At 45.3% G+C, this 72,089-nt stretch overlaps 1 protein-coding gene across 1 annotated transcript; it reads right to left on the reverse strand.

Moving 5' to 3' along the window:
• Positions 1–9,460: 9,460 nt before the first annotated feature.
• RPS13 (ribosomal protein S13) lies at positions 9,461–39,583 on the reverse strand. Its single transcript, XM_030199508.1, has 6 exons — positions 39,520–39,583; positions 35,261–35,309; positions 35,046–35,124; positions 15,015–15,184; positions 10,260–10,360; positions 9,461–9,540 (listed from the first exon to the last, which is right to left on the reverse strand). Exons 1-6 carry the CDS (start codon positions 39,540–39,542, stop codon positions 9,507–9,509), a joined length of 456 nt encoding a protein of 151 aa, XP_030055368.1. The 5' UTR covers positions 39,543–39,583; the 3' UTR covers positions 9,461–9,506.
• Positions 39,584–72,089: the final 32,506 nt, after the last annotated feature.

The following is a 72,089-nucleotide window of genomic DNA, read 5'->3' on the forward strand; positions in this document are numbered from 1 at the left end:
AGAATAGCTTGGAGGCGCTCATCAAGAGTGTCCGTCGAGAAAGGCTGTGATATCGGTACAGAAGTCGAAGTCAGAATCTGTCTAGGGCGAGGAGGTTGTACTGGGCTGTCCGGGGACCGGCGCATTGACACCTCTTGGATGGAGGGTGAGCGGTCCTCCCGGCGTCGACGCTTCACGGGTGCCGAATCCTTCGATGCCTCAGAGCTCTCGGTACCGTGACGAGACCGATGATGGTGCTTCTTAGAATTTGCTCGAGGCACGTCATCGGCACCCCTCGGTACGTGGAATCCACACGCCTCCTTGGGGTCGGGTCCGAAACAGGTTGGTCCCGATGGGCCTGCACCGCAGGGGTCCTTGAGGCAGGTGGAGACCCACTCGATGGCTCACTGCTGCCAGCGTGAGATGGCCCCAGGACAGCCATTACCTGCGCTCCTGACTTCAATGCTTTCTCCGGTGCTGACATCAACACCGCAGACCTCGGCACCACTGTCAACGTCGAAGTACCGGGAAAAGCTCCAAACAGACATTCCCGCTGAGCTTGTCTCGACGCCTGTGTCCGCTTTTTAAGGCTAAGACATAACTTACATGCTTCTGGGCGATGGTCGGGCCCAAGGCACTGGATACACCATGTGGGGATCGGTACCTGGGATTGCCCGGTTGCATCAAGTGCACTTCTTGAAGCCGCTGGCGATCCTCAATGTCATGGATGGAAAAATAGCGACGGCGAAATCAAAATTCTCGATTGTGCCTAATTATAAGCAGAAAACGGGAGAAAAACCGCATGGGCGGCCAAAAAGGCCATGTTCGGCCACAAAATCATACTTAGACGGGGAAAAGGGTAAGAAATAAGGGAACTTTTAAAAAAAAAACAAAAAAGAAAAACAGCTGAAAGCCGCTCAAAAACACTCGCGAAAAGACACGAAGACTCTCTCCTGAGGCAGCAGAGCGACCGAAAAACAGCCGCCCTTAACCGCAGGAAAAAAAAGAGACTAAAGTGGGGTTCTCACGCACTGGGCGGGAAGATGGCCGTGGTCGCGTGCTCGAAGACTCTAGCAAACTTTGCAAACGTCACCCATCAGTGTGAACAAGCAGCCTGCTTGTCCTCGGAGAAACAGTGCTATCCCTCCTCAAATCCTATCTACCCTATCACTACAATATAATTTGTAGCCCAGTATGACTGTATCCCACTGGTGATCTTCTTTCCACCAGGTCTCAGAGATGCCTATAATATCCAATTTTTCATTGTGTGCAATGTATTCCAGCTCTCCCATCATATGTCTCTGGCTCCTTGCATTTGCGTATAGACATTTCAATGCTTGTTGCTCAGTTTTATATCACGTTTAATACATGGCACTGTTAATGTTATCTTCTGTCTGGTTGTTATTAATTTTACTTAAGGCCATCTGATCTACTATGGTCTCTGACATCCTTATTTACAAGGAACTTTTTCTTCCCTGTTTGGGTGATATCCTCAAAAGATACCTTATGCTGAACCATGCGCTTTTGAGCGACTGTCAGCTTTCCCCCCATTTCTAGTTTAAAAGCTGCTCTATCTCCTTTTTAAATGCCGATGCCAGCAGCCTGGTTCCACCCTGGTTAAGGTGGAGCCCATCCTTTCGGAATAGGCTCCCCCTTCCCCAGAATGTTGCCCAGCTCCTAACATACCCCATTTCCCCGAAAATAAGACATCCCCTGAAAATAAGACCTAGTAGAGGTTTTGCTGAATTGCTAAATATAAGGCCTCCCTTGAAAGTAAGACCTAGCAAAGTTTTTGTTTGGCCCCGATGGGACATGGACACAGAAACCTTAATTTTTTTGCTGCAACCCAAAAACGAAATAACATAAAAGAAATGCAAGAAACAAGACTGAAGTGAAAAATCTATCGTCCAGCGGACTCCTACCATCCTCCTTCACGCTTTTGTGAAGATCAACTACCGGTAAGTGAGCCCAGAAAGAAAAGAAACATCCCCCTTGCAGAAAAAAGAAAAGAAAATGAGTAACCGAGCCCTTTTGGTGCTGCTCTATCGCCCAAGGGCTAAGTCAGACTAGAAGGATGGAAAGTGTAGCAAATGTACAGGAGCGCATAAAGCGCCACCAACGGGGAACGGAGCTACCGTAGAATTTGTTTTAACGTTTGTAATACGGTAGGGATGATCCTGCGCCCAAAGCCCTCTCACAACCTCCCGAGACCCCCAGCCAGAGCAGCCCGGCCCCACATTCCATTACCTTCCCTAGTTCATACCCCTCCTCCATTCCCAGCCTGGCCAGGGCGGCTCTGCTCCGCTCGAGTCCTGCCGTCACTGTAAGCCACGGCCTACTCCTGCAGGATATCGCCCCCCCCCCCCCCACTTCAATACTGTTCCCGACCGCCACAGTCCCCCTACTACTCCCGAATAAGACATCCCCTGAAAATAAGACCTAGCACATCTTTGGGAGCAAAAATTAATATGACACTGTCTTATTTTCGGGGAAACACGGTAGTAACATAATAGATGACGGCAGAAAAAGACCTGCACGGTCCATCCAGTCTGCCCAACAAGATAAACTCATATGTGCTACTTTTTGTGTATACCCTACCTTGATTTGTACCTGTCCTCTTCAGGGCACAGACCGTACAAAAGGTGTGGATCAAGGACTCAGGGAGCAGCTTGTGGGACAGACAGAGGAATACAAGGACCAGGACTGAAAGCCTCAGCAAGTAAAGCAAATGAGGAAAAACCTCTAAAAGACCAACCAGTCCTGGCTTATATTTCAGCACCTATTAATTTGTGAAAATATGGTAGCTAAATTTGAATACCATGTTTGTTCAAAGAACTTTTATCACTGGACTATACACTTTCCATACTCTAGGACCATTTGAATTTGGACTTAGACCACCACTACAACTACTCTGATTGTAAAACCAATTAAATGTACTGTGCTAGTTTCACTGGGAAGGTACACTGGTTCTGGGAGATCTAGTAGAGAAAAATATTCACCAATTAAATGCCATAACATCCTAAGCATGTTTACATACAGGTTAAACCACATTCCTTAAAATTAAAGCTCAAAGCTACTTAGGAGTTTCTAGCCTTCTGTGTTACAGTTCAGCTCATCAGTGGGCATTATGACCTGAGGGGTCCTAAGGCAGAGAGGAGGAAAGAGTAAGGTTTTAAGCACAAATCCTTAAGCAAAAGATATCTTTAGATTTTATATACAATGCTGCAAAATGTAGGGGATTTTCAGAAAAGTGGTTTAATTTTACAAAAAAACAAAAACAAAACCCCTCCAGAAGATGGAGCCACAAACTATGCATGCATGAATGAATGAATGTGCAAAAGTTAACACACAGAGGACACTATGTGAAAAATTTATTCTTTTTATACCCAAATGATGAATCTTATGCAACCAGAGAAGATGCTGTGGAGGATTCGTATTTCTAACAAATCTAAAACCCTTCTCCCTGCATCGTCTCATCCACGCATTGAGACTCCGGAGCTCTGCCTGTCTCTTGGGCCCTGCACATGGTACAGGCAGCATTTCAGAAAATGCTAGAGGATCTGGATTTGAGTTTTCTACCTAAGAGGCTAAATTTGGCTTCCAGAACCTCTCTCCCACATTTTCCTATATCATTGGTACCCACATGTACCAAGACAGCCGACACCTTCCCAGCACTATCTAAAATCCTATCCAGGTGACGCGTGAGGTCCGCCACCTTCGCACCAGGCAGGCAAGTCACCAGGTGATCCTCACTTCCACCAGCTACCCAGCTATCTATATGCCTAATGATCGAATCACCAACTACAACAGCTGTCCTAAACTTTCCCTCCCGGGCAGCACTTGGAGACATATCCTCGGTGCAAGAGGATAGTACATCCCCTTTTGGGCAGGTCCTGGCTACAGGCGTACTTCCTACTTCACCAGGGTGATGCTCTCCTTCTAGGAGACCTCCCTCCTCCAAGGTAGCACAAGGGCTACCAGACTGGAGGTGGGACTTCTCTACATCCCTGTCGGTCTCCTCTATGTACCTCTCTGTCTCCCTCAGCTCCACCAAGTCTGCTACTCTAGCCTAAAGAGAATGGACACGGTCTCTGAGAGCTAGGAGCTCTTTGCATCGGGCACACACATACATCTCCCCAACTGGGAGATAATCATACATGTGACACTCAATGCAAGACTGAATAGCACCCCTCTCGCTGCTGGACTGCTGACTCCATCTTAGTGTTTTTGAGTTTTTCAATAATTTAAAAATTGCTACAGTATTAAGGATATTTGCCTAATATAAAAGTGCCTTTTAGTTTATATAGTATATTGTATGATTTATTTAGCGTTTCCTTCTTAGATGGTAATGAAATGTATTTAAAACTCTGTAAGAGCACTCCTTGCTTGTTACCCTAATTACAATAACTGACTATAAATGAAGACTTGTCCTAGGGGTGGGCAGACTAAACTAGATCCTGCAGTGCCTGTTAGATTCTGTTAATGCTGTAGTACGTTTTTAAAACTAAGTGGTAAAGACTATGGAGATTAGTTGATAAAATTTGCTTTTTATATTTTTATTTTGCCTTACACTAACCTACAATTCCTCCTTTAAACCCCAATCTTTAAGTTCCCAAGGCACAAAGCAAAATAGCGTTCACTTACCAGAGAAATGTCCTCTTCTCTCGGAACTTCTCAGAAATATCTTCTCCAATATCTTTGCATGGACATCAGCAAAGCCAGGAAGAACCGACACTAGTGGAGTTTATTCAGATTAGAGAGAGGCAAGGGAATGGGGATCACAGGAATCCCGTAGGGATTGAAGAAGTTGCCATGGGATTCTTGCGGGGATGGAAGACATTAGAGCAGCATTCCCATGGGAGTGCAGTCAAAAATTTTTGGCAAATGCCAGAAGAGACTTGGAAGGCACTGAGTGACTCAATTGGTGCACCAGAATGAGGCTTGGACTGCCCAAAGAGGCAGCCAGAACACCAGACTGAGGCTTGGAATACTCATTGGTTGAACAGTTAGTACTGCCTAAAAAACCACAGGAGGCTGTTAGGTCAGGCAAAAACATAGTAGATAACAGCAGATAAACACCTGTAAGGTCCATCCAATCTGTCCAACAAGATAAACTAATAGCATGCGGTATACGATATGTAATACTTGATTTGTCCTTGCCCAGCCCTGGTCTTGTTCTCTAGATACTGAAGTTGAATCTGTCCAGCCATGATCAGGGCACAGACTGCAGAAGTCTGCCCAGCACTGGCTTTGCTTCCCAATTACTGGTGTTGCTGTCTAATCACCACTAAGCTTGTTTGGTTCCATACCTTCTATACAGGATTCCTTTGTGTTGACCCTACACAGAAGGCTGCGAGTTAAGTATAGCGTTGACTCCTGTGGGTATGGAATGAATGTTAGTGGCTACATGTGGGTATGGGTCAGATTTGAGTGGGGATGGATAGGGATTCCCATGCAGCTAATTCAGATCCATGTAAACGCATCCCCCAAAGTAGATTGCTTTAGTGACAGGTAAAACCTCACATTTTAGCTACAAATGGAATACCAATGAAAAATAAATAAAATATCTTCATTGGACTGGTACTAATTAGGAGTAAGCATTCATCATATGCAGTTTCTTGAGTAACTGAAGCTACTTTTGCTTTCACGGAAACAATATAGCAACATGATAAATGTGCAAGATAAAGACCAGCTGGCAGATGTGGCCTATTCGTTTGTCTTCGTTGCTGGTTCTCTATCACTTCTGCATAATCTGATAACTTGAAAGTGAATAGCTAGGAGCTGTCTGCAACCTAGCATAGGACAGCAAATATAAATAATGTTAATTTAGCTCATGCCTTTTTCAGCATTAGCTGAAGGCCAGTTACACACACACAGGTACAGTAGGTATTTTCCTATCCCTGGGAGGGCTTACAATCTAATTGGCCAGTACACAAAGCAATTTAAGTAGGCTGGAGAAGCTTCTGCCTGGTTAAATCACTTGTGTCAGTGTGATGGACTTAACTGGACAGTGGCACTGAATATCACCACTATCTGGGATAGTGCTGGTGCAGTTCATGGGCAGAGCATGCGAGATGGTACTTAAAAGGTTAGCAAGAATATTCATATTGCAAACTGGTTAAGTGAGCGGCTTAGCTTTAGCCATGGAGGTAAAACGGCACTGGTCTGAATATTAGCGAGTTCACATTGTCAACTGGTTAAGTGAGCAGCTAAAGTTAGGACACTAAAAAGGCAGTCCTTGCTTTAGCCATGGAAGTAACATGGCACTGGTCTGAATATTGGCAAGTGCCCAGTTAGCTAGCCTCCAAGTAGTACCATAGGGGTCCTGACTGTCCCTGATCCACGCCCCTCAAAAAAAAAAAAAAAATTCAAGGTAGGCCTAAGCTCCCCCCTCATCACCTCTGTAGGCCCCTCCCCCAGGCCTACCTGACAGCTCTCTGATGGTCGGGGGGAATGCCCATTTGCTCCTACCCAGAGCTGCTGCCTCAACCTCTTGGCACTTCAGCAGTATGATGAGGCTACCACTAGATACTGAAGCAGCCATTTTGAACAAGCGGCTGGGCAGGAGCAAGTAGGCATTACTGGTGCCCATTCCCCCAGGGAGCTACCAAGTAGGTCGGGGGAGGGGCTTCATGGAAAGGAATGAGGAAGGGGGAAATTCTGTTCCAGGAGTGGGGAGGATCAGGATGAGGACCAGGGCAGGGAGGTTCACCTGGGATCCACCTAAGCACTGGGGGCCTGCTCTGTAGGAATTAGCCTCAGATATTCAGTGCCAGGGTCTAGCCTTGAATATACAGGACTATTTCTGTCCACAGCAGTCAGCATTAAAAAACTCCCCAAAAACTCTTGACCACCATGGGCTGAAGCAAAGGAAGGATAAATGACTTGCCCAGGATCATAAGGAGCACCAGTGGGATTTGAACCCTGGCTTCCCTACCGCTTTAAACACTAGGCTACTTCACTGTAGCAGAGGAACAGTTCATCAACCCTGTCCATTCTGCTAAGGACATATCTAGCTACTAACCAGTGGGGCTACCTGCAAAATCTTTTTCCATATCCACTACAAGATCCAAGTTCCCTCCAGGACACACTTTTCCCTTTGCCTAATCACAAAGCTGTATAATAATATAAATAGCTGGCAATACTAGTATGGCCAATACTTAGATCAGGCCTCTGAGATCTCCTGCACAGCCTTCCAGAGTCCTAGTTAGTTTCCATTAAAAAAAACCAAACTGAACTGCTTTCAATTATTACAAATCTTGCAGCCTCCTAGACTGACCCATTTAGTGGTCAATTTTACCAAGACAAATACCAAGCAAACCCCAATACCCAGATGCCTATTTCCACTCAGACTTCTACCATTTCACATTTTCTGCTCACTCCTGCAGCTCCAGTACTCACTGCTGAATTAGGTGAACAGAGTATCATAAACAGGCCACTAGGCTACACCTTCTGCTCTCTTGCTTCACTTCTAAAACCTGTACTTCTTCACAAACTCTCTTAATCTCCGTTCCTGTTTTAGCCTCCATCACCCAGCCTAGAAAGAGCATTCCATGCATTTATCAGTGTTTCAGTGAAAACTAGTTAATTCATTTTTCCTCATATCACGAGCCTTTGTTCTATGATTTTTTTTTCCTTTTTGAAGAAGTTGACTATAGTTGATCAGGGCTTGCAGGAGTGGAGGAGTGCCTAGTGGTTAGGGTGGTGGACTTTGGTCCTGAGGAACTGAGTTCTATTCCCGGCACATGCAGCTCCTTGTGACCCTGGGCAAGTCACTTAACCCTCCATTGCCTGCCGCATTTAGCCTGCCATGAGTGGGAAAGGGCGGGGTACAAATGTAACAAAAAATATATATATGTCTTGCCTCTCCCTCCAGAGCAGTAGTCTCAAACCACTCCTAGAGGCATGTCTATCACAATAAAATTTTCATAAGCGAGATTCATGGAGCACTTCTACTGCATACAAATTTCTCATCTATATTCATTGGAGATAACCTGAAAACCCAACTCACTGAAGGTATGCCCAGTACACGTTTGCTAACCGCTACTCGTAAGGGGCTCTTTTACTAAGCTGCAGTAAACAGTACCACAAGCTTACAGCATCTTAATAGCATACCATGGAACACACTCATGCATCCTGCAGTAAGTGCAAAATTAGTACATGCTAATTCAGGTATTAATATATGTTTTGGTTTTTTTTGGGTGGAGGGGGGGGGGGCATGTTGGGGGCACAGAATGGGCCATCCCTGCATTAACCAGCATTTCTACATTACCCCGTGAGCCATTATAGACACCTACTTTGTAAGTGGTAAGTGCTCACGTAGTAATTTTTTTTTTTATTGGCAACAACAAAAGCATCTCAACAGTTGGCACATCTTACATAGAGGCCCTGCTTGCATTAAGCATATCTCCTCCTTCTCACCCTTAAATCCAGCATCTCTCCCCCAGACCCTCTCCCCTGTATCTTTAGCTTGATTGCTAGGATTAGCCCTGAGCAGTCATATTGGTTATGGTAAATTTCTTAGTATCAGCATTGTTGTTCTCTCTGAAATCTCACCTACCTGCCTCCCTCTTAAAAGTCCACCATCCTCCCACCTCACAACTGTGTACTATTTCCTTAACATAGTAACATAGTAGATGACGGCAGAAAAAGACCTGCACGGTCCATCCAGTCTGCCCAACAAGATAAACTCGTATGTGCTACTTTTTGTGTATACCCTACCTTGATTTGTACTTGTCCTCTTCAGGGCACACACCGTACAAAAGGTGTGGATCAAGGACTCAGGAAGCAGCTTGTGGGACAGAGAGGAATACAAGGACCAGGACTGAAAGCCTCAGCAAGTAAAGCAAATGAGGAAAAACCCCTAAAAGACCAACCAGTCCTGGCTTATATTTCAGCACCTATTAATCTGTGAAAATATGGTAGCTAAATTTGAATACCATGTTTGTTCAAAGAACTTTTATCACTAGACTATACACTTTCCATACTCTAGGACCATTTGAATTTGGACTTAGACCACCACTACAACTACTCTGATTGTAAAACCAATTAAATGTACTGTGCTAGTTTCACTGGGAAGATACACTGGTTCTGGGAGATCTAGTAGAGAAAAATATTCACCAATTAAATGCCATAACATCCTAAGCATGTTTACATACACGTTAAACCACATTCCTTAAAATTAAAGCTCAAAGCTACATAGGAATTTCTAGCCTTCTGTGTTATAGTTCAGCTCATCAGTGGGCATTATGACCTGAGGGGTCCTAAGGCAGAGAAGGGGGAAAGAGTAAGGTTTTAAGCACAAATCCTTAAGCAAAAGATATCTTTAGATTTTATATACAATGCTGCAAAATGTAGGGGATTTTCAGAAAAGTGGTTTAATTAAAAAAAAAAACAAAAAAAAACCCTCCAGAAGAAGATGGAGCCATAGACAAACTATGCATTCATGAATGAATGTGCAAAAGTTAACACACACACAGAGGACACTATGTGAAAAATTTATTCTTTTTATACCCAAATGATGAATCTTATGCAACCAGAGCAGATGCTGTGGAGGATTCGCTGAAATAGAAAAACAGAAAATATTAGTTTAATTTTGTTCTCTTGTAGTAAAAAGACAGCTTCCGTTACTCAAGAACAGAGTCCTGGGTAAAAAAGGCAAGTTTAATTTAAATCTTCTGTATCTCTGTACCCCTCAGAGGGAAGAAATATACCATGAACAGCCACATTGACCAGACTGCTATAGCTCAATATCCTCTCTTCTCCTTCACCCTTACCAGAAAGTATCAAGGAGAGCGGAGACAAAAGCCCATGAGGTAAATCTTCAGAGCCATTCAGCAAGAAAGTTAACTAGACAATGCTGGTTATCCACAGGATAGCTGGTGAAAGCTTGGCTCTTCTCCCAAGCCTTTAATGGAAGAAGCAACCAAATTGCTAGTCTCACAAATAAGGACCATCAGCTGCAAATACAGTACTAAACTTGGACAAGCCTGGTCTATAGGCTCCAACTTCGTTTACACCCTATGCTGTCTATTAAAATGTTTTACTGTGTATTGTGTCAACATGGTAAGTAGGCATACAATGCCATAATATGTATGGTTATTTGAATATTTTTTCTGTTGATATTGTCTATTGCCTGTGTCCAGATTGATCTGTTATACATCATCTTTGGGCAGGTGTTCTCAACCCAGTCGTCTGGACACACCTAGCCAGTCAGGTTTTCAGGAAACCCACAATGAATATGCATAAGCTAAATCTGTATAGAATGCAGGAAAACTCACTATTTCCAGTTGGGAGGAAGTACTCTCTTAGTCTTGTAGTAACGAGCCAGCCTGTGAATTCTGCTTTCAATCAAAATCAGGCGAAATTTAGCATCTTTATCCTTAAGGAAGAAGAGCACTGATTTAGTTTCATCTTAAAGGGGAAATTACTGAATTCAGACATAAAGCAAACAGCCCAATCTCTCTGACATTACATCCTTCAGCACTGCTTGAAATGAATCATGACATACACTGGTTTTACACATCATGCTACAAATATAAATCTAAAAATCCAAGATTAACAAAGTATGCCTTCCATCAAGAACCAGTTGTACTAAGGGAAAATTAGGTTCTTACCTTGATAATTTTCTTTCCTTTAGTCACAGCAGATGAATCCATTAACTAATGGGTTGTATCCGCTTACCAGCAGATGGAGACAGAGAACACTGAAAGCACATGGTGTTCCTGGACGCCCAGCCCCCTCTGTCTTCAGTATATGAAATTTCCAAAGCAGAGTGAAGAAAAGCAAAACAACAAACTTTCCTCACAGAGAACAAACGCCCCTGAACCGGAGCAATAACCAAACCAAGGAGGGATGTTATCAACCTCCTGCAATAAAAACAGCATGTAGTAACTCTGATAGCTTGTCTTCAAGAACTCCTGAGACACAGTGTCTGTATGCAACATCTGTACAAAAACTAAAGTCAGACAGGGAGGGATCATGGATTCATCTGCTGTGACTAAAGGAAAGAAAATTATCAAGGTAAGAACCTAATTTTCCCTTCCTTGTCATCAACAGCAGATGAATCCATTAACTGATGGGATGTACCAAAGCACTCCATAAGTAGGGTGGGAACAGGCAACTCCGCGAGCAAGCATTTGCGCTCCAAAATGCGCATCCTTCTGCACTGCCACATCCAGCCTGTAATGCCGCACAAAAGAGAGCTGAGAAGCCCAGGCAGCCCCATGACAGATCTCTTGAAGAGAAAAGACACTCGTTTCAGCCCACGAAGAGGACACTGCCCTCGTAGAGTGCGCTTTAAACGCTTGAGGCGGCGACCACCCTGAAAGCAGATAAGCAGAAAAAATGAGTTCCTTAAGCCAGCGGGCCTTAGACGCTGGAAACCCCCGTCGGGGACCTGCCAACAGAACAAATAAAATGATCAGAATTCCTAAACTCATTTGACATCTACAGATACTGCCACAGAGCCCTGCGGACATCCAAAAGGCGCAATTGCCCAAAGGAGTCCAGAAACTCTTCCTTACAAAAGGAAGGAAGAAAAATGGGCTGGTTCAGGAGAAAAGCTGAAACCACCTTATGCAGAAAGGAAGGCAACGGATTCCGAGAACTGTAGAAAAGGATCCTGACAGGAAAGAGCCTGAAGCTCAGACACTCTTTTTGACGACGTCATTGCCACTAAAAAAACTGTCTTGAGATACACATCCTTCTCAGAAGCCCGTTTAAGAGGCTCAAACAGAGATCGCTGGAGCGCCTTCAACACGAACCCCAGGTTCCAAGCCGAACAGGGCAAAAGTAAAGGAGGACGGAGACGAAGCGCCTCTCTGAGAAATTGAACAATATCCAGATGAACAGCAAGGGACAAGCCGGAGACTTTCCCCCGGGAAAAGGCCAACGCTGCCACTTGACCTCGAAGGGAATTGTAGGCCAGGCCCTTTTGTAGTCCGTCCTGCAAAAAGTCCAACAAAAGCGAGACTGTCGCCAGAGTCGGCGAGATAGCCTTTGGAGTACACCACGCCTCAAAAGTGTGCCAGATCCAAGCATAAGTCGCAGAGGTAGACTGCATGCGAGCCTGCAAGAGCATGGCAATAACCTTACTAGAATAGCCCTTGTCTCTCAATTGCACCCTCTCAAGAGCCAGGCCGTAAGACCAAAGCGGCAAGGATCTTCCATAGTCACCGGACCCTGAACTAACAAGTTTGGAACCTGAGGCAAAGGAAGATGCGCGTCCACCAGCATCCGCTGGAGATCTGCGTACCACGGACGCCTTGGCCAATCCGGGGCGATGAGAATCACAAATCCTCGGTGCAGGCGAATCCGAAGTAGTACTCGCTCTATCAAGGGCCAAGGAGGGAACACATACAGGAGGCCCGAGGGCCAAGGTTGAGCCAGGGCATCCAACCCCGCCGAGCGAGGATCTCTCCTTCTACTGAAAAAGTGAGGCACTTTGGCGTTTATGCTTGACGCCATGAGGTCCAAGCCTGAAGTCCCCCATTTTCGAGGGACCACAAAATAGATGGCGTAGCAACCGCAGCCACGTTCGGCGGGAGGAACCGGAACCACCACTCTGAGCTTCAGCAACACCTGCATGGTCTTGTTTCCCGCCGCCCGCTTGACGACAGTGCCGCATCAGGACTCCAAAAAACGCGTCTCCCACCAGGGCAGCGAATTCTAGTCGGTAACCTTCTCTGATCAGGTCCAGAACCCACTGATCCGAAGTAATCTTGGTCCACTCCTCGAGAAAGAGGGAGAGACGACCCCCTACTGCGGGAACTGACAAGTGGACCAGCCCCCCATCATAGTGGAGGATGCCCCTGAACTCCTGGATGTTGCAGCGCGTTTGTCCGAATGAAAGGAGTTCCTCTGCTGGAAACTGGTATCTCGACCAAACCTCGTAGAGCGCCCCGGACGATACCTGCGAGCTTTGCAAAAACGTGGCCTGGAAGAGGAGAGAAAAGGACTTTTGGAAGAAGGCCTCGGCTTATCCTCAGGCAACAGTCCTCTAGGTCCTTAACAATCTTCTCTAAATCCTCCCCAAATAAAAGAAGGCCCCGAAAGGGTAAATTCACCAGCCTTTGTTTAGAGGCCATGTCAGCCGCCCAATACCGGAGCCAAAGAAGGCAGCGGGCAGCAACCTCCACAGACTTCTGCTGAGCCAAAGCTCTGACCAGATCATAAAGGGCATCAGCCAAAAAAGACAGGGCAGACTCCATATGCGGGCCGACCTCAGCGAGGGAACCCGATCCATCGGTGGGCTGCTCAACCACCTGCTGCAACCAGGAAAGGCAGGCCCAGGCTGCATAGGAACTGCAAATAGCCACCCGTAAGGACAGGCCTTAGATTTCAAAGGACCGCTTCAGCACAAATTCCAGCCGCTGGTCCTGCATATCTTTCAAAGTGACCCCTCCCTCCACCGGGAGAGCAGTCTTTTAGTCACAGCCGTGACTAACGCATCCACTTTAGGCATCCCAAAGAGGGCCAACTGACTTTCACTCAGAGGATAAAGGTGACACATAGCCCTGGCCACCTTCAAGGGACCATCAGGGCAGACCATTGAGCTGAAATAAGCTCTTGGATGGAGGCATGCACGGGAAAAGCCCAAGAAGGTTTCTCAGCATTAGCCATCCGAGAATTAATAGAAGAGGCAGCGCCCTCGTCAGGATCGTCAATACAAACGGCCTGTAAGGCATCAGAAATGAGAGCTGGCAGCTCGTCGCGGTGGAAAATCCGAACCGCTTTAGGGTCACCCAACTCCTGTGTCCAGCAGCTAACCTCATCTGGATCATCAGTCCGTGAGGGCCTGCCAGACCCCTAAGACTCCCCGAAACTAGACCACGGGGGAGAACAGGGTGAAGAGTCCCCCTCAGACGGGGTATTCACTCATCTACGCTTAGCGTCAGCCAAAAGCTCGGGGGAAGAAATAAATTCTCCAGCAGATGCTGGGCTATCAAGAACTGGAGGCAACCCAGTCCGAAAGGAATTGTCAGGAGCCTCAGGCAGTGCTCTTTTTAACATAAAAGCCTTATGCATCAGCAGCACAAATTCAGGGGAGAAAAACTCACCCTGCGCATCCGCCCCCACATTGGGGGAAGCGGGGGCAATAGCTCCTCTAGAAACCTCGAAACGAGGCGTCCCCCTGCATGGGCGGGAAGAATCACCACCCATCATGCTTGTGCTAGCATTAGCATCAAGGCAGCAAGTGCTGCAAAGCCCCGCTGCTGATCTGAGTTTCCCACAGTGGGCACAGCGTTTAACCCCTTCAGCAGCCATCAAATATAGAAAACAAAATGGCGCCTTTGCACCAAAACTTACCCCGCACAGAGTGCTGTCAGCGGGAACCTCCCTGGAGGAGCAGGGCACCACTCTCACCTCAGGAACCTGAGTCAAACGAGCTTTGGTCAAGCTACACCGAACCAGGAGCTCTGGAGAATGCCTCTCTTTTTTTTTTTTTTTTTTACTGTGAGGAAAGTTAGAGGCAGGCAGCCATAGAGGAACTCTGGGAGGAGGGGGAATGTGGTAAGACAGGGACAGGGAAACCAAGTATGCCTTTAAAGTGGGCACCACCAGCCACAACACCCCCCGCTCTACTGGCAAAGGAGCCACCCCAGGCAGAAATCCAGGAGCTGAGAAAGCGATGTCCACACCTGCTGGGAGATAAAGATATACTGAAGGCAGAGGGGGCTGGGCGTCCAGGAACACCATGTGCTTTCAGTGTTCTCTATCTCCATCTACTGGTAGGCAGATACAACCCATCAGTTAATGGATTCATCTGCTGTTGATGACAAGGAACTAAATTATCCCAGTGGCAAGTCCTGTGTGTTACCATGTGGAAAAACCTGGGTTTTAGTAACAGGTCAACCAGGGCTGGAGCATCACCCATTGTTCAGTGGTGACACCTAGTGATCAAAGTTCAAGAAATTTTGGCTTGTGGCTACCAGCCAAAGACAGTCACTATGACAGCTGAGCTCAGTTTAGATAGATAAAGGCAATAAAACAATTATAAACCAAATATGAAAAGACATTCTCTCAAAGTTTACCTTACGGTTTCTCTCAAGATGTTTGCGAACTGCTACAGCCTTCTTGATGAGATGGTACAGATCCTCAGGAAGGTCTGGTGCAAGTCCTTTGGACTTCAGGATTCTCAGGATCTTGTTGCCAGTAACAAAGCGAACTTGGGCAACACCATGAGAATCCCTAAGAATTACACCTACAGGTAAAACAAACACTTTGCAATAAACAGCTAATACAGCGCGTAAATCCTACTAATTTCCTTGCACAAACTTATAAGGATAAGGAAGGTAAACATGATACCAACTTTCTATTTACCAAAACATGTTAAGACGGCATATACCCTATACCAGTGTTTCCCAACCTATTTTTTAAGCAGTGGACTCCAATGGCATATTGAGGGGGCGGGGGCAGTGCACCCCCAAAACAACTTGCATGGCGGTATCTCTCTCTCTCCTTCCAACTTGCTCCAGTGTCACTCCTTCTCTCCGTTCCCGCTACAGCCTTTCCATCGTCTGGGCAGCGTTAGCAATGTAAACTCGCTGCCTTTGTGTGGCCCGGAAGTCTTCTCTCTATTACGACTTCCTGTTTCCATGTAGGCAGGTCGCTCGCTGCAGAGAGAAGGCTTTTGGGCTGCGCAAAGTCAGTGTGCTTACATTGCTAACGCTGCTGGCAGCCCAGAAGATGAAAAGGCTGCAGCGGGAGCAGAGAGGTGGACTGACACCGGAGCTTGCAGGGAGGAGGGTGAGCTACACCAGACTTTGGGGGGGGGGGGGGGGGAAGAGTGAGGGAAAGCGACACTGGAGCTTGGAGGGTGGGGGAGGCCATACCTTGGAGGGGGGAAAGGGAGCAACACTGGACCTTGCAGGGGGGGGGGGGGAGGAAGGAAGAGCATGGGGTATAGGGTAAGAGATAAGAATGGCCTTGGAAGCAAGGGAATGAAAGAGAGACAGGGAAGGAGCTGGGGACTGATAGGGTGATGAAATCCAGTGGAGGGCAGATGAGGGCTAACAGGACGGGAATGGGAAAGATAGCGGTTTACGAGCCTGGATAAGTGAGAGAGAGGGAGCAATGGTAAAAGCTAGTAGGTAGATGAGAAGTGAAACAGAGACTAAGGTGAGAAAGGGGGATAAACACAAATAAGGAGAGGGGGGACATGAAATAAGAGGTCACTGCCAGACAGAGGAGAGAGAAGAAATGGAAACGCCAATCTGGAAAAGAATTTAGAGAAGACTGACACGTGGAAAGTGGAAAAAGAGACGGACCAGCCCAATTAGAAAAATAAAGTGCTCATACAACAAAGGTAGAAAATAAATATTTTTATTTAATACTTTTTAAGGACCGAGATGGGAAAATTAGGTTCTTATCTTGGTAATTTTCTTTCCTTTAGTCACAGCAGATGAATCCATTAACTGATGGGTTGTATCCGCATACCAGCAGGTGGAGATAGAGAACACTTAAAAACCACAGTGACCCTTGGACGGCTAGCCCCAACTGCCTTCAGTATCTGAGATTTCCAAAGCAGAGTAAATCATAAAGGTAGAATAACAAACTTTCCTCACAGCGAACAAACACCCCAGAACAGAAGCAATAACCATACAAAGGAGGGACGATCTCAACCTCCTGTAGTAGAACAGCATGTAGAAATTCTGAGAACTGGTTTCCAACTTCTCCCAATGAGATATATATATCTGCATGAAAGATCTGAACAAAAAACGTCAGACAGGGAGGGAGAGAGTGCACCCGTTTCAGCCCACGAGGAGGAAATCGCTCTCGTGGAATGCGCCTTAAACGCTTCAGGCGGAGACCGGCCTGAAAGCAGATACGCAGAAAAAATGACTTCCTTGAGCCAACGAGCTATAGTGGCCTTAGACACCAGACACCCGCGTCGAGGACCTGTCAACAATACAAAAAGGTGATCAGAAGTCCTGAAGTCATTTGACATCTGTAGATACTACAACAGTGCCCTGCGGACATCCAAAAGATGTAACTGCCCAAAGGAGTCCGGGAAAACCTTCCCTAGAAAAGGAAGGGAGAAAAATGGGCTGGTTCAGGTGAAACGCTGAAACTACTTTAGGCAGGAAGGAAGGCACTGTATGTACTGTTACTCCGGACTCTGAGAATTGTAGAAAAGGGTCCTGACAGGACAGCGCCTGAAGCTCAGACACGCGTCTAGCCGATGTCATGGCCACCAAAAAGACTGTCTTGAGAGTCACATCCTTCTCCGAAGCTCGCTTAAGCGGCTCGAAAGGCAAACACTGGAGAACCTTCAACACCAGCCCCAGGGTCCAGGCCGGACAAGGCGACCAAACGGGAAGACGGAGCCTAAGCACCCCTCTAAGAAATTGGGCAATGTCCGGATGAGAGGCAAAGGGACAAGCCAGAGACTTTCCCTCGATAGCATGCCAAAGCTAAGCTGCCACTTGAACCCGCAGGGAATTGTAAGCCAGGCCTTTTTGTAAGCAATCCTGCAAAAAGTCCAGCACCGGCGAGACAGAAGCCCGCGTGGGAGAGATCGCCTTTGAAACACACCACACCTCAAACTTGCGCCAGATCCGATCATAAGCTGCGGAGGTGGACCGCTTGCGGGCCTGCAAGAGAGTGGAAATAACCTTGTTAGAATAGCCCTTGTCTCTCAATTGCACCCTCTCAAGAGCCAGGCCGTAAGACCAAATCGGCAGGGATCCTCCATAGACACCGGACCCTGAATCAACAGGTTCGGCACCAGGAGCAAATGAAATGGAGCCTCCACCATCATCCGACGGAGATTCGCATACCACGGACGCCTTCGCCAGTTCGGGATTTACCCGTCTATGTTTAGTGTGTTTCCAACGCTCAGGGGACGAAATAACCTCTGAAGCCACCCCTGGGGCATCAACACCCGGAGGGAAGCCAGGAGGCAACGCATTGTCAGACACCTGCGGCAGAGCTCTTTTCAGCATGAAAGCCTTATGCATTAAAAGCACAAACTCAGGAAAGAAAAACTCACCCTGACCCTCCGCCTCCGAATTAGGAGAAACGGATGTAGGATTCCTCTGGCAGCCTCTAAACAAGGAGTCCCCCTGCACTCAGACTCCTCCGCAACCGTGAGGGTTGAGGCATGCAGCGCTTCCAAAATGGCGCCCGCTGCCAGCTCCATCAAGCGGGAAGAAACATCGCTCTCCATGCTCATACTAGCTTGAGCGTCTAAGGAGCACATTTTACACAGCCCCGCTACTGATCTGTGTTTACCACAACGGGAGCAGCGCTTAACTCCTTCAGCAGCCATCATCTGACAGGATGGGAATATAGCCATTGACAGGACGGGAATATAGCAATAAAATGGCGGCTTCATGCCAAAACTTACCCCGATCGGAACGGCGTCCGCGGGACCTCCCCGTAGGAGCTGGGTATCACTCTCACCTCAGAGAACCGAGTCAACGAGCTCCGGTCAAGCTGCACAGAACCAGAATCTCTGGAAAAAGCCTCAGAACAGCCACGCAGTAAATGCACGTCTTTTTTTTTTTTTTTTTTTTTTTTAACGCTGTGAGGAAAGTTGTAGGCAGGCAGCAACAGCGGGACTCAGGGGGAATGGGTAAGGCAGGGAACGGGTAAACCTATGCCTTTAAAGTGGGCACCACCAGCCACAAAACCCCTGCTCAACTTGCAAAGCACAGGAGCCACCCCAGGCAGTCTGAAATCCAGGAGCTGGGAGATAGGGAAATACTGAAGGCAGTTGGGGCTAGCCGTCCAAGAGGCACTATTGTTTTTCAGTGTTCTCTAGCTCAACCTGCTGGTAGGCGGATACAACCGATCAGTTAATGGATTCATCTGCTGCTGACAAGGAATATGCTAATATGCCCCCCCCCCCCCCTAAATGAAATGACCAAACTACGCCCATGGTGGACTCCTTGGCCAATTTTTTTCCCATATATAAGGGCTCTTTTACTAAGGTACGGTAGGCCTACCACACACTAAAGGAGCACTACAGCAAAACACGCTGAGGCAACGTGTGGCAGTTTTCCGCTTGGCACTGAATTTTTTTTTTTTTTTTCATTTTTCAGTGCGGGAGCCATGCTCATGGGTGGAGAGGTGTGCCTGCGCTATAGAAATGATTTGTAGTAGTAGTAGTAAAAAAGCGTGGGCACATTACTGCACACTGCCCGATTAACACAGGAGCCTTTACCACCTCTAAAGTAGATGGCAGTAAGGGCTCCCGAGGTAATGGACACACACCAATGGGAAAATTATCACGAGGCCATTAAAAAGGAAAATGGCAAGGCAGCCACTTTACTGCCATGCTAAAAGTGGCTGCAGAGCGCAGAAAACCTACATGCTGACAACAGCACCAGTCACTATTTAGCTCGGTTTGGTATAAGGATCCCTAAATGAGGCCAGCTCAGCAGCACTGGAGAGGAAGGGTGAAAATCTTTTAATTTCTAGTCATTATACAAAAATACCTTTTTTTAGTTAATTTGTTTGAAAACGAGCACAGTGTTTAATATTCTGCTAGGAAATTTACGTTTGAAGAGAGGGGTTAGCCAATGGACCCCAGGGTTAATTATGTATTTTTTTTGGCAAATGTCTTCTCTTTTCTTACCCATGTTCTATATTGCTGACTATTTAAATAAAAATTATAGTTACAAAAAAAAGTAATAACTATAACAAAATTATTTTGACAAGGAGTGGCCTGAAGTACAATAAAACAACATAGAAACACAGAAAAATGTAGGCAGGTAAAGACCGTTATGGCCCATCCATGCCATCTACTCTCCCTATTGCTCCCTTAGAGATCTTAGGTACTTTGTCCCAAGCTCTCTTGAATTCAGATACTTTCATCTCCACAACTTTTACCAGGAGGCCGTTTCATAAATTCACCACCCTTTCTGTGAAGGATTTCTTCAGGTTACTTCCAAGTCTATTCCTTTTCATCTTCATCCTATGCCTCCTCATTCCAGAACTTCCTTTCAATTGAAAGACTCACCTCCGTGTACTTATGCCACATAGATATTTAAATGTCTATTATATCCAAAGTATACATACTGAGATCTTAAGTCTGTCCCCATTTGCTTTATGACGAAGACCACTGACCAATTTAATAGCTACCCTCTAGGCCAATTCCACCCAGTTTATATCTTTTTGAAAGTGCAGTCTCCAGAACTGTATACAGTATTTAAATGAGATCTCATCAGAGTCTTATGCAAAGGCATCATGACCTTTTCTCCTATTGGTCATTCCTCTCCCTAAAGGCATACAGGCAAGCGGTCTGCAAGATTCAGAACAGCAGACCCACGTGATGGAGTAAAACAAAATTTATTCAACACAGAAGTAAAAATTATAACATCCTCATTTTTGTTTTCCATTCCTTTCCTAATACCTAACATTCTATTTGCTTTCTTAGCAGCAGCAGCACACTGAGCAGAAGGTTTCAATGTATCATCAACAGATAAGTAAAAATGGCACACAATTTTCCTCTAACTGCCCAACATTACCATGTTTTGCCCTCTCAAGGGCTGTGTCTTCATACGCTGCTCTGGTTGATATACAGCAGCATATGAAGTAAAGCTAACAAACAGTGAGCTGTTCTTTTTCCAGACTGTTCACATATGCAAATTACTAGTGTGCCTGGCTGAGCTTCAAGTTGGCTTTACTTCATATGATGCTCTGGTATCGCCCAGAAAGGGAAATCATTGAATTGCTCATGCAAGTTTATGTTGAACCCCTGATGCAGTACTTGATAGCGCAAAACATGGCCATGTTGGGCGGTTGGAGGAAAATTGTATTCTGTTTTTACTTATCTGTGTTGAATAAGTAAAAACCTGATAATCTTCTAGCCATTAGTCCCAACAGATCAATCCAGAGACTTGGTGATAGAGAGGTTTACTATCCAGAGACTTGTGGATTATGTCCCTCTACCAGAAGGTGGTGATAGAGAGGTTTACTATATGTGGTCATGTGCAGCCACCTTAACTTCAGTATTGTCTTAAGTACATAAGTATTGCCATACTGGGAAAGACCAAAGGTCCATCAAGCACAGTATCCTGTTTCCAATAGTGGCCAATCCAGGTCACAAATACCTGACAAGATCCCAAAAAAGTACAAAACATTTTATACTGCTTATCCCAGAAATAGTGGATTTTCCCCAAGTCCATTTAATGGTCCATGGACTTTCTTTAGGAAGCCGGCCAAACCTTTTTTAAACTCCGCTAAGCTAACCGCCTTTACCACATTCTCTGGCAACGAATTCCAGAGTTTAATTACACATAGAGTGAAGAAAAAATTTCTCTGATTTATTTTAAATTTACTACATTGTAGCTTCATCGCATGCCCCCTAGTCCTAGTATTTTTGGAAAGCGTAAACATGCTTCACATCTACCCGTTCAACTCCACTCATTATTTTATAGACCTCTATCATATCTCCCCTCAGAAGAGCCCTAGCCGCTTTAGCCTTTCCTCATAGGTAAGTCGTCCCATCCCCTTTATCATTTTCGTCGCCCTTCTCTGCACCTTTTCTAATTCCACTATATCTTTTTTGCGATCCGGCGGACCAGAATTGAACAAAATATTTGAGGTGCGGTCGCACCATGGAGCGATACAAAGGCATAACATCCTCATTTTTGTTTTCCATTCCCTTCCTAATACCTAACATTCTATTTGCTTTCTTAGCCGCAGCAGCACACTGAGCATAAGGTTTCAATGTATCATCAATGACACCACCTAGATCCCTTTCTTGGTCCGTGACTCCTAATTCAGGTTCCTCTTTCCCACATGCATCACACTGCACTTGCTCACATTAAATGTCGTCTGCCATTTATATGCCCAGTCTCCCAATCACGATAAGATCCTCTTGTAATTTTTCACAATCCTCCCGCGATTTAACGACTGAATAACTTTGTCATCAGCAAATTTAATTATCTCACTAGTTACTTCCATCTCTAGGTCATTTATAAATATGTTAAAAAGCAGCGGTCCCAGCACAGACCCCTGGGGAACCCCACTAACTACCCTTCTCCATTGAGATTACTGACCATTTAACCCTACCCTGTTTTCTATCTTTTAACCAGTTTTTAATCCACAATAGAACACTACCTCCTATCACATGACTCCAATTTCCTCTGGAGTCTTTCATGAGGTACTTTGTCAAATGCCTTCTGAAAATCCAGATACACAATAACAACCGGCTCACCTTTATCCACGTTTGTTCACCCCTTCAAAGAAATTTAGTAGATTGGTGAAGCAAGATTTCCCTTCACTAAATCCATGTTGGCTTTGTCTCATTAATCCATGCTTTTGAATATGCTCTGTAATTTTCTTAATAACTAGTAAAAAAGGCCCATTTCTGTAGGCAAGGAAACGGGCCTTAGGCAGGCAATCCCCCCCCCCCCCCCCCGTGGTACGGCCCCCTCGAACCCACCCCCTCCCGCGAACCTGTCGATCCCCCCCTATCCCGGAACGCCGAAAACTGCCGCCACCGTCGCCGCCATTGTTGTGCTACCTTCCCTTCCCGTAGGTTGTTCAATCATCTTTTTAGAAAGTTTAACTCCGTGCGTCTGACGTCAGACGCACGGAGTTAAACTTTCTAAGAAGATGATTGAACAACCTACGGGAAGGGAAGGTAGCACAACAACGGCAGTTTTCGGCGTTCCGGCGGGGGGGGGGGGGGGGGGGGGAAATCGACAGGTTCGCGGGAGGGGGTGGGTTTCGAGGGGGCCATAGCGCGGGGGGGGGGGGGGGGTGACAGCTGATTCCGAGGCAGTAGGAGGAGTAGGGAAACTACTCCTCCCCTTGCAATCAGCTGTGTTGACGTCAGTGACATCCTGCGTGTCTGCCTCGCAGACCACTTGCAGCCAGGGACCCACGGTCCTAAGCATGGAACGTTGAAGGTGAGAATTATTATATAGGATAGTCTCTACCGACATCAGACTCACCAGTCTATAATTTCCCTGATCTCCTATGGAACCTTTAAAAAAAAAATCTGCGTTACATTGGCCACCCTCCAATCTCCCGGTACCACGCTCGATTTTAAGGATAAATTAAATATTACTAATAGCTCCGCAAGCTCATTTTTTAGTTCTATCAGTATTCTGGGATGAATACCATCTGGTCCAGGAGATTTGCTACTCTTCAGTTTGTAGAACTGCCCCATTACGTCCTCCAGGTTTACAGAGAATTCATTGTTTCTCCAACATGTCAGCTTCGAATACCATTTCCGGCACCGGTATCCCACCCAAATCTTCCTCAGTGAAGACCGAAGCAAAGAATTCATTTAATCTCTCCGCTACGGCTTTGTCTTCCCTGATCGCCCCTTTTACTCGATACCAAAGCAGTGAAAGAAGTATGAGGAAATCTAACAGTAAATCCTCTCCTGCCTGCATAAAGCCCAGGTAAACTCCTCAACCGCTCCCTGAGGGGAGGGTAACAGAAGGTTTCCTTTACGTTTTGATTTGTTTTTGTGTGTGTGTGTGTGTGTGTGTGTGTTTTTTCTGTAGCCAAAAATCAAATGCAGGAATCTGATGAAACTGAAGCAACTAGAAGAAAACACTCAACCCAGGCCTCTGGATTGATCTGTTGGGACTAATGGAAAGAAAATGATCAGGTAAGGACCAGTTTTACCTTCCACAGCGTCCCACAGATCAATCTAGAGACTTGTGGGATGTACCAAAGAAGTTCTCAAGTGGGGTGGGGTACTACAACTTCAGCAGACTGAAGCAACGCTCTACAGGCTGCGGCTACATGCCGCTGCCACGTCAAGTCTGTAAAGCCTAGCAAGGGAAGGACAGCAGGATCAAGTGGATGATCTGTAAAAGCTATCCTCAGCAGGACAGAGGACCAAGTGGCTGAACTGCAAAGGGCAGTCATGGCAGCCAGACGGGACTTGGAAAAGGAAGTCAACTGCTATCCGCAACGGGCTAGACTGTTCCATATAGAGGCTAGCCGATGAAATTGACTCTCTCAGTCAACAGCCACCGTGGCTCTCGAAACCAGATCCCCTTTCTTGTGACCAGCCAGAGGACAGCATGAAGCTATGTCGGGAGGCATTTCTGCTCAGCAGGTCAGGAATCTGATGATCCCACCGCAATGTGGGTGTTTCGTAAGGAGCAGTCACTTTCTTATATACCTAAGACTCTCCAGGTTCTGAATACGTCTGCTTCTGATCCTATCACCGCGGCATCTGCTAACCTTAAAATGGCGAGCACTAGACCGCTTCAGTCTTTGACAGTGCATGAGGCTATGTAGGAAGTCACAGTGTGACAAAGCGGTGGCTGTAGCTAGAAGATTGCTAGGCTGTATAGAGAGAGGTGTGACCAGCAGAAGAAAAGAGGTTTTAATACCCCTGTATAAGACGTTGGTGAAGCCCCACCTGGCGTATTGTGTTCAGTTTTGGAGGCCGTATCTTGCGAAGGATGTTAAAAAAAATGGAAGCGGTGCAAAGAAAAACTACGAGAATGGTATGGGATTTGCATTACAAGATGTATGAGGAGAGACTTGTTGACCTGAACATGTATACCCTGGAGGAAAGGAGAAACAGGGGTGATATGATACAGACGTTCAAATATTTGAAAGGTATTAATCTGCAAACAAACCTTTTCCAGAGAGGGGAAGGCGGTAGAATGAGAGGACATGAAATGAGATTGAAGGGGGGCAGACTCAAGAAAAATGTCAGGAAGTATTTCTTCACGGAGAGAGTGGTGGATGCTTGGAATGCCCTTCCGCGGGAGGTGGTGGAAATGAAAACGGTAATGGAATTCAAACATGCGTGGGATAAACAAAGGAATCCTGTTCAGAAGAAATGGATCCTCAGGCGCTTAGCCGAGATTGGGTGGCAGAGCCAGTGGTGGGAGGCGGGGAAAATGCTGGGCAGACTTATACAGTCTGAACCAGAGCTGGTGGTGGGAGGTGGGGCTGGTGGTTGGGAGGCGGGGATAGTGCTGGGCAGACTTGTACAGTCTGTGCCCTGAAGAGAACAGGTACAAATCAAGGTAGGGTATACACAAAAAGTAGCACATATGAGTTTATCTTGTTGGGCAGACTGGATGGACCGTGCAGGTCTTTTTCTGCCGTCATCTACTGTGTTATGTTACTTCTGCTCAGTGGGTCAGCCCAGACACTGCCCCGCCATGCAGAGGCATAGCTGGGTGGGATGCAAGGGGAGCGGTTGCTCCCCTAAATGGATTTTGAATAAAATGACACCTTTGTGGGATCAGCCCTTCAGCTTCACACTGATGCCTATTTTACAAAAGATCTGCTCCCCCTGACATCAAAACCGCTACGCCCGCATCTGCCAATGTAAAAATGGTGAGCAAAGCATGAAGCAAAGATTTAACAGAACTCGCTGGTCACTTCTAAATAGTATAGGAGTACATGGTGAACGTCCAAGAAGCGGGAAGAGACAAAGGTGGAATGGGATGGAAGGCAGAAACCACAGTATGCAGAAAAGACAAGACTGTGCGCCCCATCACCCCTTCAGCAGAAATCCAGAAGATCTGGAACGAATGAAGCTGGGAGTTCTGAAACCCTGCCTGGACTGGATCGCTGAAGAAAACTAGGCTGCCTTGGACAATAGTCCTGGTATCCTAAAGTTAAGGGAGAGTCTGACCCAACTGAAAAGAACGTGTAGACACGTCCTCAGGAAGACATTGAGTCTGAGTCAGCCGGATCTTCCGCTAACTTCACTGAGTCCTCAAACAATAGATTGCCCTAAAAAAGGGAGCTGACCCAGCCGTTGTTAGAAGCTGCATCTGCCGCCCAGCAGCGCAACCACATCAAAAGACAGGCTGTGACCGCCAAAAACATTCTCATTCGACATCCGAAACAAATCACAGAAGAAAAATGTCAACTAAGCCAGCCTCAATTCAACATCTGGCAAGTGAGGAGGCGGTCAATTGTCTGCCATCTGGAAGGAATCCAAAATCTGTTGCCGCCAGCTACGACACACCCTAGCAGCCCACAAGCTGCAGATAGCCACCTCCAGAGAGAGAGAGAGAGAGAGAGAGAGAGAGAGAGAGCTGAAATGTCAGCGGAAGGCTGTTGAAATCACCCATTGAGACTAAGTTGGCTTGAAGGGAACCATAGGCATGGGGACCAAAGCAGTGAAGGAACCCCTGAAGTGGTCCGATATGGAATCAGGCCTACGGGGCAATGTCTAAGAAAGAGACCCTTGTGCCCTAACTTGAACCTATCCTGGACCTGGTAGGGAAAGTAGAACCTGACTTGGGTTGGCACCTCTTGCTGTGTGCCAAAAGGGAAGAAAGGACTTCCCAAGCCTATATGGAATATCAGTTCCCGATAAACCAAGATTTGTGCTGTAAACAACTGACTCTTGGTGACACTGATTACCAGTCCTAAAGACTGAAGGATAGGCATCGTGGATGAAATTTGCAGACTCTCTTGATAAAGAGAGCCGCAAATCAGCCAGTCACAAGGTATGGATGAACCTGCATTGCATCCTCGCAAAGGAAAGCTGCCACTACCACCATGACCTTGAAAAAAATGTCTTTGCAAATGTGGAAAGGCTGAATGACAGTCATAAACCGCTAAGGTCCCTTTTCAGGAAGGAGCACTGGGAATATGATAGTATGTTTCCTAGAGGTCCAGGGAGGCTAGAAACTCTCTCCACCAGACAACTATTATACACTGCAAGATTCCCATTGTGAAAAGTTTAACTGTAAACACCCTAGACTCTTATGATGTCCAAACTCAGCTGGAAGGAAGCTCCCTGGTTGAAACTACAAAGCAAAGGTAATTTCCCATTACCCCCAATTGCAACTGGGGACAGACTCAACTGTGCCTAAAGGCAGAAACATTGGCAAGGTGGCAAGAACTGCCTGATATTAGCGTTTGAGCTTGCATGTAGACTCCAATAAAAATCTGTAGTGAAATCCAGGTTGTAACGGTGTGATAGAAAAACTAAGACATAATGAGCTGAGGCAATCTTGGTTACTCCTCCTGAAACCTGTAGAGGAGTCCTGCCCAAGGAGTAAACTAAGACTCCCATCACTGGGAGATGCAGCAGGCATAGGTAGACCTGGAGTTAAAACAGAACTCATTCTACCAGCAGCCAGGTGTCTTGTCGTAGTGGAAGCGGAAACCCTGAAAGTAATTTTCCTGGCCCCAGAAAACCGAGAGGCTTAAAAATCATCCTTAGACTTGTCCCCTGGCAATCTCCAAGACTTGGGAGTCCCTCAGGTCTTTACCTAACTGCCCTAAATCTTCTCCATTCCCAAGATTACTTCCAAAAGGCAGGTTACCAAATGGGACCTGGAAGCCACATCAGTGGTCTGATGCCTAAGACAGCACTAACTTCTTGCAGGGAGGGTCAAAAATTGGCTGATGTGACTATGCACTAGAACTGCGCACTGGAGCTAACAAGTACCGCTGAGAACAAGAGCCAGATGGTGTAGCTGAATATGGCTATTGCACTATTGTGCACTACAGGTAGCAAGCTGCAGCAGGGTGTGAAGCAGCACTTCTAGAGCTCTGTGCTCATTCAGCTGGTTGCAACAACTATTAAGCTACCTCTACATGGTAGCTGTTCCTGGACCACTCCTCATGAAATCTAGGTACCCCCATACCATGAAAAGATGCAGTAGAAGCAATTAGAGGTACTGGGTATGCTGCAGATACCGGGGTAGCTGGGGCTAGTATGCAATGGTGCAGCCAGTACCAGTGTGCAAAAAGAGGAGGGCAATCTTTAGTATAGTAATGTAGTGATAACTGTTCCAGTCATGCAAGAACTGCTTGGCCAGGCAAGCAGTAAGAGAGAATGAAATAAAATATACCCCACTAGTAAAAAAGCCCCCTTTCTGATGCAAATTAAACGGGGGCTAGCAAGCTTTTCTTCTGTGTGCATGTGGGAGTGTGTGTGTCCCTGCCCTCTCTCCCTTCCCCTGTGCTCTCTGTCCCCTCCCCCCTCGGAGTCCAGTCCTTCAGTGTTAAGTTTCCTGCTGTGTTTGTGTTATAGAGATAGTGAGGGCTTCTGCCCTCTCTCCCCTCCCCCCTCCGAGTCCTTCACTGTTACAGAGAAAGCGATTTGATTTCATGCTTTGCTGTGTTTTCCTTCACTGTTTGTATTACAGAGAGAGCGAGAGCGGGGCAGACATTCATGGGGAAACCGGATATCTCTCCCCCTTCACACTTCCGGCTGGAGGCTTCATTTAGAACGTTGGTTGTGCCTTTTATATATAGAGATTGGAAACATAGCTGAGTCCACAGTTTCTAATAGGATGGAGTGTGGTAGCCGTGTTAGTCCACTCTTAAGGTTATCAATAGAAATCAAACAAAATAAAACATGGAAAAGAAAATAAGATGATACACCAGACCAAACCTCTAAAATACTACCGGTACATCGATGACATTTTTATGATTTGGACGGAGGGTGAAGAAACAAACAATTTTATTCTGCATTCAATACATACCATCCTACAATCAGATTCAAAATTGACTACTCCCCAGAAAAAGTCAATTTTTTGGACACCACGGTCTCAATCAGTGATGGCTGTATACAAACATCTATATACAAGAAAACCACAGACAGATGCAGCTACCTCCACAACTCCAGCTTCCATCCTTCACATACAAAAAGATCCATCATTTAGAGCCAAGCCACAAGATACCACCGTATCTGCTCTGACCCAGGGGACAGAGACAGACACCTTAAAAGCCTGACTGAATCCTTCAAACAGAAGGGCTACAACCCCAAAATAATCTCCAAGAATATTGCCTCTTCCCTCAAAACACCCAGGGAGAATCTGCTACAGTACAAAAAGAAAAAAATCCACAGACAGAATCCCGCTTGTAGTGACATACAATCCAGAGCTGGAAAAACTGAGGAAAATCATAAGAGATCTACAACCTATACTCCAGGAGGATGAATTACTGAAAGAGATATTCCCATCCCCACCAGTACTGGCCTTCCGACAGCCATCCAATTTAAAACACAAGCTAATCAGAAGTAAACTTCCATCACAGACTGAAAAGGAACAGAAGGGCATACTTCCCTGTAATTTATCCAGTTGCAAACTATGCCAAAATATTTCACAGGACCCCAAAGTCATCCACAAAGGAAAGATATTCAACATAAAGGGATCTTTCACTTGCTCATCTTCCAATGTGGTATATATCATTCAGTGTAAAAAATGTAACGAAGGATGCTATATTGGAGAAACAGGCCAGATGCTTAAGACAAGATTCAATTTACATAGACATCATATGAACAATACTGGTGCCAGCAGGGTTCCCATGCCTGTTGGTCAACATTTTACAGGACCAGGACACTGTACCAGTGACTTCACAGTGAGAATCCTGAAAGGTAACTTTAAAACCATACAAGAACGTAAGACCTTTGAAGTCAGAATGATTGAATATTTTAACACCCAACAGAAAGGACTTAACAAGGATCTGGGGTTCCTAGCCCATTATAAACCATAAAGCTGTATGTCTCTGTTGATCACCCTCCCCTCACCTATCCACACCCATCCTGTTAGAATATCAATGATATGCTTTGATGTCCCCATGCATACTTCCTACCCACCCCCCTCCTCCCACCCTGTCAGACTGTCATAGTAATGCTTGAATGTTTTCACTTATATACACTGTCAGCTAGCACATTTGCTTATTTCCGATCTGAGGAAGAAGGGCAACCTTCGAAAGCTAATCAAGAAATGTATTAAGTTATGTCCAATAAAAAATAATAGGATGGATAAACCAGCCTTGAACCTGTAACCTTCAGGCAGAAAGGCCAGCCACCTTCCTGAATAAAACTAATTTGATGTAAACAGTGCACACAGAGCAAATGCCACCAGGGCAGCACAGAGTGTGCGGGATTAACATGGAAGAACCCCTGAGAGGAGTGCACTAGCTTCAAAATGTAACATTTCTCACAGAAACATGGAGGAGTCAACAGCCCTAAGCCTGACTAAGTAAACCCCATCTGTACTGCTCTGAGAAAGGAAAAAGGAAAATAGTGAAAAACCTAGAGTAGGGTCCCTAATCCTGATCCCTTTCTCCCCCCTCCATTAATGTACACACACCTTGAACCTTCTTGAGGAGGGTCCAGAAATATTCTTAGTGCAACTATAAAAGGGTGCACCCAAACCATAATCACCTAGCCAGGGACAGGAATGTCCACCAGAAGACTTTCAGATAGTCAGTACTTTCCAAGCTGCAGCTTAAGGCTCTCGCTGCCACAGAACAGCCGCATGGGTCTACTGGGCCTCCGACCTCACCCTTGGTAAGCTGTGGGAGACCCAAGGACTCCCACAGGAGTCTGCAAACTGCCCCACGCCTCCTTCTCAGAAGTTCTTAAATACAAAATAAGAAGAAATTGGGAGCGATCCACCCCAGTTCCCCAGGTCATCTTCTGAAAAGCCTGCACACAGAATTGCAGGCAAATCAGACCCCAAGGGAGCGCCAGTACTTCAGCCTTTCCATGTGGCGCAGCAGGAAAGAAAATAGCTGCCCTGTGTCCGCCAAAACGAGCCAGGAAGGAGCACAACGCTCCACGGAGTCGGGCTGTACAGTGGAGCTTCGGCAGAGGAAAAAGAAGCAGGCTCCCACACCAGGAGCCGCTTTTGCTCTCCCCCACCGGCGCAGGTAGGGTAATGACTACTCACTCCCTCACATGCCAAGTCAGTCCTCACACCCCTCAGCCGGTACTGCAAACCAACAAATCAGTCTGAGGTTTTTTTTTTGTTTTTTTTTTTTGGGGGGGGGGGGGGGGGTCAACAGGGATCAAATGGCTTTTTTTTTTTTAAAGGCAGGAGAGGATGACGGAGCAAAAGAAACCTCAGACTCTTTTTAAAGTCAGGAGAGTGAGAACCACAAACCTTGGTCAGGCAGAGAGGAGGGGGTGAAAGGGGAGGAAGGGAGGGCCCTGGCACCACCAGGTGTGCACCCAAGTCCCAGGACTGGGACACCTCACACCCCAGCAGCTTGACTAGACCTAGGGGATCAGGCCAGGAGCCAATCAATCCAGAGCTGCATGGTTATGACCATTCACCTGCTATGACAGAGAGAATACTGAAGTTACTGAAGTTAAGGTGGCTGAACATGACCACATAGAGAGAACTTCAGACGTTTACTATATCTCCACCTGCTGGTAGAGGGACACAACCCACAAGTCTCTGGATTACTGCTGTCCGATTCAGCTAAAACATTTTCGATTCGGTACGATTCAATTCTTTCAAAAAATTGGTTTTTCGATTCAATTTCATTTAACTAGATTTAAATAGTGAGGTCCACATGCAAATATTATATCACAAAGTGTAAAAACAAAACAAAACAGGCAGCAGCAATTGAAGAACATTGAAGAAAAATGGCCACAAACTACAGAGTTTATAATTGCTGTTTCTACCAGCTAAGATCATTTGTGAAGCTGTTTTAGTGATATTCTCCTCCACCTTTTAAGGCATTGCCTATCCAACTGAAACAGCTTTAGATTTGCTACATTCATGTTCATCTCACTGCCTCTCTCTTCCCTCCCCCTCCATCCATGCCAAGCATTTCTCCTCCCTCCCCTCTCCTCCATTCATATGCATCTCCTTCCTCTGTCTCCCCTCCCTGTCCAACATTTCTCCTCTCTTCTCTGTCCTCCATGTCCAGCGATTCTCCTCTGCCCTTATCCTCCCCTCCCCTCTTTGTCCAGCGATTCTCCTCTCTCCCCTGCCCTCCATCCATCCATGTCCAGCAACTCTCCTCTCTCCCCTGCCCTCCCCTCCATCCATGTCCAGCAACTCTCCTCTCTCCCCTGCCCTCCCCTCCATCCATCCATGTCCAGCAACTCTCTTCTCTCCCTCGTGGAAAGAGGAAATTACATCAGAGGAAGGCAGGACACAGAGGGAAGGGAAGGCTAGAGACGAGCCTACTGGTTTCACTGACTCCACTGCGATGAGGTAAAATAAAAGCTTTAAACCCCACCACCCCAGGACAGCAGGAACAAAAGGAAGGTTGTTGGGGAGCTGAGGGTGGGCAGATGGGATCAGAGAGCTGCCTGCAGGTGAGCCGCCCAGGCGTCGGTAAGCATGGCTTGTGGCGCCCTTCAGAGGTCGGCGTCCCCCCCCTGCCATGCTTACCGGGTTCCGCCGGCCCTAGAGGGAACCAGCGACAGCGGCTTGGGTGACAGCGGGTCAGAGGGTGGGACGTGGGAAAACCCCGAATTGGGACTCCCAATTTTTTTCCAAAACGAATCGAAGAATCGATTCGAATCATGAATTGGACAGCACTACTCTGGATTGATCTGTGAGACACTATGGAAATTTTGTTTTACTCTTATCACATGGGTCTGCTCTTCTTTTTTACATAAGTATTGCCATACTGGGAAAGACCAAAGGACCATCAAGCCCAGCATCCTGTTTCCAACAGTGGCCAATCCAGGTCACAGATACCTGGCAAGATCCCAAAAAAGTACAAAACATTCTATACTGCTTATCCCAGAAATAGTGGATTTTCCCTAAGTCCATTTAATAATGGTCTATGGACTTTTCCTTTAGGAAGCCATCCAAACCTTTTTAAAACTTCGCTAAGCTAGCAGCCTTTACCACATTCTCTGACAACGAATTCCAGAGTAATTACACGTTGAATGAAGAAAAGTTTTCTACGATTCGCTTTAAGTTTACTACATTGCCATTCCTCTCCCTATGCACCTATGTGTGGGAGTCCGAGCAAAGTGGAAGCACATATCAGTGCTGTTCTTCTGCTGCTCAATTAAGCTTTTCAAATGAAAAAAATTGAAAAGCTTTTAAAACAGGCTCTTCACTTTGTTTTGCTCAGACTCAAACACATTTGTTCCTCACCACCAGCACTAAGAGGCTTGCTCGGGCTTCTTTCCTCTTTCAAATAAAATCCTCAAATCAAAGAACATCATGAGAAATCCTCTCTTACTCAATGCGACCTTGGAGCTAGAGGTAGGTTTCCAGCATCAGGGCAGGGCTTTTTGTGTGCTGTTTCTCTGAGCATCGGGAGGGAACAGCTAACGACCTCATTTACATTTGTTTTCCTACATTTAAAACAATTTATCAAGCATGGCACAGATGCACTTATTGACTATTATCTGTCACTGCATTTACTGTGCGGCAAAGGGTTTTCTTCTACAGTAACTACAAGGGCAAATGCAGAGAACATCCCCAACAGTTATTGTGTGGAACTGCAAGCCTTATTTGGGCGCTGAATAAAATTACTACATAAACCACTATTTGACATGAATGAAATTTACATAAAGAAAAGGATCTGTAAGACAACTTACAACACTTTTACAAAACATTTTATAATATTAGAACTGCCACACTGGGTCAGAAAAAAAAAAAGATACAAACAAAAACATCCTAGGTTTTTGTCAGTCCAGGTTACAAGTGATTGGGCAGGACGTCACAGGTACTCCCCCCCCCCCCCCCACCCCACCCCAAAAAAAAAAAAACCTCACCCCTTAAACCCAGGAATAAGAAGTCATTTTTACAAGTGTACCTGGCAAATAATGTTTAGGGACCTTTCCTCCAGGAGCTTTCCTAAATACTTTTTAAACCCAAAAATCCACTAATTGTGCACTGTGAGAAAAAAAAATGCTTTCACCAATTAGTTTTAAAAAGCACTACCTATTCACTTTCATAAAGTATCCTCTAGTCTTAGAAGTATTTGAAAGGGTAAACAACCATTCCCTATTTACCCACTCAGGATTATATTGCCTCTTTGATGTCTCTTCTCCAAACTGTAGAGCCCTAACCTCTTTAGCTGTTGTCCATAGGGGAGCTATGTCACTCCTCCCTACCATTTTTTTTAACCTTTTCTAGTTCCGCTATAGCTTTTTTCAGATAAGGCAACCAGAACAGCACAAAATATTCAAGGTGCAGTTGCATCATTTATATAAAAGCATTACCCAGCATTTTTTCTCCACCACCTCAGATTTCAACATATTGTCCACCGACTCTAGATCTTTTTCCTAGGCGGTGACTCCTAACACAGAACCTAGCATTAATAGGATTATTTTTCTCGTATGTGCATTACTTTGCACATGCCCATTTTAAGAACATCAGTGTAAATAAATGCCTATTACAATTACTAGTTTTGACTTGGGGATGAATGGTTTCTGAAGGATGGAGTTTCCCATTTATTAAACAAAAAAATAAAAATAATGTATTGTGATAGTGGGAACCTGTTGCTACTGCATACACTTTATATATAGAGCCACATCCTGAATCAACATCTGCAGCCTAGGTCTCACCATCAAAGTATTATGGGTCTCAAAGCACAAGCACCATTGTTCTTTTACTCAGGTTGGGCCACCACTGTCAGTAACTGAAAGAATGTAGAATCAGAGGCCTAGGAGGTGTTCTGTAATGAGTCCACAGACACTCTCAGAACACTCAGACATGTCTTAACATACAGATAACCCTCAGATGAGAATGAAAGAGTAGCCTAAAAAAGCAGCAGATTGAGAACCAGTGAAGTGAGGGTTCAAATCCAGATTTTCCACTGATGTTCCTTGTGACCATGGGAATCACTTCACTTTCTTTCCTCAAGTACGATAAACTCTTAAGCCAGTGCTTATCAAACTTTTTATGGCCATAACCTCATGACTGCAGCCAATAAAACTATGTGATTCCAAAGAGGTGTAGAGAAATGATACACCAAGTCCAGCCAGGTTATGACCTAAAACCAGAGTAGGGAAATAACTACAGCACCTAAATTTTAACTCATCTTGAGCTCAAATTTGGAAAGGTTAAATAATTAAATCTACAATCCAAATCAAATGCAAAAACATGACATCTATTGTAAAAAAAACATTCCTATTACCAAAATCACAACCAGGAGTAATAAATGCAGTTAACCCACTTTAAAGAAAGCAAAAGAAAACTTTCCCTTCCCAACTGACAAAATTTGACAACTGTGTCACATCCCTTGACTAAAACCAAACATGAACAGGCATGAGCATAAAAGAGAAAGCTATGCTACAGCAAACACACACCTTGTGCATTTACTTCTCAATCTGATAAACCATTGTTTGCTATATTTATAGACTATATTTGTTGTAAAATGGGTTAACTGTCAGCAAGGACAATACAAACAAACACTAAGGTCCCAAATAAACTTACCAATCTGTGAGGGAGTCAGACCCTTCTTTGCCAGCTTGTAAATCTGTTCCTTGACATCATCAGAAGTGAGCTTCAGCCACTGTAAATAAAAATGTGTATGACAATCCACCAAATATTACAACAGCTGAAGAAATTTGAAACTGATATAACTGGTTAATACGCAACCTTGATTTTAAAGCATATACACATTACAAAAAGATATTTCAGTTACTTACTGTAGGCACACTACGTCTGTAAGGCAAAGCTGACTGGGACAGGCCCTTTCTGTTGGCAGATAAAATAGACAAGTGACATTATTCTACAACATTTACAAAAATAGTGAGCACTGAGATATATAGTCATGACTGACATGAAGTTATTTCATCAATGATTTTGTACTAATATTTTGCCATGCAACTTTTAAAAAGCCTGCTTTCTTTATGTTTGCTGTAGTAGGAAGTAAAACAACCAGCTAGCCTGATACATAGTAGCATAGTAAATGACGGCAGGAAAAAAAGACCTGCACGGTCCATCCAGTCTGCCCAACAAGATAAACTCATATGTGCTACTTTTTGTGTATACCCTACCTTGATTTGTACCTGTCCTCTTCAGGGAACAGACTGTACAAGTCTGTCCAGCACTATCCCCGCCTCCCAACCACCAGCCCCGCCTCCCACCACCAGCTCTGGCACAGACCATATAAGTCTGCCCAGCATTTCCCCGCCTCCCAACCACCAGCCCCGCCTCCCACCACTGGCTCTGCCACCCAATCTCGGCTAAGCTCCTGAGGATCCATTCCTTCTGAACAGGATTCCTTTATGTTTATCCCACGCATGTTTGAATTCCATTACCATTTTCATTTCCACCACCTCCCGCGGGAGGGCATTCCAAGCATCCACCACTCTCTCCGTGAAGAAATACTTCCTGACATTTTTCTTGAGTCTGCCCCCCTTCATTTCATTTCATGCCCTCTCGTTCTACCGCCTTCCCCTCTCCGGAAAAGGTTCGTTTGCAGATTAATACCTTTCAAATATTTGAACGTCTGTATCATATCACCTGTTTCTCCTTTCCTCCAGGGTATACATGTTCAGGTCAACAAGAGGCATATTTTCAAAGGACTTAGCCTTCCAAAGTTCCATAGGATTCTATGGAACTTTGGAAGGCTAAGTGCTTTGAAAATATGCCTCCAAGTGTCTTCTCATACGTCTTGTAACGCAAATCCCATACCATTCTCGTAGCTTTTCTTTGCACCACTTCCATTTTTTAAACATCCTTCGCAAGATACAGCCTCCAAAACTGAACACAATACTCCAGGTGGGGCCTCACCAACGTGTTATACAGGGGTATTAAAACCTCTTTTCTTCTGCTGGTCACACCTCTCTCTATACAGCCTAGCAATCTTCTAGCTACAGCCAACGCTTTGTCACACTGTTTTGTCGCCTTCAGGTCCTCAGATACTATCATCCCAAGATCCCTCTCCCCGTCCGTACCTATCAGACTCTACCCGCCTAACACATATGTCTCCCTTGGATTTCTACTCCCTAAATGCATCACTTTGCATTTCTTCGCTTTGAATTTTAATTGCCAAACATTAGACGATTCTTCTAGCTTCCGCAGATCTTTTTTCATGTTTTCCACTCCCTCCGGGGTGTCCACTCTGTTGCAAATCTTGGTGTCATCTGCAAAAAGGCAAACTTTACCTTGTAACCCTTCGGCAATGTCACTCACAAATATATTGAACAGAATCGGCCCCAGCACCGATCCCTGAGGCACTCCACTACTCACCTTTCCCTCCTCCGAGCGAACTCCATTTACCACCACCCACTGGCATATGCCCGTTAACCAGTTCCTAATCCAGTTCACCACTTCGGGTCCTATCTTTAGCCTGTCTAGTTTATTCAAGAGCCTCCTGTGGGGAACTGTGTCAAAAGCTTTGCTGAAATCTAAGTAGATTATGTCCATAGCACGTCCTTGATTTAATTCTCCGGTCACCCAGTCAAAGAATTCAATGAGATTCGTTTGGCACGATTTCCCTTTGGTGAAACCATGTTGTCTCAGATCTTGCAACTTATTTGCTTCTAGGAAATTCACTATCCTTTCCTTCAGCATTGTTTCCATTACTTTTCCAATAATCGAAGTGAGGCTTACCAGCCTGCAATTTCCGGCTTCTTCCCTATCAGCACTTATAAGTAAATAAACTTATAGTTTACTTATACCAGCAGGAAAATTGATTTGCTAAATTATAAGACGGGGGGGGGGGGGGGGGCACCACAGAAAGCACTGACAATCCAAGAAGCAGATGCAATAATATAAAAGTCTATCAAAACAATGTCACATAATCAGCATGGGCAGCTGTTTGGGTCTCATCTCACAATATGCAAGTGCGTCACTTTATTACCTTTCTGTAAGTACTATTTTTTTTTATTTCCATTTTGCTCACACCTTTTTCAGTAGTAGCTCAAGGTGAGTTACATTCAAGTACACTGGATATTTCTCTGTCCCACTACACTCAACAGAAACAGCACTCTCTAAAGTCTGCAATGACCTGTTCCTTGCCAAATCCAAAGGTCACTATTCCATCCTCATCCTCCTCGACCTATCTGCCGCCATTGACACCGTCAATCATAATTTACTTCTTGACACACTCATTTGGGTTCCAGCGCTCCGTCCTCTCCTGGTTCTCCTCGTATCTTTCCCAACGCACCTTCAGAGTATTTTCTAATGGCTCTTCTTCCACCCCCGTCCCGCTCTCTGTTGGGGTCCCTCAAGGATCTGTCCTTGGACCGCTTCTTTTCTCGATATACACCTCTTCCCTGGGCTCGTTGATCTCATCACATGGTTTCCAGTACCATCTTTATGCTGATGACACCCAGCTTTACCTCTCCACTCCCGACATCACAGCTGAAACCCAGGCCAAAGTTTCGGCCTAACTTTCAGACATCGCTGCCTGGATGTCCAACCGGCATCTGAAACTGAACATGGCAAAGACTGAGCTCCTTGTCTTTCCACCCAAACCCTCTTCTCCTCTTCCCCCACTTTCTGTCTCTGTTGACAACGCCCTCATCCTCCCCGTCTCTTCAGCCCGCAATCTCTGAGTCATTTTTGACTCCTCCCTCTCCTTCTCTGCCCATATCCAGCAGACAGCTAAGACCTGTCGCTTCTTCCTCTATAATATTAGCAAAATTCGCCCATTCCTCTCTGAACAGACCACCCGAACCCTCGTCCACTCGCTCGTTACCTCTCGTCTTGACTACTGCAACCTTCTCCTCGCTGGCCTCCCGCTTAGCCACCTATCCCCCTTCAATCTGTCCAAAATTCCGCCGCACGTCTTATCTACCGCGTGAACCGATACTCTCATATCACCCCTCTCCTCAAGTCGCTTCAATGGCTCCCAATCCGCTACCGTTTACAGTTCAAGCTTCTCCTATTGACCTTCAAGTGCACTCAATCTGCAGCCCCCCCATTACCTCTCTACCCTCCTCTCCCCGTATGTTCCCACCTGTAACTTCCGCTCTCAGGACAAATCACTCCTTTCTGTACCCTTCTCCACCACCGCTAACTCCAGACTCCGCCCCTTCTGCCTCGCATCACCTTATGCCTGGAACAGACTTCCTGAGCCCATACGCCATGCGCCCTCCCTGCCCATTTTCAAGTCCTTACTCAAGGCCCATCTCTTCTCCCTTGCTTTTGGCGCCTAACCACCTTCCCATTCCTGATACCTACACTGAATACATAGTTTTTACCTTTAGATTGTAAGCTCTCTTGAGCAGGGACTGTCCTTCCCCATGTTTAAACTTGTACAGCGCTGCGTAACCCTGGCAGCGCTATAGAAATGCTAAGTAGTAGTAGTAGTAGGGCTCACAATCTAAGTTTGTATCTATGGCAAGGGAGGGTGACTTGCCCCAGATCACAAGGGGCAGCAGTGGGATTTGAACCGGCCACCTCTGGATTGCAAGACCGGTGCTCTGGTCACTAGGCCACTCCTCCACTCCACTATATACCCATTGCGAGATGTGGGTGATAAAAACAGTTTTCACAGGCTAAATTACAACTCACATTCCTATTTTTGATCCTGCAGCTCACTCCTGGCAGGATGTAAAAAGGATGGTGGCAGCACCGCTCACTAATAAAGGAATTAATCCAGGCAGAAAAGTAACAAGCACCGCTCATCCATCGCTGCAGAAAGGTCACCCTAGAGGCAACAATAGCTATTCCCTCCATATTCAAAGCAATACAGTGCCGGCCTCTTCTTCATCCACAACCTTGGCGTTCACTCCCTAACCTCACCCCACGTCAACACTTCTGCACAGAACCACGCTTACCAGGCCGTCCCGCGCCCATCTTCTCTAGGGTTCACTTATAATCTAGCAAAGGGTACCCACCACTGTCAAAGAAATCAACACAGCGCCCAATAACTCCTCTGCTCTCTTTCTAGACTCCTCACCTCACCACCCCGAACTTTCAGCCCAATGTCGGGACACCATAGCCCACTTACCCCGGAGCGTGCATACGACCCATGATGGCGGTGTAGAGGAAAAGAGGAATCAGAACGAGGCGGCTGTACGATAATCCCAGGCTTTGACGGAAGTGACGCAATTTCGTACATCTCCAGCACGCACAAGAAGGTGACGTCAACGCGCGAAGCAGCCCGACCCAAGGGGTAGGAGCCGGAGGTAGTGGTGTCGTATGTTTTGTGTACAAGTAATATGCCAGCTCTCTCTGTAGGTGCTTGAGCACCCCCACTATTGAGCAAACTGCTTGATTGTATCCAGGGAGAGAGGCTATTTCGATTGGGTCTAGCACCCCCCACTACCCGATCCTCTACGTCCAGCCCCGGCTTTGGCCGTTTTCAAGTCCAAACCTAAGGCCCACCTCTTTACCACTGCTTTTTTTTTAAACTCCTGAACTACTCACTTGCCCTGTTCTTTTATCCTCACCTCTTTATTCCCTTACCCTAATTGTTTTACCTGCCTTATCTAGATTGTAAGCTCTTTGAGCAGGGACTGTCTTTTTTTTTTTTTTGTGTATGGTGATAAGTAGTAGTAATTTTTAAAAGTTGGTTGCAGGCTCCTAAGGACAAATGCAAAGATTGCCTCTAGCGATACAGGTTAAAAAAATGCATGTATAATGTAGATTGCTTCTATTCGTCAGTTAGCTTATTGTGTGAACAGGCACCAAATACAAAAGCACAAATTATAGGATAGAAATATACATGCAAGATCACCCCAGCTCTAGCTTTACCCAAGAAAGGGTTGCATTAGGCCTAGGTTACCCACAGGTTAGGTCCTAAAATAGAGTAATTCAGGAAATCAGAGCTGCAAGGTAACCCAGGACTGGATTAACCCTGTCAAATTAAGCTAGTAGCAATTAATTTTGAGGCATCCTGAAAGGGAAGAAGGGTACAGAAAGTGACTTTTGCTTGTACTATTTTGTAAACCAGTATTTCCTAGTCTTTTTGTGGGTGTGATCCCATGATCAAGGCCAAATAAAATTGTGTGAACGTGAACCCCAGCAGGTACAGAAAAATGATGTACCAATTGAGAGCAATGATAGCAGATGGTAAACATTTTTTCCAGCCCCATAGGAGCCAAATTTTTATTATCAGCTACATAATTCATAATCAGCAACATCAGTAAATTGATAGCTAGGAACTGAATGGATTCTCATAACAGTTTGTGGCCCTTTACTAGGAGAAAAATAATCTCTGCACATGCTAGGGTGTCCCTATAACCAGTCCCTCCAAATGACACACTGATTACCAGTTATAACAAACTAGTAAAAAAGGCCCATTTCAGACACAAATGAAACAGGCGCTAGCAAGGTTTTCCTCGGAGAGTGTATGTGAGAGTGACTTTGAGAGAGTGAATGTGCGAGTGTGTCTATGAGAGAGAGTGTGTGTGTGTGTGTGTGAGAATGAGAGCTGCTGCACTTCCACTGATCTGCTCACTCCTGCCTCCCGCTTGTCTTTAAAATGGCTGCCGACTGACAGCTTGGAAGTCTCAGTCAGCAGCCATTTTAAAAACAACACGGGAGGCGGGAGCAAGTAGCAGCAGCAGCATAGCGGGCAGGAAAGCTGGCCTGATCTTCACGAATCAAAGTTGGGCAGTAGTAGTGTAAGCGAGAGGCCAAAATCTTAGTACAGATTTTATAAGCAACTCCCAGAAGCAAAATAGGACAATAAGAGCTACAGAGTTGAGGGTCTTTACCTGGTTTGGGCAAAACCATAATAATAGCCAAATTTCACGTCTCTGGGAGTGGCTGTCCCTCATCAAAGGAATTAAATACACACAGAAATAACAGGGCCACAATTTCACCATAAATTTTATAGAATTTATTATTATTATTAATGGGCTTGGTGCTTTAGTGGGAGGTAGTGCACAGAGTGCCTGATAGAACTCATCCAATTCTATGGGCTGAGAAAGTGTCTGCTAGGCTCCCTCTGGCAGCCTGTGGGTAGTGTAATTTGGTCCAAATAAGTAGAAATGGAATCCAAAGAAGGCTGAATGTCAGGAGTATAAAGCGTTTCATAACACTGCCGAAACAGAGACTGCAGCATGACAGGATCAGTGTGCAAGTCACTACTACCATCTTTAAGGCTAGAAACGTGCACAACGAGTCTGTTACTTGAGCTTGTGGGCCAAAAGTGTACTAGCCTTATTGCTAAATTCAAAATGCACTTGGCAAAACTGCTGGAGATGCTCAGAAATGTCAGCAAAGTGTGAATCTCATGCCTAAGTTTATGTGCCTGGTCTGCTAAATGAGGTTAAGGAGCCCTCTGCCCCTAATCCGTTGTGAAGTATTTCCTCAGCAAGGACTCGTTCCTTATGTATATGTGCCCATGCATAACGGCTTTAAGGCCTTCCCATAAGGTACCCAGGGTAACCTCTCCACTATCATTCAACTGAATAGAATCTTGGATATGATGCTCAATTTGTGAAACAGTAGCCATATCTAAGAGCAATGCATCATCAAGGTGTCAGTGCGGGGGAACATGTTGTGCCAATAAGATTCACAAGTGCAGCAAGACCGGATGATGATCCGACCAGGTGCGAAGTACTATCCCCCGAGATTGAGCAAGCTGGAGGATCAAGACCTTTCCAAACCAAAAATCAATACGCGAAAAATAATTATGTACTGAAGAAAAATGTGTAATCCCACATTACAGGATTGCCCTACCACCAAAGGTCTAGCAGCTGCCATCATGTGCATGAGCCGGGTAGGGATTCCAAATTTGGCATGCACCACATCCCACGGTACAAAATAATTTTCTATTTTCTACCATGGCCTGCTTACCCGGCGGTAAAATAGTAGTTGGCGCATGCTGCATGCCTACCACACGACTAGCATGTGAAACCTTACCCCTAGGTCAATGGGTGGCGGTAAGGTCTCAGGCCAAAAAAAAAATGGACACACACTGGTTTCAATTTTAGCGCATGTCCATTTTCCAGCCCCTTAAAAAGGCCCTTTTTCCTAGACGCAGTAAAAAAAATGGCCATGTGCCCAAAAGACACGCTCGTATTACCACAGTCCTCTTTTTACCACAGCTTAGTAAACTCTTTTCACCTTAACACAGTATGAGTCAGGCTATGGATGCCGCTACATGGTGAAGTATTGCTAAAAAAAAATCGCAATGAATGAACAGGAGCTCGCTGTTCAAGCAGCCGTACGGCTTGATGGCGTCATATCCTCCTCTCTATAAAGGATCTAGAAACAGGAACAATGAGTGATGTAATGAAATTTGTAGATAACACACAAGTATTCAAAGTTATTAAAATGCATGCACATTGAGAAAAATTGCAGGTTGATCTTAGGAAATTTGAAGACATGGCATTCAAATGGAAACACCATGGACCGATCACTACAAACTAAACATATCCCTAAAATGGCAGAAAAAGGGTTCACACCATATACAAGAACACACAACATACAGTACAACAGGTCAAGTAGACTCGAAAACATTCTGGCAACAGATTTACAACAACGAATGTACAACCTAAACAGACTCCATATACTACCTCATAGAATGGGATAATAGATGTAGAAGCATACTAGACGAAATTGCACCCTTACAAACAAGAACCTCACGTAGGCACAACTCAATACCATGGTTCAACGATGAACTGAAAAAAACTAAAATCACAATCCAGGAAACTGGAACAAGCATGGAAAAAAAGATGAACACACACACAACACATGGAAACAAATACAAAGAAAATGCAAATACGCAATAAGACAGACCAAAAGGACATACTATAAAACTAAAATAGGACCAGATTACAAAGACGCGAAGAAACTATACCAACTCGTGAACAAACTACTAGACACCACCCCGGTCACTACAACCAATACAGACATCCCATCTGCAGATAAACTTGCCAAATATTTCAACAAAAAAATTGCAAACCTACGCAATACGCTACCTCAGGACAATACCGATATCGAAAACTTCATCAATGGTTTGGACCCAACCTTTGGAGAATACCCAGCTGACTGAACCTGGTCAAACTTCGCTCTCCTCACCGTCAAAGCAGTGATCCAGGCGATTAGGAGGTTCTCCAACACTCACTGTAAACTAGATATCTGTCCCAGCTACCTAATAAAATCCGGCCCTGACCGCTTCATAGTAGACCTCACATCCCACTTAAACTACATTTTCAGCAAGGTCTCTTCCCTAAAGAAAATGGCAACATCCTACTCACCCCAATACCAAAAGATACCAAGAAAAAAAAAATCACTAACTACCGCCCAGTAGCATCTATCCCACTGGCAGTCAAACTGATGGAAAGCATGGTAACCAAACAACTTACTGATTATATATACAAATTCTCAATCAGGATTTCACCCTCTCCATAGCACTGAAACAGTACTAATCACTCTCCTAGCCAAATTCAAGCAGGAAATAGCAACAGGTAAAAGCATACTTCTCCTCCAATTCAACATATCTAGTGCATTCGACATGGTAAAGCATAATATACAACTAAGACTACTAGATTACTTCGAGATTGGCGAAAACATACTTAGTTGGATTAAGGGTTTCCTAACCACTAGAACATATCAAGTGAAATGTATTTATTTTATTGCATTTGTATCCCACATTCCCCCACCTATTTGCAGGCTCAATGTGGCTTACATAGATTTGATAACATTTTCATTTCAGGATATCAGATACAATTAGTAATGTGTAGTTATTGTGGAAGGGAAGAAGGAAGAGGAAGAGAGTGATTAGGGTAGATATAGAAGGTGGGCGTTCTTGAGTGGCTTGGTGAGTTGCCTTAGTGAGGCTATAGATTCTCATTGTAGGCCTTGTTGAAGAAATATGTCTTCAGAGATCTTCAAAAGATAGTTGTTTCCTTGATTGCTTTCAAGTCTGTAGGTAACGCATTCCATAACTGCGTGCTCATATATGAGAAGGTAGTGGCATGCATTAGTTTGTATTTGAGTCCTTTGCAGCTGGGATAGTGCAAGTTGAGGAATTTGCGGGATGATCTTGTGGCATTTCGGGGAGGGAGGTCCCATGTAGATGGGGCATCTGCGTGGATGATTTTGTATACAATCGTGCAGATCTTGAATGCAATGCGTTCCTTAAGTGGGAGCCAGTGAAGTTTCTCTTTTAGGGCTTTTGCACTTTCGTATTTAGTTTTTCCAAATATCAGTCTGGCGGCCGTATTCTGGGCAGTTTGGAGTTTTTTGATTGTCTGTTCTTTGCACCCGGCGTACAGTGCATTGCAGTAATCCAGGTGACTTATTACCATTGACTGTACCAGGGTACGAAAGATGTGTCTTGGGAAGAAAGGTTTTACTCTTTTGAGTTTCCACATGGTGTAGAACATCTTTTTCGTCGTGTTTTTCACGTGGGTGTCAAGAGTGAGGTTTCGATCAATGGTGACTCCAAGAATTTTCAAGTTTTGTGAGACAGGAAGAGAACAGTATAGTGTGCTTATGGTGGAGAACTTTTTTGTGTTATGTTGTGAGGTGAGTACAAGACATTGTGTTTTTTCAGCGTTAAGTTTTAGTTGAAATGTATCTGCCCAAGTGTGCATTATTTGGAGGCTTTGGTTGATCTCGTTGGTGATTTCAATTAGATCATGTTTGAATGGGATGTAAATTGTGACGTCATCTGCATAAATGTAGGGGTTGAGGTTTTGATTGGCTAGTAGTTTGGCTAGAGGTATCATCATTAGGTTGAATAATGTTGGTGATAGAGGGGATCCCTGGGGGACTCCACACTCAGGTATCCATGGGGGTGATCTGTCAGCGTTCGTTGTTACTTGGTATGATCTTGTGGTCAGGAACCCTTTGAACCACTTGAGAACTGTGCCTCCTACTCCGAAGTATTCTAGTATATGTATTAGTATATCATGATTAACCATGTCAAAAGCGCTTGACATGTCGAATTGCAGGAGGAGGATGTTGTTGCCGGTTGCAATTGCTTGTTTGAATGAGTTCATTGTGGACACTAGTACAGTCTCGGTGCTGTGATTCAACCAAAATCCTGATTGAGACTCGTGTAGAATTGAGTGTTTATTTAGGTATTCAGTAAGTTGTTTCATCACTATGCCTTCCATGAGTTTAGTCATGAGTGGAATAGATGCTACTGGTTGGTAGTTGGTTAGGTCCATTGTGCTTTTTTTTTGGCATCTTTCGGTAATGGAGTGAGTAGGATGTTTCCTTTATTCGTGGGAAAGAGTCCATTTTGAAGCCTGTAATTTATGTGGTTCGTGAGGTCTGTTTTGAATTGTTTGGGTGCAGATCTTATTAGACTGTTAGGGCAGATGTCTAATTTGCATTGTGATTTGGCGTATTTTCCGAGCCAGTGTGAGATTTCATTTAATGAGAGCGTGTCAAAGTCGGTCCATGATTGGTCTGCTGGGCATTCTTCGGGTTTTGGGTCTAGGCATTCAAGGATATTTGTGTAGTCCGTTGTGTTGGTGGGTATCATGGATCGGAGCTTTATGATTTTTTCATTGAAGTAGGTTGCAAGGTTGGTTGCTGATGGGGTATCTGAGTTGTTGGAGGTGACCTTGGTAGTATTTAGAAGTATTTAGAAATCAAACTCTTAACATATCATCACCGTGGAAAGCAAACTGCGGAGTACCCCAAGGATCACCACTATCACCAATCCTCTTCAACCTAATGATAACCCCACTAGCCAAGTCCTTATCCAACCAAGGCCTAAACCCCTTCATCTATGCAGACGATGTCACAATATACATTCCTTACAAACATGATCTGTCAGAAATCACCAACAAAATCAAGCTCAGCTTGAACATCATGGACTCATGGGCAAATGATTTCCAACTAAAACTCAATACAGAAAAAACACATTGTCTCATCCTTTCATCCCAATACAATGCGGACAACCTCACAAATATAAACATTTCAAATTATACCCTCCATATCTCAGACAGCCTGAAAATCCTCAGCGTTATAATCGACCGTAACCTCACACTAGAGAGCCAAGTAAAATCGACAACAAAGAAAATGTTCCACTCAATGTGGAAACTCAAACGTGTGAAACCATTCTTCCTGAGGGAAACATTTCTTAACCTGATACAATCAATGGTACTGTAATGGTATCAGTTTATTATTGAAATATGTAGCATGATATTTTGCTGGATCATATATAGCAATACAAAAATACAGCTTTAAAAATATATTTGAAGATGCAACTGGATTTCATTCCAAAGCCCTCTTCCCCCTCCCTTTGGGGAACATTTAAAAGACATTTAAGACAAAAGGTACTGCTGACCTCACCTCCCCCTTTTAACAAAAGACTTCTCAAGTAAGAGACTGCCTCAAGGTTAAATTGACTCTCTTCCTCTGATCAAAAAGCCTGGCTGATCAACACAACAAATATCAAAGGTAACCAGTAGAGGCAAGGAGACAGGCAGGTGGGAAAGGTGTGAAATACAGCTACTAAAAACAAAGGACACCTGCTGGCCGCCCCAGACAAATCTTATCAGAATATCTATCACAGAAATTCAAGCAGGGAAAACCTTGCACTACAATAAACCATTTATCAGCAAAATCCAGACAGCAAGCCTTGTGATGTCATAAGACATGAGACCAAGATACCACAATGCTTTGCAAATGCCCAAGGGTCGTGTGCAAACCAGGAAACCAAGACAAAGATTCACATGGCATGTCTTCCTGCAGCTTGCAAGAGTATAAAAGATAGAAGCTGTTCCAGACAAGCAGATGCTTCCCTTCAACTGCAACACAGATTCTTCTCTATAGATTCTCTCTTCCTGGGACCTGTAGCCCACCTGCCTGCTATGAGGACCTCTTCTGCAAACATGTGCTTACCTCATGCTGTTCATACTATGTAACAAGGACTTGTAAGTAACATAACTTTTGATCTAGACCTGGCTACCTTACTTAAGTACAGATTATCTGTAAAGATCTCCTAAAGAACTCTCGTTTGGTTTGCAATTGTATTTTAAAATAAACCTTTTCTGAAGCTAAGAATATAGTCTCTTTGTGTTCTGAGTATATGGTATCTGTTAAGGTTATACTGATAGCGCATGGACACTTTTAAACTTAGTGCCATGCTCCGAGTACATGCTTTCAAATCTTGCAGTACAGAATACTGCATTTCAACAGAGATATATACTTAATTTATTTAATTTATTGCAATTATCACCTTTGGTGATTGGTGGAGAAATTAATATCCTAAAACTTATAAATACAGCACCTGCTCTTAAATTATAAACAGTAGCGAGTGCTTTAGAGCAATATTCCCCAAGTAAATAATTTCTTGTAACAGTACTAGGCCTGTAGACTACTGCAATGGAATTTATGCAGGTTGCAAAGAACAAATCATAAAGAAACTTCAGACTGCCCAAAACACGGCAGCCAGGCTTATATTTGGAAAATCGCGATTTGAAAGTGCAAACCCCTCCGTGAAAAATTGCACTGGCTCTCAATCAAAGAACATATTGCTTTCAAAATCTGCACAATGGTTCATAAAATCATCTACGGTTAAGCCCCGGGATACATGATCGACCTCACAAATCTACCAAACAGAAACGCATCCGAATCATCACGATCATATCTAAATCTCCACTACCCAAGCTGCAAAGGACTCAAATACAAATCAACTTACACATCCAGTTTTTCCTACATAAGCACACAACTGTGGAACGCTTTACCAAAAGCCGTGGAAACAACGTATGACCACCTAAACTTCCGGAAATCACTAAAAACCAACCTGTTCAAACAGGCATACCCTACCGATCCAACCTAAATACCTGAACACAACGAAACCAAAGCACGTAATGGCCACTACATAACTCTCCCGCTCTACAATTCCCTAATGTGTCTTTTCAAATGAACCTATCCTACCACAACATAACTTTGTATTTGTTCATACCGGAGTTGGCGAACGCCCCTCCGGTACTATGTAAGCCACATTGCGCCTGCAAATAGGTGGGAAAATGGGGTATCTAGTTTACAGTGAGTATTGGAGAACCTGCTAATTGCCTGGGTAACTGTTTTGACGGTAAGGAGGGCGAAGTTTAGCCAAGTCCGGTTAGCCGGGTATGCGCCAGTGGTAGGGTCCAACTCATTAAGGAAGTGATCGATGTCAGTGGTGGCTTGAGGTAGCGTATTGCATAGGTTTATAATTTTTTGACGAAGAAGGGCAACCTTTGAAAGCTAATCAAGAAATGTATTAAGTTATGTCCAATAAAAAAGGTATCATCTTATGTTCTTTTCCATGTTTTATTTTGTTTGATTTCTATTGATAATTTTTAAATTGAAATAGCAAATTTATCTGCCGATGGGATGTCTGTATTCATTGTAGTGACCGAGTTGGTGTCTAGGAGTTGGTATAATTTCTTTGTGTCTTTGTAGTGTGTCCCTATTTTTGTTTTATAGTAAGATCTTATGGTCTGCCTTACTGCGTATTTGTATTTTCTTTGTATTTATTTCCATGTGTTGAGTGTGTGTTCATCTTTTGTTTTTCTCCATGCTCGTTCAAGTTTCCTGGAGTGTGTTTTTAGTTTTTTCAGTTCATCGTTGAACCATGGTATCAAGTTATGCCTGCGTGAGGTTCTTGTTCGTAAGGGTGCTATTTTATCTAGTATACTTTTGCATCTTTTGTCCCATTCTATGAGGTAGTATATGGAGTCTGTTTGTGCTGACCATTTGTTATTGTATATAAGTTGCCAGAATGTTTTTGTGTCTACTTGACCTCTTGTGCTGTAGGATGTGTTTCTTGTATTCATTGTAGACCCTTCTTCCTCCAGTGTAGGGACAAGTTTAGTTTGTAGTGGTCAGTCCAGGGTGTTTTTGTCCATTTGATATCTGTTATTATGAAGTTAAACACATAGTAAACATAGTAGATGATGGCAGAAAAAGACCTGCACGGTCCTTCCAGTCTACCCAAGAAGATAAATTCATATGTGGTACTTTTTTTTATTTGTACTGTCCTCTTCAGGGCACAGACCGTATAAGTCTGGCCAGCCCTATCCCCGCCTCCCAACAACCAACCCTGCCTCCCACCACCAGCTCTGGCCCAGACTGTATAAGTCTGCCCAGCACTATCCCTGCCTCCCTCCACCGGCTCTGGCACAGACCGTATAAGTCTGCCCAGCACTAGTCCCGCCTCCCAACCACCAACCCCGGCACAGACCATATAAGTCTGCCCAGCACTAGCCCTGCCTCCCAACCACCAGCTCTGCCACCCATTCTAGGCTAAGCTGAGGATCCCTTCTGCACAGGATTCCTTTATGTTTATCCCACACATGTTTGAATTCTGTTACCGTTTTCATCTCCACCACCTCCCGCGGGAGGGCATTCCAAGCATCCACCACCCTCTCTGTGAAAAAATACTTCCTGACATTCTTCTTGAGTCTGCCCCCCTTCAATCTCATTTCATGCCCTCTCGTTCTACCGCCTTCCCATCTCCGGAAAAGGTTCGTTTGCGGATTAATACCTTTCAAATATTTGAATGTCTGTATCATATCACCCCTGTTCCTACTTTCCTCCAGGGTATACATGTTCAGGTCTGCAAGTCTCTCCTCATACGTCTTGTAACGCAAATCCCATACCATCCTTGTAGCTTTTCTTTGCACCGCTTCAATTCTTTTTACATCCTTAGCAAGATACAGCCTCCAAAACTCAACACAATACTCCAGGTGGGGCCTCACCAACGACTTGTACAAGGGGCATCAACACTTCTTTTCCTCTGCTGGTCACACCTCTCTCTATACAGCCTAGTAACCTTCTAGCTACGGCCACCGCCTTGTCACACTATTTCATTGCCTTCAGATCCTCAGATACTATCACCCCAAGATCCCTCTCCCCATCCGTACCTAGCAGACTCTCACCGCCTAACACATACGCCTCTCTTGGATTTCTACTCCCTAAGTGCATCACTTTGCATTTCTTCGCATTGAATTTTAATTGCCAAACCTTAGACAATTCTTCTAGCTTTTTCAGATCCTTTTTCATGTTTTCCACTCCCTCCGGGGTGTCCACTGTGGTACTTGTGCGAGATGAGGTCAAGTGTGTGCCCTTTGACGTGGGTTGCTTGCATTTGTGGCCATTTGAGATCCCATAAGCGGAAGAATTCCTTACAATCTCGTGCATTGATAGAGTTTGGGTCTTCTAAGTGAAGGTTAATGTTTCCTATTACTAGTATGTTGGATTTGGTTAAACATGTGTTTGAAATGAAGTCCATGAAGTTTGTCTGGCCTTCGTTCCAGTTACCTGGAGGTCTGTACAATAGGACACAATTCAAATGATCGCGTAGGGTTTTGTAATGGATTCTGATTGAGGTGTTATGGACTCGGCATTGGTTTTGATGGTAAAATGGGATCGATAGATTAGTGCTATGCCTCCACCTCTTTTTCCTTTTCTGGTCCAGTGTGTGATATATATGTATTGCGGACTTAGAAAAAGTTCAAAGAAGGGCAACCAAAATGATTAAGGGGATGGAACTCTTCCCATATGAGGAAAGGCTTAAGAGGTAATGGATTTTTTGAAAAGAGATGGCACAGGGGGGATACATAATCGTGTGTGGTGTAGGATGGGTAAACGTGAATCATATATTCATTTCAAAGAAATTACATAATACTTTAAAAATATCTAGGAAGAAATATTTTTCACTCAATTAACAGTTAAGCTCTGGACCTAGTTACCAGAGGATGTGGTAACAGCAGTTAACGTATCTGGGTTTAAAAAGTGTTTTAACAAGTTCTTTGAGGAAAAGTCCATAGTTTGCTATTGAGATAGGGAAAGCCACTGCTGTCCCTGGGATTGGTAGTATGAAATCTTGTTACTATTTAGGATTCCACCAGGTACTTGTGACCTGGATTGGCCACTATTGGAAGCAGAATATTGGTCTAGATGGACCATCAGTCTGCCCAGTATGGCTGCTCTTAAGTGGGAGAAAAACCTGAAAACAGCTTTGATAATATAGGTGTTGGTGCAAATTGTATGGAGAGGGAGAAGATTCTAATGTATAAAGAAAATATGGCAGAAAGGTAAAGCGAAGATACTTACCTATAGCAGATATTCTCCGAGGATAGCAGGCCTTATATTCTCAGAAGTGGGTAACACGGTGGTGCTATGTTGTCCAGTCCGGAGCTTATAACAAGCTTTACAGAGCTTTGTGGAGCACGAGTCATGCTCCACTGTGCATGCACGAGTGCCTTCCCATCCACTGCGAGGGCACAGTTACTGCAGTTAAATACTACAGCATAAAATTAAAAAAAAAAAAAAGCAGACAATTCCTAGGGGAGGTGGGAGGGTTTGTGAGATTATAAGGCTTGCTGTCCTCAGAGAATACCTGCTTACAGGTAAGTATCTTCGCTTTCTCCGAGGACAAGCAGGCCTATTTATTCTCAAACGTGGGGTATCCCTAGCATCCAGGCTCACCAAAAACAACAAACATTGGTCAATTTGGACTTGAAACAGTGAGGACATATCTCAGACAAACCTGAATATATACAAACTGAGTGAGAGTGCAGCCTGGAACAGAATAATCTGGGGGTGGGGCAGGGGATGGAGTTGAATTCTAGACCCCAAACAGATTATGCAACACTGTCTGCAAGAACCAACTGTTGCATTGAGTATCCTGCTGAATGTGTGGACTGAAGACCACTACTACTACTACTACTACTACTACTATTTAGCATTTCTATAGCGCTACAAGGCATACGCAGCGCTGCACAAACATAGAAGAAAGACAGTCCCTGCTCAAAGAGCTTACAGTCTAATAGACAAAAAATAAATAAAGTAAGCAAATCAAATCAATTAATGTGAACGGGAAGGAAGAGAGGAGGGTAGGTGGAGGCAAGTGGTTACAAGTGGTTACGAGTCAAAAGCAATGTTAAAGAGGTGGGCTTTCAGTCTAGATTTAAAGGTGGCCAAGGATGGGGCAAGACGTAGGGGCTCAGGAAGTTTATTCCAGGCGTAGGGTGCAGCGAGACAGAAGGCGCAAAGTCTGGAGTTGGCAGTAGTGGAGAAGGGAACAGATAAGAAGGATTTATCCATGGAGCGGAGTGCACGGGAAGGGGTGTAGGGAAGGACAAGTGTGGAGAGATACTGGGGAGCAGCAGAGTGAGTACATTTATAGGTTAGTAGAAGAAGTTTGAACAGGATGCGAAAACGGATAGGGAGCCAGTGAAGGGTCTTGAGGAGAGGGGTAGTATGAGTAAAGCGACCCTGGCGGAAGATGAGACGGGCAGCAGAGTTTTGAACCGACTGGAGAGGGGAGAGGTGACTAAGTGGGAGGCCAGCAAGAAGCAGATTGCAGTAGTCTTAACGAGAGGTGACAAGGGTGTGGATGAGGGTTTTGGTAGAGTGCTCGGAAAGAAAGGGGCGGATTTTACGGATGTTGTAAAGAAAGAAACGACAGGTCTTGGCAATCTGCTGGATATGAGCAGAGAAGGAGAGAGAAGAGTCAAAGATGACCCCAAGGTTTCGAGCTGAGGAGACAGGGAGAATGAGAGAGCCATCAACAGAAATAGAAAACGGGGGGAGCGGGGAGGTGGGTTTGGGGGGAGAAAATTAGAAGCTCGGTTTTGGTCATATTTAATTTCAGATGGCGTTGAGACATCCAGACAGCAATGTCAGACAAGCACGCTGAAACTTTGGTTTGGATGCAAGGTAGAAAGGTAGATTTGGGAGTCATCAGCATAGAGATGGTAGGAAAAGCCATGGGATGAGATTAATGAACCAAGGGAAGAAGTGTAGATAGAAAAGAGGAGGGGACCATATTGCAACCTTGCAAATTTCTTCAATGGAGACTGACCACAAGTGGGCTACTGACACAGTCATGGCTCTGACATTGTGAGCCTTGACATGACCCTCCAGGGTCAGCCCAGCCAGGGCATAAGTGAATGAAATGCAATCTGCCAGCTAATTAGAGATTGTGCATTTCTTAATGGCACCCCCCATCCTGTTGGGATCAAAGGAAACAAAAAGTTGGGTGGCCTACCTGTGGGGCAGTGTCCGTACCATTTCTTTCACAAAACAGGGGAATGAAATGCTCTCCAGAGGAGACTTTCTCCTTTCAAGTGGAGGGGAGGGTTCAGAGGGAATTCCATAGGACTCATCAGAGGAAAAGTACCTTGGATGCTCCTCTGACTTCCATGAGGGCCGAGACTGAGCCTGCCTCGACTTTGAGGAACCATGTTCCCAAGAAGGCATCGAGAAACTGGCTCCCTCCTCGACTCCGGCAAAGCCTCCTCCATTGACGTCGAGAGGGTACCGGCATGGGTGACAGTCGACAGTGGGGCCACACTGTTCAGGGTCGAAGGCAGACAGTACTTTTGGGGACCCAAGGCTGCATACCTGAAATAAATTGAGTCTAAAAAGTAGTAGTAAATCAAATCAAGCTGGCTTTATTTAATCTTTTTTTTTATTTTTATTTGTACGAAGTCTTTATTGATAGAAAATACAGCAATCCAGTAAAGTATGACAAGAAAGGCCTTATATCCTAATACATTACGTTGAACACAGCTCAGAAAGATCATAATGCAAAATACATTATTCAGTTAACATCACATTGCTGCCTCCATAGGCCCTAACCCTGCTGTTGGAAGAACTAAGAAACCGGAACAGCGAAACCATCACAAACTTCAAATTTTTTAGAACTTTTGTCAAAAGATAATAAGACCCTAGCCCCTACCCCCCTTATTCCCCCCTCCCTCCCATTCCGGACTTGCATCACTAATTCCCATACTTTCATCATGTGTGTGCATAGCGGAGATAAGCATCCCATGTTGAGCGCCACCTGGGCATTTGATTTCGTCTCTCAGCCATGAGCCGCTGTGAGATGCACAGACATACCCCATCTTTCGGAGCCATCTATCCAGCGGTGGGACCACTGGTAATTTCCAACAGGCCGCTATTACAATTCTAGCTGCACATGTGGCAAAGCGCAGAAGAGCTTGCTGGGTAGGAGAAAATCCCGCCACTCTTGTTGAGAAAAGGAAAATGGTTGGCTGCCAGGGAATTGCCCCTCCCAGCCAAATCTGCAATCTACTTCGGACCATTTTCCAAAAGGCTCTAATCTTCCTACAATGCCACCATATATGACCCATGGAACCCTTGAGACCACAGCCCCTCCAGCACAAACCCGACAAAGCAGGGTAAATGTGCTGAAGACGCTCTGGTGACATATACCACCGAAACAGTACTTTAATAGCATTCTCTTTAAAAGGTACATGAGACGACACCTCCGCCGCAGCCCGCTCCATTCTCTCCCATGCCACTTCCTCTAGTTCTATACCCAGCTCTCTCTGCCAGCTCTTCCTGTGTATGGTATGACGTGGTATAGACTGATTAAGAATGTGGTGCAGTCGGGATATCAACCCACCTGTCGTTATCTGTCTCTCACAAAGTTTTTCCAAAGCTGAATGCTCCCTCTGTATCACCTCCCGGACTGCTCGTGTATTAAGGAAATGAGACAGTTGAAAGTATGCATATTCGTCTGTCCCCACTACCGGGAATTGCTCTCGAGCCGTCGGGTATGGTATAAGGGACTCCCCCTCAAATAATTGACCCCATGTTTGCAAGCCACCCTCATACCACCTAGTAAAGGGTCCTACTTCAGTTCCCGGGTAAAACAACGGATTGTATGCTATCGAAGACAGGCGAGATAGTGTACATTGACGCTTTGGAAAGAGACTATCCCAATTGGTAAAGGTAACATATATAGAAGGGCACAAACCCTCCCCCAAAGCCCGATGAGAACTCGGCATCCACATGAGTGCCCTCAAGGGCCGAGTACCCACTGTAGATTGTTCTATATGCACCCACTGCCTGTCTGGGTAATCCTGATACCATTCCACCGCCGCACGCGCCTGCACTGCCCGGTAATACCGAGCCAAGTTGGGGACCCCAAGTCCTCCCCTACTCTTCTCCTGATACAGAAAAGCCCTTGCTAGCCTGGGGCGCTTACCTGCCCAAATGAACCTCACAATACGATCTTGCAGCGCAGCTAAAAATTTGCGGGGCATCTCTATTGGGAGGGCCTGGAACAAGTACAGCAGGCGCGGCAAAATATTCATCTTAATGGCAGCTATACGGCCAAACCAAGAAAGCCCAATATCTCCCCAACTTTCCATATCTTCAGCAAGTACCCGAGACAAACCCTTATAATTTGCAGTAAAGAGTTCCGAAAGCTGAGCAGTGATATTCACTCCCAGATAACGAAGACTCTGATTGGCCCACCGAAAGGCATACAGCGATTTAACTTCATCCACGGTTCCTACAGGAAGAGTCACATTTAAGGCTTCAGTTTTTGACATATTTACTTTAAACCCAGAAACTGCAGAGTACTCTTCAATGTCCCTCAAGAGCCCAGGGAAGGTAGTTAGAGGTCTAGGGACAAACAACAGCACATCATCCGCAAATAAAGACAGCTTATGTTCTCTCCCCCCTATGGTTATGCCAGTGAACCCTGGGTTAGATCGAACCCTTGATGCAAACGGTTCCATAACCATGGCGAACAATAGCGGAGAGAGAGGGCACCCCTGCCTAGTACCCCTGTGTAGGGCAAACATATCGGAGTTACCTCCATTCACTCTAATACACGCTTTGGGTGAGCTATAAAACGCTTGAATCCATCCTCGAAACTGCGGCCCTATCCCAAAGGTCTCCAACACTTTATACATGAAGGGCCAATGCACCCTATCGAAAGCTTTTTCAGCGTCCAGGCTCAGGAGACATAAAGGCCTGTCCAGTTTTTTAGCTAAATACATGATATCGATTACTCTCCGCGTATTGTCTGTTGCCTTGCGGTGTGAAACAAAGCCCACCTGATCAGGGTGGATTATCGCAGGGAGCAGAGGGCCCAGCCTATTAGCCAGGACCTTAGCTAATATTTTGGCATCAGCATTCAAAACCGAGATAGGGCGGTACGAGCCACAATCCGCATGATCTTTATCAGGCTTAGGTAACACAGCTATCCACGCCTCCAGCATAGAGGAAGGAAGCGACTCCCCCTTCCCAATTTGATTAAACAACTCAGCCAGTAGTGGTGCTAATTCGGGGGCAAATTTCTTATAAAATTCGTTCGGGAGGCCGTCCAACCCTGGGGACTTACACGATGGCAAATGTTGGATAGCTTGCAGAATTTCAACCGGGGAAACCGGGTCATCCAAAGTTGCTCTCTGTTGGGGTGTCAAAGAGGCAAGATCGCTCTCCGCTAGATATTCTGTAATGGAGTCTGCTGACGGGTTAATCTCCCTAGCATACAACTCCTGATAGAATTCAGCGAAGCGCCGCCGTACGGCCTCCGAAGTGTTCAGTATATCCCCCCGTGTCCCCCGGATATGTGTGACCGCACGCAACACCTTTTGCTTGCGCAACCTTAGGGCCAAGAGTCTGCCTGCCTTATTAGTAAATTCATACGCCCGGGCCGTCATTCTAGATTGAAGCTGGCATAAGTGGTCTGAGTAAATGGAGTCTAACTGAAGTCGCTGAATACGCAGTTCCTCCAGAGTAGCCTGGGAACCACATGCCTTATGTCTAGCCTCTAGTGCCCGAATCTTGTCCAAACATTGTGCCAATTGTTTCCTACGTATCCTAGCACGTTGACTAGCTATCTTTAAAACGTAGCCCCTGGACACAGCTTTCATTGTATCCCATACAATACTTAGGGAGGGTCCCGACTCTTTGTTCAGTTCCAAGTATTCCTTCAACACCCTCCTGTAGCCCTCCACTACCTCTCCCTCCTGCAGCACACTGGCATTAAGCGCCCATCTCTGGTCTTTAACCTCCACCTTAATAGAAGGCAACGTAACCCAGACAGGCGCATGGTCGGAAATCGTCACATTCCCAATGCCTGCCCTCGGGCCCCGCTCTGAGAGCGTTACATCTATGAAGATATAGTCGATACGGGAGTAAGAAGCATGTACTGGAGAAAAGTAAGTATAATCCCTCACCTGTGGATAACTGAGCCTCCATATATCCAGGGTTCCCAAAGAGAAAGCCAGTGAACCTAAGGCCAAAGAGTCCCTATTCCCCACAGGCTGGGCACTTCCAGACCGGTCTAATACCGGATCCATGACCCCATTAAAGTCACCCCCCATAACCAGAGAGCCCCGGGCGAATGTGGCCAGGAGATTCTTCACCTTAGTGTAGAATGCCCCTTGGTGGTCATTAGGTGCATATATTGAGGCTAAAGTTATGTCCACTTGATCTATAGTTATGTGTAAAAACAAAAAACGCCCCCCAGGGTCCCGTTTAATTTTTACTATTTGGGCAGATAACTGTTTATGAATCAAAACCGCCACCCCCCTTTTCTTAGAACCATCCACAGAGGAGGCAAAAAAAACCTTAGGGTAATGTGGCTGGGATAGGAGTCTCTCATCCCGCTGACGGAGGTGCGTCTCCTTCAACAGTACTATATGAGGCTTCAAGTGCTGGAGTTCTTTAAATAGTTTTTGCCTTTTTTGGGGCATGTTCAAGCCTTTTACATTATAAGATAATACCTTTATATCTGTGCTCATAGCTGATATCTAAGACTGAGCGAACATTCCACCGTAGCCCACAGCATGCTTCTACGATCTTCAACTCTCACTTTGTGCAAGTCCGGACTTCCCCCCCTCCCCCCCCACATCCGTACACCAGACAGGGAAACAAGTCCCCTAAATGGGAAAAAAGAAGAAGAGAAAATAACCCACCACATGCCTGGCAGCCCGCCTCCCCTCCCCCCGCTCCCCCAGCCACCTCCCAAGAACCATCAGTTCCCCAGGCCCATTGAAACATTTCCACTCTGAACAGCTCACATACATACCCCACTTATTTCCCACTTCTCCATGTCACGCTAAACATTACCCACCCGCCGTTTCACATTAACCACCATCACATCTTAGGATCCCCTCTAATTTAAGCTCTCCCAGACTGCAAAACATATATACATATGGGTCCCTAGTTAGAACATCCTCAGTACCACCCGGTGCAAAAGAGAGAAGAAAGAGAAGAAAAACTTCTAGGCTTAATAGCCACAGTCATTTATACACCACCGTTTCACCCTTTGTTCATCTCGCCCTCTCAGTTGCAAAGTCAAGCTCTACAAACCCCAAATGAGTTACTTCACCAAAGTTCAGGTTCCTTCTGCTGCAACCCGCCGCTTCGAGTTGTTCTTCTTGTTGGATTCGGGGATCCGTTGCCACTTTTGCAGTTTCGCTTTAGTGGCGGGTGCCACCGCTCCCGGAGGTGTGCCTGAGTTCACCAGCCCCGCCGCCTGCAGGGACGCCCAGGCGTCTGGCAATGAGCAAGCTCTATGCTTAGTCCCTTTGATTGTAAAGATCACCGAAAAGGGGAAGCCCCATCTATATGCAATACGTTCCTTAATGAGGACATACAGAGCGGGCTTCAGCAACCTTCTCTGTTGCAAAGTGAATTGGGACAGATCTTGATAGACAGAGACCTTTGCCCCGCCAAATTCCAAGTCCTTCGTTTTCCGGGCACAAGATAGTATCTGCTCCTTAACTTCAAACTTATGGAACCGAACAATGATGTCTCGCACTTTATTCTCTTGTCGCGGGCCCAGGGCTCTGTGCGCCCTGTCCAACTCAATGGACGCTCCATCGGCCGCCTCGTCACCCAGCAAAGAAGCACACAAGGTATGCACAATTCGAGAGACATCCTCCATATCGCCTCCTTCAGGGACTCCACGGAAGCGGAGATTATTTCTCCTGCCCCGGTTTTCAAGGTCATCAATTTTGTAGGTTAGTTCCTGAGTTTTACGATCTATTTCTTGTAATTTTGTCTCGTGAGAAACCAGGGATTCCGCATGCTCTTCCAGTCTCACTTCCACATCCTCCACTCTGCCCCCCAGTTCTTTAAGGTCAGAGCTCAGAACTTCCATTCGCTCCAGTATTTCATCTTTTGATTTTTGAATATTTTCCTGAATACCAGATAGAATCTGCCGAAGCTCAGCCGAGACTCCCTTTTTTGCGGGTGGCTTTCGTGATTCCGCCAACGAAAGCGCCGAATCTGAATCCGATGGTGAGCCCGGCGCCATTACCTCGTGGTGCTTTGATGCCCGACTAGAACCGCCGCCTGCGGGTTTCTCCGGGTCTTTGCTTCGCGTCGACTGTGCTTTGCTCATATCAGGTGGTAGTCAGAGGCTGTGGGAACGTGCTGTTCGCCGTTCAAAACACCCGATGGCTGCTATATCTTGCTTTTTATGGCTTCAAGGATCGGGAGCTGTCGAGCTAAGCCGCCATTAACAGCGGTGACGTCACTTCCTCCGGCTTTATTTAATCTTACAGAAGAGAATAAGAGAAAGAGTAAAAAGTTTAAAAAAGGAAGTACAATCTTCAGTTCTTAAGGGAACATTAAACACCACAAGCACTCACAATCCGGGTGCCAGGAAGCAATGCTCAATTCCTGTTACTGCGCAGTTACATATATACTAAATTTTTTTGTTTCCGCATATGTGCATCCTGTACACACTGTTTCCTCAAAACCTGTCCAAGCCAGTCTGTATCAGTGCCTTTACATTTCTTTTCTTAAGCTTAAGGCTTGTGATTCTACTATGACAGGAAACACTAAACTATGACCAGCCCTGCCGCTGGTGTATGTGCCTACGCCCTTTTCTTAAGCATCCTCAACAACACGTGGCGTCGGAGGCCACACCGCAGGCTAAGGGCCAAGCAGGGCCACAACGGATGGTAGGGCAGGCATAAGCACCCCCGATACTGATACACACCGTTGCAAAAGGCCACCCAGCAGCTCAGGGAGCAAGGCCCGGAGGCACTCGAGGGCCGACACCGGGAAAGACTGGGGTTCCGGCTTCAAGCCAGGCTGCAGAATTGATGGGGCCAAGACGGGAGTCGGGTCCTAGTTGCTTGGAGACAGACGCACAGGTACATCCTGAATAGAAGGAAAGCAATCTTCCCTGCACCGACGCTTCTCGGGTGCCGAATCTCTGGATGCCCGAGAAGCTCCCTGCACCATGCATCAAGGATGACAGATGCCGATGCTTCTTGGCCTTCGCCCAAAGCTCGGTGTCTAGACACCTCAGTGTCAAGACTCCTCCTAGTGATAGGTTGAATCCTCACATCAATTCAGGATAGGGTCCGACAATGGCCGGTCTCAGGAGCCCTGTCCAGAAGCCAGCGTAGAGACAGGTGGAGACCCACCCAATGCACTACTGCTCCCAGTGTCCATGGGTCTCGAAGCAGCCATATGGACCGATGCTCCCAATGCAGTCTTTGACATCGATGCCACTGACCTCGATGCCGAGGACTCGGATCTGGCTCCAAAAATCTTTTCCTGTTGAGCCTCTTTGGACACCTGAGTTCTCTTCTTCATTCGAAGACAAAGGACACAGTTGGCAGGGTTACTGTTGGGCCCTAAGCATGCAACAGCCGGAAGAAGACTTTTTTCTCTCAGCAGGATGGAGAGGACGTCAGCTGCCGGGGATTGGGGTCCCCCACCAGCAAAAGCGAAGGTAGGCGGGGTTGGGTTTGCCTGGGGGGTCCAAGCTGGAATCTACGGGGGCCCAGGCCCCCTCAGGCCCCACGTAGCTATGCCACTGGTTTATTCTATTGTCCGCTGCCTGCCCAAAGACGCTGTTTGCTCCTGGTTTATTCTATTATCTGCTGCCTGCCCAAAGACTCTGTTTGCTCCTGGTTTATTCTATTATCTGCTGCCTGCCCAAAGACTCTGTTTGCTCCTGGTTTATTCTATTATCTGCTGCCTGCCCAAAGACTCTGCTAGTTCCTGGTTCTTCTTCTGCCTGCTCTGCCTAGCTTGCCTGTATATCCCGAGTCCTGTTTCTGCCAAACTTGCTTGTATATCCCGAGTCCTGTTTCTGCCAAGCTTGCTTGTATTTCCTGCTTCTGTCTAGCTAGTGTGTATATCCTGAGTGTATATCCTGAATCCTGTCTCTGCCTAGCTAGTGTGTATATCCTGAGTGTATATACTAGCCAAGTCCTTATCCAGCCAATGCCTCAACCCTTTCATCTATGCAGACGATGTCACAATATATATCCCATACAAACACGACCTAGCAGAAATCACCAACAAAATCAAGCTCAGCTTGAACCTCATGAACTCATGGGCAAATGCATTCCAACTAAGGCAGTGGCAGGCAAAACCACCCCCAAACCAGAGGCAAGGCAGAAGAGGACTGGAACCCCGGACTGGAGTTGCAGCAGAGGCAAACAAGCTGGGACAGGCAGAGTAGGAACAGCTAGACTTCACCTGCGCTTGACCGCCGTTCCCCAGGAGTTGAGCCCCTGGGTGCAGGTGGCCGGCAGGACTTACAGGACAGGGAGGAACCAGATACCAACAGGAAACACACAACAGAGTCAGGACTAAAAACTGCCAGGCAGCCACTAAGACAGAAACACAGACAGGTGAGAGTCAGGACTGAAAGCTGCCAAGCAGCCACTAAAAAGGAACACAGACACAAGACAAGGAAAAGCAGACCAGAAACAAGATTAGGAACTAAGCAATAAAACCAAAGCTAACTACAAACAAACTAGAACCAGGCAAGAAACTCAGACTAGAATTGGACTAGGCAGAAGTGCACAGAGCACACCCACATACCAGGGACCTTAGACGATGCAAAGGCAAACACAGAAGTTTCCAGGTGGCTAATAAAGCCCATCAGCAGCTGAAGTTCAGCTGTAGGAATCACAAGGCAGCTACGGGTGCTGTTCAGGCACAAACAAGAAAAGCAAGTCTGGCAGCCTAGAAGATCCGGACCGGACTGGGCTGAAGTCTGGAACATGTGACAGTTCAGAGCAGCAACAGGTTCAGACTACCAGAGGGCGAGGTGAGCACAGACAAGGAAACAGTCACCACCGTGACACAACACAATACATACACAACCAAAAACATAAACATCCCAGGCTGCACCCTTCCAATCTTAGATAGCCTGAAAATTCTCGGCGTTACAATCGACCGTAACCTCTCACTGGAAAATCAAGCGAAATCTACAACAAAGAAAATGTTCCACTCAATGTGGAAACTTAAATGCTTGAAACCATTCTTCCTGAGGGAAACATTTCGCAACATGATACAATCAATGGTACTAAGCCACGTAGATTACTGCAATGGAATTTATGCGGGATGCAAAGAACAAGTCATAAAGAAACTTCAGACTGCCCAAAACACGGCAGCCAGACTTATTTTTGGGAAAACGTGATTTGTAAGCGCCAAACCCCTCCGAGAAAAACTGCACTGGATCCTAACCAAAGAACTTATTGCTTTCAAAATCTGCACCCTAGTTCATAAAATTATGTACGGTAATACCCCGGGATATATGACAGACCTCATAGATCTACCACCCAGGAATATAACAGGATCATCTCGAACATAACTAAACCTCCACTACCCAAGCTGCAAAGGTCTCAAATACAAATCAACCTATGCATCCAGCTTTTCCTACACAGCGCACAACTATGGAACGCACTACCAACAGCCGTGAAAACAACGTATGACCACCTAAACTTCCGGAAATCACTCAAAACGAACCTGTTTAACAAGGCATACCCTACCGATCCAACATAAATGCCTAAACCCTGCAACACAACGAAACCAAGGCTTGGAATAAACACAAAATAACTCTTCCTCTCTTCGAAACCACAGTTCGCAATGGACATAAAATAACTCATCCTCACTATGATTCCCTAACACGTCTGTTCACATACGAACCTACCCTACCTTGACATTACTTTGTATTTGTTCAAACCGGAATTGGTAAATGCCTTTATGGTTATATGTAAGCCACATTGAGCCTGCAAATAGGTGGGAAAATGTGGGCTACAAATGTAACAATTAATAATAATAAGGCAGAGTGAAAAATTGCCAAAAAAGATGCCAAAAAGGCACTAAAAAAGAATCTCTTCTGAACTGGGCATGAAGAGAAACTACAGATGCAGATTTTCATCACCCTAGTAGAAAAACTGCAGTAACTGCGCCCTCGTGGCAGGTGGGAAGGCGCGGATACCGCAGTTGGCCTTCTGTTTGTTGATGATATACTTTTAACACTAACAGAGCCGAATATTTTATTTTTAGCAGTGCCTACTATTTTGCATGAGTATGGCCAGGTGTCCGGGTTCAAAATCAATATGAGCAAGTCGGAGGCTTTGAATATTAATCTCTCAGATCAGCAAGTGGCTTTTTCACAATCTTGCTGTCTCTTTCATTGGGCACATTTGCTACATGGGGGTTAATTTGACCTGCCATTTGGATAATCTTTATATGGTTAACTTTCCAGCTAAACTGCATAAATTGTTTTCGGAATTGAAGTGCTGGGAGAGCTTGTCGCTTTCCTGGCTTGGTTGTATTAGTGCTACTACTGCTTATCATTTCTATAGCGCTACTAGACGTACGCAGCGCTGTGCACTTGAACATGAAGAGACAGTCCCTGCTTGACAGAGCTTACAATCTAATTAGGACAAACAGGACAAACAAGAGATAAGGGAATATTAAAGTGAGGATGATAAAATAAGGGTTCAGTGAATAAGGGGTTAGGAGTTAAAAGCAACATAAAAAAGGTGGGCTTTTAGCTTAGATTTGAAAACGGCCAGAGATGGAGCTTGACGTACCAGCTCAGGAAGTCTATTCCAGGCATATGGTGCAGCAAGATAAAAGAAATGGAGTCTGGAGTTAGCAGTGGAGGAGAAGGGTGCAGATAAGAGATTTACCCAGTGAACGGAGTTCACGGGGAGGAATGTAGGGAGAGATGAGAGTGGAGAGGTACTGAGGAGCTGCAGAGTGAATGCACTTATCTAATATAATAAAACGCACCGTGAACGTTCTAATGAGGACAACGTTCTGTGAAGCCCTGAAGCCCTGAAGCCATCTGACGTCACTGAAGCTGTAGGGTTCGTGGATTCGTGGTGTGAAGCCTTCAAGCCAGCCAGCCGTGTCTGCCCCGCCCTCGCGAAAAAAACAAACAAATCGGGAAGCGAAACGTCAGGGAAGGAGGCGGCGCTCCCGACGTCTAGCCTTCCCTTCGCTGTGTTCCGCCTTCAAAATAAGGCGGAACACAGCGAAGGGAAAGCTAGACGTCGGGAGCGCCGCCTCCTTCCCTGACGCTTCGCTGCACGAACCGCCACGGAGGTAAAGTTAAAAAGAATTAAAAAAAAAAAAAGGGATGCATGGATGCGAAGGGGTGGGGGGGCATGGATGCGAGGCATGGATGCGAAGGGGGGGGGGAGAAGAGGGCGGGCCAGGCTGGGACATGGGAAGAGAGTAGCATGGATGCGAGGGGGGGGGGGTCATGGAAGGGCGAGAGGGGACTTGCTGGAAAAGGATGAATGGAGGCGGCAGGGGACAGAGGAGCATGGATGGGTATGGATTAGGAGGACAGGGCACAGGGAGAGAGGGGAATTACTGGAAATGGATGAATGGAGGGGGCAGGGGACAGAGGAGCATGGATGGGCATGGATTGGGAGGGCAGGACTCAGGGAGAGAGGGAAATTGCTGGATAGGGAAAAATGGAGGGGCCAGGTGACAGATGAGCATGGATTGGAAGGGCAGGACTCAGGGAGAGGGGAATTGCTGGATAGGGATGAATGGAGGGGACAGGTGGGCATGGATGGATATGGATTGCAGAGCAGGCCTCAGGCAGAGAGGGGAAATGCTGGATAGGGAAAAATGGAGGGGCCAGGTGACAGAGGAGCATGGATGGGCATGGATTGGAAGGGCAGGACTCAGGGAGAGGGGAATTGCTGGATAGGGATGAATGGAGGGGACAGATGGGCATGGATGGATATGGATTGCAGAGCAGGCCTCAGGCAGAGAGGGGAAATGCTGGATAGGGAAAAATGGAGGGGCCAGGTGACAGAGGAGCATGGATTGGAAGGGCAGGACTCAGGGAGAGGGGAATTGCTGCATAGGGATGAATGGAGGGGACAGATGGGCATGGATGGATATGGATTGCAGGGCAGGCCTCAGGCAGAGAGGGGAAATGCTGGATAGGGATGAATGGAGGGGGCAGGTGACAGACAAACATGGATGGCCATGGATTGGGAGGGCAGGGCTCAGGGACAGAGGGGAATTGCTGGAAAAGGATGAATGGAGGGGGCAGGGGACAGATGGCCATGGATTGGGAGGGCACGGCTCACACTCTCTCTCTCATATACAATGTCTTTCTGACTCTCACTCTCACACACTCTGTCTCACACTGTATCACATTCACTCTCTATGTGCCACACAGTCACTCACACACTCGCTTGGTGTCATACACTCACTCTCACAGAGAATCTGTGTCTCACACACACTCTCTCTCTTGCCCACACACACACACTCTCTCTCACACTGTCTCTCACATACACACTTGCACACACTCTCATTCTCACACACACTCTCTCACAAACACACTCACACCCAGACTCACTCTCTCTCTCACACACTCACACTTTCACTCTGACTCTCAAACAGTCACTCTCACATACACTCTCCCAAACATACACACTCCAAGGAAAACCTTGCTAGCGCCCGTTTCATTTGTGTCAGAAACGGGCCTTTTTTACTAGTAGGTCAATAAGAGAAGTTTGAACTGTATGCGGAAATGGATAGGAAGCCAGTGAAGTGACTTGAGGAGAGGGCTAATATGAGCAGGATAAATTATTTTTTTACACTTTTATTTATTTGAAAGCTTCCCATATGTAGATATATATCATGATAAAATTGAAAATCGCTAAAACAGAATAAATTATTGTAACTGGTAGAAACAGCAGTAATAAACTCTCTATATTTTGTGCTCATTTTACTACACTGTTTTGTAGAATATAGTAATACATGGCAAAATTTATTTTTACTCGATACATTTTTTCAGGGGCTACAATGCAGGGTTTCAACATTCATTTGGTAGCAAAAACTGCCACGCATTCATCGGGAGGTGCTGAATCAATTGCAGGCTCAGGGCGGGATGGGAGTTCCATCTTTTTACCTTTATTATACCTTTATTATCAGGCAGCGCATCTCACATCCTAGCTGACTGGCTTCAAGGTACTGGCAAGGTGTGGAAGTCACTTCAGCAAACTTGGCTGGGCTCCAACCCCTTGAGGGCGATACCTTGGCAACCAAGTTGACTTTTATGGGAGATTACTGTCAACACTGTGGTCATGACTCCACTTTCAGTCTCATCTTGTCTTCCGGTGGTCAGCTTCAGAGGTGGGTCCAGTCTGTTCTTTTCATTGCATTGTTGCTTCTGCCACCACTTCCTTTGTGTTCCAAGCCTCACTTTGCTGTTCAGCGTGTTTCAAGTCTATTTCCTGTAGTCGTGACATCATCAGTGAAGTCCCTCATAAGGAAGGTAAGGACATTCATTCAGGGCCTTTGCAATGCCAAAGGTCTCCAGGTTTGTTGGTGTGCTTATATAGCACTTCTGCCCTGTTTCCTAGTCATTGTGCTTATATAGCACTTCTGTCATGTTTTCTAGAGTGCCTGTGTGGCACTTCTGCCTTGGTTCTTATCTGTCTGTTAGTGTGCCAAGGTTAGCACTTTTGCTTTAGTTCTTCTGTTTGTCTGTGTGCTAGGGTTAGCACTTCTGCCTGAGTTCTTCAGTTTGTCTGTGTGCTGGTGTTAGAATTTCTATCTTGGTTATTGCCTGTTTCTTCTGTTGTTTGTGTGGCCATGTGGCCCAGCCTAGTGCTCTGCCTAGTCTCTTCTGCCTTCTACCATTGTTCTTAGGTTCCAGTTCGGCCTCGCAGCCCATATGAGAGGGTTCTGTGTACTTTGCGGTCCGTTTGAGTGTTTTCTCTTCTGACTTTATTTGGTTCTGTCCCTGTGTTCCCTGCCTAGTCAAGTACAGTGATACCTCGGTTTTCGTTGATAATCAGTCCGAAAACAATCAATGAAAACCGAAACAGACGAAAACCGAGGCAATTATTTCCATATGAATCAATGTAAATCCAATGAGCAGAACGTGTGGGTCACCCTTTGTTTTCGCAAAATTAGCAGCGAAAACTGAGGAAACCAATGAAATCTCAGACAAAATTTTCACTGAAAAAATCAACAAAAACCGAAACCGACGATAACCAAAGTCAACGAAAACCGAGGTTTCACTGTACTGTTTCTTAGTACTGTCTGTGTTCTCAGTGCTCTTCTGGTCTGTTCTGCCTGTGTGCTTATTGCATTTCTAGTCTGCTCCAGTCATGCTTGTTCAGTCCAGTCCTGGGTTGTTTCTTAATACTGTTTGTGTGCTCTGTGCACTTCTGGTCTGTTTCTGTGTGCTTATTGCACTTCTAGTCTGCTCCCATCCTGCTTGGTCAATCTAGTCCTGGTTTGTGTCATAGTACAGCCTGTGTGCTCTGTTTCTGCCTGTGTGTTTATTGCACTACTAGTCTGCTAGTCCTGCTTGTTCAGTCCTGTCCTGGTTGGAGGGTTTGCCTGCTGCTGCCATTTGTCGACAGCAGCCCATGAGCTCACACCCCTGAGTCTGTGATAGTTTGGTAAGACCCTGAGACTGTGACAGTTACTCAGGGAGCCCCTCCCCTTTCTGCAGTGGCCTCTTTCCACTTGGTGCAGGGTCCATGAAATTTGTTTTCCAGATCTAATTTACTTTTTGCATATGTTTATTTGGTTTACCCCACACTTTGCTCTGGGGACACTGAACTCCTGTTGCCGGTCCTGGGAGGGCTTGGGCCTCTGTGAGCTTGGACAAGTTTGGGAAGAGGGGGGCAACTATTATCTTTTGAAGATTTACATGAGGAATATGGTATCGCCAGCTGCGAGACTTCTATGGAGAGCAGAAGTCGTTAAGTTGCAAGAGGATTGTGAAAAATTACAAGAGGACCTTACGAGACTGGGAGACTGGGCGTCTAAATGGCACATGAAATTTAATGTGAGCAAGTGCAAAGTGATGCATGTGGGAAAGAGGAACCCGAATTATAGCTATGTCATGCAAGGTTCAATGTTAGGATTCACCGACCAAGAAAGGGATCTAGGTGTCGTTGATATGTTGAAACCTTCTGCTCAGTGTGCTGCTGCGGCTAAGAAAACACATGGAACGTTAGGTATTATTAGGAAAGGAACGGAAAACAAAAATGAGGACATTATAATGCCTTTGTATCACTCCATGGTGCAACCGCACCTCGAATATTGTGTTCAATTCTGGTCGCTGTATCTCAAAAAAGATATAGTGGAATTAGAAAAGGTGCAGAGAATGGCGATGAAAATGATAAAGGGGATGGGACGACTTCCCTATGAGGAAAGGCTAAAGCGGCTAGGGCTCTTCAGCTTGGAGAAAAGATGGCTGAGAGGAGATATGATAGAGGTCTATAAAATAATGAGTGAAGCGTCTGTATACGCTTTCCAAAAATACTAGGGGGCATGCGATGAAGCTACAAAGGGTTCACAATAGTATTTTGAAGGACCCCTTTAATATGCACGGTATCTGCATGTCTAGCTGTTTTAAGAGCACATATGACATAGACTTCAAAGTTTATTGCATCAAAGGCAAAATCATGCTTTCTTTTTTAATTATTGTGACTCATTGGCTCAATGGCTCTAAAACATACAATGAAGCCCATAAAGACACCATGGGGTCAATTTCAATCACTGTTTCTATTACAAAATTGATCATTTTTGTTGACTAATGCAACCACTGTATGCATTTTGCAAAATTCATTGAGCATGGTAAATTATTTGAAGATGTTATTGTGACCGCTAAGGAGCACCGAGTGGCAGTTTTTGACCTCTGCATCAGCAATGCAGGGAAGTCTTGTCTCCCATAGATATTCCATTCTTAGAATTGAGATGCAGAGCCTGTCTGCTATACTTTCTCAATAAAAAGTTGTTGACATCAGTTCCATGGTGTGACAAAACAGTGGGTTTTAAGCTGTTACACAGATCCAACCGTTCCTGCAGTAATGTGGCCAGTTATTTTTAAAACTTGTTGTTCTGGGCTCTGATTGGCCCAGGAGCTCAATTTTATCTAGAATGTTACTGGCTTTTGCTCCAGTCTTAGCCAGGGAAAAAAGAGAAAATGATCTCTTTGCTGAAGCCCTGTGAAAAAGTTATATTTGATAACTTGTGAGCAGCTATATGTTCTGATCTCCCAAGGTACTATTAGATAGTAAACACATGTTTAGTTAGTTTTATAATTGATCTATATTTCAGTTATCTGTTACTGTTTGCTGATTGCACCTTTTCTGTTCATTGTTCTAATTTTTTCCTGACAATTAACATTTTAGGGGGTTTGGACAGATTCCTGAGGGAAAAGTCCATTGAACATTATTACTATTTTTTTTTTTAGGTGTGTGTGGGGGGGGGGGTTGCCGGGTTCTTGAAGCCTGGATTGGCCGCTGTCGGAGACAGGATGCTGGGCTTGATGGACCATTGGTCTTTTCCCAGTATGGCAGTGCTTATGTGCTTATAAAGTAGTAAATTTAAAACGAATTGGAGAAAATGTTTCTTCACTCAACATGTAATTAAACTCTGGAATTCATTGCCAGAGAATGTGGTAAAGGTGGTTCGCTTAGCAGTGTTTAAAAAAGGTTTGGACGGCTTCCTAAAATTAAAGTCCATAGACCATTATTAATTGGACTTGGGGAAAATCCACTAATTCTGGGATAAGTGTCAAGACTCTTGAGGCTTGTTAACTTAAAGTCTCAATATCTTGGAGTACACCCTGGGCACACCGGAGCACACCTGAAGTCTCTATTATTTTCTGAAGTTTCCTTTATTGCATAAACACAGGTAATTTACTCACAGTCAGATGTTCAGAAGTATTGCCCCAGGGCACAGGACTCCGTAATCCTGAGAGCTGTTTTAGTGGTTGGAAGTGGAGATCTGAAGAGAGGTAGCTTTATTGCAGGTGAGAAATAGTTGAACAGATAGAAGTAGTTCAAAGCTGGGTGACTGGAGAGTGCGATATCTCATTAGGGAGGAGATATTTTCAAGTTAAAAAACAGAGTTCATTCCAGGGAGTTGGAAGCAGGACAAATGCTGGTCTGACGCAAGATGGTGAATGCCTCAAGGCCAGACGGATAGGCAGGTCAAGAAGGCTCACAAGCCCAGGGAGGAGGAGGCAAAGACCAATCAGGACGGAGCCTGCCATAAGGTGGCAAGGGAAGTCCAAGAAGATGGCCCTCGATTGGAGGGAAAGGTCATACCTGGCTGACCTCTCAGAACAGAGATAGTAAGAATGACCAGGAAATGATAGCAGGTAGACAAAGGAGTCAAGAGAGGAGGTCTAGGCAGCAGTGCAACCAATGGTAACAGTTCTTATACAGACAGGCAAGTGTGGCTGCATTTACCTGCGAACTACATTACACACACTGCATTGCTCATGTATTTTTGCAGTGAGAACTGTAGCCATGAAAGTCCTTAGAAATGAGAACAACAGTAAAGGCGTTAAACACATTTTAGGATCACATTATAAACCAGTCCAAGGCTGTCAGAGGACAGAACAATAAGCAGTATAAAATGTTTTGTACTTTTTTGGGATCTTGCCAGGTATTTGTGACCTGGATTGGCCACTGTTGGAAACAGGATGCTGGGCTTGATGGACCTTTGGTCTGTCTCAGTATGGCATGTACTTATGTATATAGTGGAATCTGAAAAGGTACAGAGAAGGGCGACGAAAATTATAAAGAGGATGGGACGACTTCCTACAAGGAAAGGCTAAAGCGGCTAGGGCTCTTCAGCTTGGAGAAGAGACGGCTGAGGGGAGATATGATAAGAGGTCTATAAAATAATGAGTATATGTATTGTTAAATAACTTCTGGTTTTTAAAAGAGAAAGAATGTAATCAGATGTATTATTTCTAACTAATATTGGACAATATGTTTTCCATGAAATGACTATACACCGTATTGGCCTTGAAGAAGCCAACCAGATGATCAATGTGGAATAATGAATTAGACGAGTAATATCTGGGGATAATCAGGTTAATACCACTTTTTTTTCTGTTTACTGTTTAATTGATCTCCTTGTCTTGTTTCATTCTCCCTATTTAGTGGTCTAAGGAAGAGAATAGAATTATATGACTGAAATAATCCCTATATATTACTTTCTCTGTATTTCCGGCAAGTTGTTTTATCGCTTGTAAAAATTTAAATGGTTATAAATAAAAAATGTAAAATAATGAGTAGAGTGGAATGGGTAGACGTGAATCGTTTGTTTATTCTTTCCAAAAATACTAGGACTAGGGGGCACATAATGAAGCTACAAAGTAGTAAATTTAAAATGAATTGGAGAAAATATTTTTTTACAACATATAATTAAACTCTGGAATTTGTTGCCAGAGTCTGTAGTAAAAGCAGTTATCTTAGCAGGGTTTTAAAAAGGTTTGGATAGCTTCCCAAAAGAAAAGTCCATAAGCCATTATTAACATGGACTTGGGGAAAATCCACTGCTTATTTCTAGGATACACAACAATAGCTGAACAAAGTAAATATATTGCAATAAAAAATCTATTGACTGAGGGGGTTATCTCATAGCATTCAGAATGTCCATGTGTGCCCCTTGCTGTTATGGCTCACAGGTCTGTGTTAATTTGTAATCATTGATCGCCTCCAGCCAACCAGTAGTACCAAATAGTGCTCATATATACAAGCTTGAGTGCCGCATTATTTTTCAGTGATTAAATGATTGAATGAAAACATAGATGTATTGGCACAAAAA

This window comes from Microcaecilia unicolor, chromosome 4 (genome assembly GCF_901765095.1).
Source record: "Microcaecilia unicolor chromosome 4, aMicUni1.1, whole genome shotgun sequence".
NCBI lineage: Eukaryota > Metazoa > Chordata > Amphibia > Gymnophiona > Siphonopidae > Microcaecilia > Microcaecilia unicolor.

Coding starts and splice junctions, on each gene's coding strand:
- RPS13 (XM_030199508.1), bottom strand. CDS start 39,542: ATGGGTCGTATGCACGCTCCGGG. Junction 35,310..39,519: donor GGTCGTATGCACGCTCCGGG/GTAAGTGGGCTA, acceptor ATCTGCCAACAG/AAAGGGCCTGTCCCAGTCAG. Junction 15,185..35,045: donor TCTGACTCCCTCACAGATTG/GTAAGTTTATTT, acceptor TTTTACCTGTAG/GTGTAATTCTTAGGGATTCT.